Source organism: Triticum dicoccoides, chromosome 2B (assembly GCF_002162155.2).
Source record: "Triticum dicoccoides isolate Atlit2015 ecotype Zavitan chromosome 2B, WEW_v2.0, whole genome shotgun sequence".
Classification (NCBI taxonomy): domain Eukaryota; kingdom Viridiplantae; phylum Streptophyta; class Magnoliopsida; order Poales; family Poaceae; genus Triticum; species Triticum dicoccoides.
The window spans coordinates 199724956-199797044 of record NC_041383.1 but is presented as its reverse complement, the minus strand read 5'-3'; the positions used below and the strand labels follow the sequence as shown (position 1 = coordinate 199797044).

Genomic DNA, 72089 nt, shown 5'->3' with positions numbered 1-72089 from the left:
TGTTCGTCGGGAGCCAACCGGCTTGGACGGAACAGACGATGGAAACGAGGCCTGGCGTATCATAGAACGGAGGAAAAGGCCTTGTGTTCGACCGGCCACGGTGGATCCTGTTCATCGGGAGGGGTCTGGCGTACCGCAAAACGGAGAAAACGGACCTCCTATGGTCGAAACGGGGTCCTGTTGATCGGGAGGGGTGTGGCGTACCGCAAAACGGATGAAACGGACTTGTGTTCGAGCGCTATGGTCAAAACGGGGGTCCTGTTCATCAAGAGGGGTGTAGCGTACCGCAAAACGGGACTCCACGGGCTACTGTTCATCCACCATCGACCTCCTACAGCCTCCACGGGCTATTGTTCATCCACCGTTGACCTCCTCCAGCCTCCACCTGCGACTGTTCATCCATGGGCTCCTGTTCATCCAGCCTCCACGGCGCGCTCCTCCACCGGCTACTGTTCAAACAACCCTCTCCACGGGGGTCCTGTTGAACCACCCCTCCATGGGCTACTGTTCATCCAGCCCTCCACCGGCTACTGTTCAACCAGCCCTCCACCGGCTACTTTTCAACCAGCCCTCCACGGGGTCCTGTTCATCCAGCCCTCCACGGGGTCCTGTTCATCCACCGGCTCGATCGATTGGGGTACTGTTCATCCAGCGGCAACGCCCTCTACTACCATGGGTTCATGTTCATCCAACCCCCATCGGGAACTGTTCATCCAAACCCCCAACAACACTCACTGTTCATCAAGGGAAGGAGGCAGTAGTGTTCGATCGGCTTCAGTTAGCAGCAGTAGTGAAGGAATCACTCGGGTCCAGTTAACAGCAAGGGATCGATGGATCGCTCGGGTTCAGTAATGCGTAGCCTGCAGTGCAATCGCTCGGGTTCAGTTAGAGCCCAACGCCTTGCTCGGGTTCAGTTAGAGCGCAATGCCTCGCACACACGCGCGTATGTACGAGAGAAACGCACATCGCTCAGCCCCCGACCACCCACCGTAACCGGGAACTCCCCGATATTTTCCTCGTCCTCACTTCTACCATGGTTTTTTTCCGCCATGGATGGCCCAAAGAATGTCATGTAGCTGCGTCTGCGGCCCGCCCAAGACAAAAAGCCCATTTTCTGTCATGATTTTTTTGTCATAGAAGTAGGAGCCCACCACATCTATGATGATACCGGGTTTTGTCACAATTATCGTCATAGAAGTGTCATAAGTATGACAGAAAAAAAATCGTTCGACCCAAAATGACACGGATGTGTCTTTTTTTTTGTAGTGTATGCCTATTCTTTCTTATTTTACAAGGTTTACATGAAGAGGGAGAATGCCGGCAGCTGGAATTCTGGGCTGGAAAAGGAGCAAATATTAGAGACCTATTCTGCACAACTCCAAAAGTCCTGAAATCCCACGGAGGCATGTTTTGGAACTAATAAAAAATACTGGGGAAAGAATCAACCAGAGGGGGCCCACACCCTGGCCACAAGGGTGGGGGTGCACCCTACCCCCTGGGCACGCCCCTGCCTCGTGGGCCCCGTGGCAGGCCTTCGGTGCCCATCTTCTGCTATATGAAGTCTTTCATCAAGGAAAAAATAAGTAGGAAGCTTTCGGGACGAAACACCGCCGCCACGAGGCGGAACCTTGGTGGAACCAATCTAGGGCTCCGGCGGAGCTGTTCTATCGGAGAAACATCCCTCCGGGAGGGGGGAATCATCACCATCGTCATCACTAACGATCCTCTCATCGGGAGGGGGTCAATCTCCATCAACATCTTCACCAGCACCATCTCCTCTAAAACCCTAGTTCATCCTTTGTGTCTAATCTTTGTCCCAAAACCTCAGATTGGTACCTGTGGGTTGCTAGTAGTGTTGATTACTCCTTGTAGTTGATGCTAGTTGGTTTATTTGGTGGAAGATCATATGTTCAGATACTTTATGCATATTAATATCCCTCTTATTATGAACATGAATATGATTTGTGAGTAGTTACGTTTGTTCCTGAGGACATGGGAGAAGTCTTGCTATAAGTAGTCATCTGAATTTGGTATTCGTTCCATATTTTGATGAGATGTATGTTATCTCTCCTCTAGTGGTGTTATGTGAACGTCGACTACATGACACTTCACCATTGTTTGGGCCTAGAGGAAGGCATTGGGAAGTAATAAGTACATGATGGGTTGCTAGAGTGATAGAAGCTTAAACCCTAGTTTATGCGTTGCTTCGTAAGGGGCTGATTTGGATCCATATGTTTCACGTTATGGTTAGGTTTACCTTAATACTTCTTTTGTAGTTGCGGATGCTTGCAATAGGGGTTAATCATAAGTGGGATGCTTGTCCAAGGAAGGGTAGCACCCAAGCACCGGTCCACCCACATATCAAATTATCAAAGTACCGAACGCGAATCATATGAGCGTGATGAAAACTAGCTTGACGATAATTCCAATGTGTCCTCGGGAGCGTTTTCCTCCATATAAGAGTTTGTCTAGGCTTGTCCTTTGCTACAAAAAGGATTGGACCATCTTGCTGCACCTTATTTACTTTCGTTACTTGTTACCCGTTACAAATTATCTTATCACAAAACTATCTGTTACCGATAATTTCAGTGCTGGCAGAGAATACCTTGCTGAAAATTGCTTGTCATTTCCTTCTGCTCCTCATTGGGTTCGACACTCTTACTTATCAAAAGGACTACGATAGATCCTCTACACTCGTGGGTCATCAAGAATATTTTCTGGTGCCGTTGCCGGGGAATGAAGCGCCTTTGGTAAGTGGAATTTGGTAAGGAAAAATTTATATAGTGTGCTAAAATTTACTGTCACTTGTTACTATGGAACATAATCCTTTGAGGGGTTTGTTCGGGGTGTATTCACCCTGACCAGTAGAGCAAAGAGTTGTCCTCAACCTACTGAACCTACTGAAAATGTTTAATTTGAAATTCCTTCGGGTATGATAGAGAAACTGCTAGCTAATCCTTTTACAAGAGATGGAACACTACATCCTAATTTGCACCTAATCTATGTGGATGAAGTTTGTGGATTATTTAAGCCTGTAGGTATGCCCGAGGATGTTATCAAGAAGAAGGCATTCCCTTTATCTTTGAAGGGCAAGGCATTGACATGGTTTAGGCTATGTGATGATATGGGATCATGAACTACAACCGATTGAAATTGGAATTTCATCAGAAGTTTTATCCTATGCATCTTGTTCATCGTGATCGTAATTATATATATGTAAATTTTGCCCTCGCGAAGGAGAAAGCATCACTCAAGCTTTGGGGAGGCTTAAGTCATCGTTATATTCATGGCCCAATCATGAGCTGTCAAGAGAAATTATTATTCAAAAATTTTATGCTCAGCTTTCTCTCAATAATCGCTCCATGCTCGATACTTCTTGTACTGGTTCTTTTATGATGAAGACTATTGAATTCAAATGGGATTTATTGGAAAGAATTAAACACAACTCTGAAGATTAGGACCTCGACGAAGGTAAGGAGTCAGGTATAACGCCTAAGTTTGATTGTGTTAAATCTTTTATGGATACCGATGTTTTCCGTGAATTTAGCACTAAATATGGACTTGACTCTGAGATAGTAGCTTCTTTCTGTGAATCCTTTGCTACTCATGTTGATCTCCCTAAGGAGAAGAGGTTTAAATATAATCCTCCCATTGAAGTAAAAGTAGTTGCACCTATTAAAGTTGAAGAAAAGACTATCACTTATAATGTTGATCATGTTGTTCCTACTGCTTATATTGAGAAACCACCTTTCCCTGTTAGAATAAAGGATCATGCTAAAGCTTCAACTGTGGTTCGTAAGAGTAATACTAGAACACCTACACCCCCTGAGAAAATTAAAGTTGAACCTAGTATTGCTATGGTTAAAGATCTCTTGGCTGATGATATTGATGGGCATGTTAGTTACTTCTGTGATGAAGCTGCTAGAATTGCTAGACCTGATACTAAAAATAAACATAGACCTGTTGCAGGCATGCCTATTACTTCTGTTAAAATAGGAGATCATTGTTATCATGGCTTATGTGATATGGGTGCTAGTGCAAGTGCAATACCTCATTCCTTATACAAAGAAATTATGCATGATATTGCACTTGCTGAGATAGAGGAAATTGATGTTACAATTAAGCTTGCTAATAGAGATACTATTTCACCAGTTGGGATTGTTAGAGATGTTGAAGTCTTGTGTGGGAAGGTTAAATATCCTGCTGATTTTCTTGTTCTTGGTTCCCCACAAGATGACTTTTGTCCCATTATATTTGGTAGACCCTTCTTGAATACTGTGAATGCTAAGACAGACTGCAAAAAGGATGTTGTTACTATTGGTTTGGGGGATATGTCTCATGAGTTTAATTTTGCTAAATTCCGTAGACAACCTCATGATAAAGAATTGCCTAGTAAAGATGAAATTATTGGTCTTGCTTCTATTGTCGTGCCTCCTAATGATCCTTTAGAGCAATATTTGCTAGACCATGAAAATGATATGTTTATGAATGAAAGGAGGGAATTAGATGAAGTATTCTTTAAACAAGGACCTATCTTGAAACACAACCTGCCTGTTGAAATCCTAGGGGATCCTCCTCCACTCAAGGGTGATCCCGTGTTTGAGCTTAAACCATTGCCTGATACCCTTAAATATGCTTATGTTGATGAAAAGAAGATATATCCTGTTATTATTAGTGCTAACCTTTCAGAGAAAGAAGAGGAGAAATTACTGAAAACTTTGAAGAAGCATCGTGTTGCTATTGGATATACCCTTGATGATCTTAAGGGCATTAGTCCCACTTTATGTCAGCATAAAATAAAATTGGAGAAAGACGCTAAACCGGTTGTTGATCACCAACGACGGTTAAATCCTAAGATGAAGAAGTGGTAAGAAAAGAAATACTACAGCTTCTGGAGGCAGGTATAAGTTATCCCGTTGTTGATAGTCAGTGGGTAAGTCCTGTCCATTGTGTCCCTAAGAAGGGAGGTATTACTATTGTTCCTAATGATAAAGATGAATTGATCCCACAAAGAACTGTTACATGTTATAGAATGGTAATTGATTTTCACAAATTGAATAAAGCTACTAAAAAGGATCATTACCCTTTACCTTTTATTAATCAAATGCTAGAAAGATTATCAAAACATACACATTTTTGCTTTCTAGATGGTTATTCTGGTTTCTCTCAAATACCTGTGTCAAAAGAGGACCAAGAAAAGACCACTTTTACTTGTCCTTTCGGTACCTTTGCTTATAGACGTATGCCTTTTGGTTTATGCAATGCACCTACTACCTTTCAAAGATGCATGATGGCTATATTCTCTGACTTTTGTGAAAAGATTGTTGAGGTTTTCATGGATGATTTTTCCGTTTATGGAACTTCTTTTGATGATTGCTTGAGCAACCTTGATTGAGTTTTATAGAGATGTGAAGATACTAATCTCATTTTGAATTGGGAGAAGTGCCACTTTACGGTTAATGAAGGTATTGTCTTGGGACACAAAATTTCTGAAAGAGGTATCGAAGTTGATAAAGCTAAAGTCGATGCTATTGAAAAGATGTTGTGTCCTAAGGACATTAAAGGTATAAGAAGTTTCCTTGGTCATGCCGGTTTTTATAGGAGGTTCATTAAAGACTTCTCAAAAATTTCTAGGCCTCTGACTAATCTCTTAAAAAAAGATGTTCCTTTTATCTTTGATGATGATTGTGTAGAAGCATTTGAAATACTTAAGAAAGCCTTGATTTCTGCACCTATTATTCAGAATGCTAGTAAAACTCTGGATTGTAGTGATTATGTTGTAGGTGCTAGTGATTATGTGTGATGCTAGTGATTATGTTGTAGGTGATGTTCTAGGACAAAGAGTTGATAAGAAATTAAATGTTATCCAATATGCTAGTAAAACTCTGGACAGTGCCCAGAGAAATTATGCTACTACTGAAAAAGAATTTTTAGCAGTTGTATTTGCTTGTGATAAGTTCAGACATTATATTGTTGATTCTAAAGTAACCGTTCACACTGATCATGCTGCTATTAAATATATTAATTATGGAAAAGAAAGATGCTAAAACTAGACTTATTAGATGGGTTCTCTTACTGCAAGAATTTGATTTGCATATTATAGATAGAAAGGGGGCTGAGAACCCCGTTGCACACAACTTGTCTAGGTTAGAGAATGTTCTTGATGACCCACTACCTATTGATGATAGTTTTCCTGATGAACAATTAGCTATCATAAATGCTTCTCGTACGGATCCATGGTATGCTGATTATGCTAATTACATTGTTGCTAAATTTATACCACCTAGTTTCACATACCAGCAAAAGAAAAAGTTCTTCTATGATTTAAAACATTACTTCTGGGATGACCCACATCTTTATGAAGAAGGAGTAGATGGTGTCATTAGACGTTGTGTACCTGAGCATGAACAGGAACAGATCCTACGCAAGTGTCACTGCGAGGCTTATGGAGGACACCATGCTGGAGATAGAACTGCACATAAGGTATTGCAATATGGTTTTTATTGGCCTGCTCTCTTCAAGGGTGCCCGTAAGTTTGTCTTGTCTTGTGATGAATGTCAAAGAATTGGTAATATTAGTAGGCGTCAAGAAATGCCTATGAACTATTCACTTGTTATTGAACCATCTGATGTTTGGGGCTTTGATTATATGGGACCATTTCCTTCCTCTAATGGGTATACACATATTTTAGTTGATGTTGATTACGTTACTAAGTGGGTAGAAGCTATTCCAACTAGTAGTGCTGATCATAGCACCTCTATTAAGATGCTTAAAGAAGTTATTTTTCCGAGGTTTGGAGTCCCTAGATATTTAATGACTGATGGTGGTTCACATTTTATTCATGGTGCTTTTCGTGAAATGCTTGCTAAGTATGACGTTAATCATAGAATTGCATATCCTTACCACCCACAATCTAGTGGCCACGTAGAATTGAGTAATAGAGAGCTTAAATTAATTTTGCAAAAGACTGTTAGTAGATCTAGAAAGAATTGGTCCAAGAAACTTTATGATGCATTATGGGCCTATAGAACTGCATATAAGAATCCTATGGGTATGTCTCTGTATAAAATGGTTTATGGAAAAGCATGTCACTTACCTCTCGAACTAGAACATAAGGCATATTGGGCCATTAAAGAGCTCAATTATGATTTAAAACTTCCCGGTGAGAAGAGGTTATTTGACATTAGCTCACTTGATGAGTGGAGAACCCAAGCCTATGAGAATGCCAAACTGTTTAAAGAAAAAGTTAAAAGATGGCATGACAAAAGGATACAAAAGCGTGAGTTTAATGTAGGTGACTATGTGTTGCTATTCAACTCTCATTTAAGATTTTTTGCAGGAAAAATTCTCTCTAAATGGGAAGGTCCTTACGTTATCGAGGAGGTCTATCGTTCCAGTGCTATAAAAATCAACAACTTCAAAGGCACAAATCCGAAGGTGGTGAACGGTCAAAGAATCAAACATTATATCTTAGGTAATCCAATAAATGTTGAAACTAATGTTATTGAAACCGTGACCCTGGAGGAATACATAAGGGACACTTTCTAGAATGTTTCAGACTCCAAAAAGGAATAGGTATGTGGTACGGTAAGTAAACCGACTCCAAAACAGTCCTAATGGCAATTTTTCTCCGTTTTGGAATATTTAAGAAAATAGGAAAATAGGAAGTAGTCCGGGAAGGGCACGAGGCGTCCACGAGGGTGGAGGGCGCGTCCTACCCCCTGGGCGCGCCCCCTACCTCGTGGGCACCTCGTATGCTCCCGGGACTTTGTTTTATTGCATGATACTTCTTTTAGTCGGTAAAAATTCATTATATAATCTCCCGAAGGTTTTGGCCACGGTACCACGCAAATATCCTCTATTTTTGTTTTGAGCTGTTTCTGGCGCAGATTTGAGCAAGATGTCTTCTCAAGAGTTAGTCGGGGAGAGCCGGGTGTCTCATCCGACACCGGGACCAGGAGAAAACAGTGATGCTGACCACTTTGGGCCAGCAACGGAGGAGGAGATGGAGGCCGACTTGAAAAGGATAGATTCTATGGAGGAGGATCAAGAAGTTACTTCTCGTTTCCGAGCCGGGTTCACGATGGGGGAGCTACAGAGCTCAGCTATTCCAAACTCGGTTATCCCCTCCAATGTTAGATTTCTCTCGTATGAAAATATGAAAAAGAGTGTTACCCGCAGCTATGCAACATCCATGGGTGAAAGGAGCTTTAGCCGTCACTGGTAAGCTCCATAAGGAAATAATGGACCTCAAGCGGCAAGTCAATAAGCTCGAGGAAGGGAATCGTACTCTGAGGGGCATCATCGCCAAGAATATCACGTGACCTCCTCCGAAGAAAGAGACATAAATACATGGGTATGGGCACTCCCCTTGGCAACTACCAAGCTTGGGGGAGGTGCCCCGGTATCGTATCACCATCACACTCCTATCTTTTACCGCTTTTCTTAGTTCGATCGTTTTGGTAATATCTTGATCTAGTAGAATAAAATTTTAGTATGAATTGGTTTGTGAGTTTTGCTTTATGATCCTTCTGTGTAATCGAGTCCATGAGCTATATATAATAAAGATTAGTTTTGAGTCAAGGGCTTGATTATCTTACTATGATCTCAAGGGAATAAAAGAGAAGAGAAATAATAAAAAGAAATAAAGAGATCATATTGATCTTATGGAGAGTAATGATTTCACAAATAAAGAGTATGGTGAATAAAAGTTGTTGAGGGTTGACAAACATAGTTTTGGTCATCGTTGCAATTAATAGGAAGTAATAAAGAAAGAGAGGTTTTCACATATAAATATACTATCTTGGACGTCTTTTATGATTGTGAGCACTCATTAAAATATGACATGCTAAAGAGTTGGTGTTGGACAAGGAAAACAACGTGATGGGTTATGTTTTCTTATATCCGAAATAAAGTATATTGCCATGGATCATCCAACATGTTGAGCTTTCCTTTCCCCCTCATGCTAGCCAAATTCTTTGCACCAAGTAGAGATACTACTTGTGCTTCCAAATATCCTTAAACCCGGTTTTTGCCATGAGAGTCCATCATACCTACATATGGATTGAGTAAGATCCTTCAAGTAAGTTGTCATTGTTGTATGCAATAAAAATTGCTCTCTAAATATGTATGACTTATTAGTGTGGAGAAAACAATCTTTATATGATCTTGTGATATGGAAGCAATAAAAGCGACGGACTGCATAATAAAGGTCCATATCACAAGTGGCAATATAAAGTGACGTTCTTTTGCATTAAGATTCCGTGCACCCAACCATAAAAGCACATGACAACCTCTACTTCCCTCTACGAAGGGCCTATCTTTTATTTTTGTCTTATACCTTATGCAAGAGTCATGGTGATCTTCACCTTTCCTTTCTAGATTTTATCCTTTGGCAAGAACATTGTGTTGGAAAGATCCTGATATATATATCCAATTGGATGTAAGTTAGCATGAACTATTATTGTTGACATTACCCTTGAGGTAAAAGGTTGGGAGGCAACAAAATAAGCCCCTATCTTTCTCTGTGTCCAATCAAAACTCCATAACCATAAGTATTGCGTGAGTCTTAGCAATTGTGGAAGACTAAATGATAGTTGAGTATGTGGACTTGCTGAAAAGCTCTTATATTGACTCTTTCTGATGTTATGATAAATTGCAATTGCTTCAATGACCGAGATGATAGTTTGTTAATTCTCAATGAAGTTTTTGATTCATACTTGACATTGTGAATATATTATTACTTGAGCATAAGAAATCATATGACAATATTTATATATGTTGTTGTTATAAGAATGATCATGATGCCCTCATGTCCGTATTTTATTTTATCGACACCTCTATCTCTAAACATGTGGACGTATTTTTTGTTATTGGCTTCCGCTTGAGGATGAGCGAGGTCTAAGCTTGGGGGAGTTGATACGTCCATTTTGCATCATGCTTTTATATCGATATTTATTGTATTATGGGTTGTTATTACACATTATATTACAATACTTATGCCTATCTCTCTTATTTTACAAGGTTTACATGAAGAGGGAGAATGTCGGCAGCTGGAATTCTAGGCTAGAAAAGGAGCAAATATTAGAGACCTATTCTGCACAACTCCAAAAGTCCTGAAATCCCATGGAGACATCTTTTGGAATTAATACAAAATACTGGCGAAAGAATCAACTAGAGGGGGCCCACACCCTGGCCACGAGGGTGGGGGCGCGCCCCTGCCTCATGGGCCCCCTGGCAGGCCTCTGGTTCCCATCTTCTGCTATATGAAGTCTTTCGTCAAGGAAAAAATAAGTAGGAAGCTTTCGGGACGAAACACCACCGCCACGAGGCGGAACCAATCTAGGGCTCCGGCAGAGCTGTTCTGCCGGGGAAACATCCCTCCGGGAGGGGGAAATCATCACCATCATCATCACCAACGATCCTCTCATTGGGAGGGGGTCAATCTCCATCAACATCTTCAGCAGCACCATCTCCTATAAAACCCTAGTTCATCGCTTGTATCCAATCTTTGTCCCAAAACCTCAGATTGGTACCTGTGGGTTGCTAGTAGTGTTGATTACTCCTTGTAGTTGATGCTAGTTGGTTTATTTGGTGGAAGATCATATGTGCAGATCCTTTATGCATATTAATATCCCTCTGATTATGAACATGAATATGATTTGTGAGTAGTTACGTTCGTTCCTGAGGACATGGGAGAAGTCTTGCTATAAGTAGTCATCTGAATTTGGTATTCGTTCAATATTTTGATGAGATGTATGTTGTCTCTCCTCTAGTGGTGTTATGTGAACGTCGACTACATGACACTTCATCATTGTTTCGGCTGAGAGGAAGGCATTGGGAAGTAATAAGTAGATGATGGGTTGCTAGAGTGACAGAAGCTTAAACCCTAGTTTATGCGTTGCTTCGTAAGAGGCTGATTTGGATCCATATGTTTCATGTTATGGTTAGGTTTACCTTAATACTTATTTTGTAGTTGCGGATGCTTGCAATAGGTGTTAATCATAAGTGGGATGCTTGTCCAAGGAAGGGCAGCACCCAAGCACCGGTCCACCCACATATCAAATTATCAAAGTACCGAACGCGAATCATATGAGCGTGATGAAAACTAGTTTGACGATAATTCCCATGTGTCCTCGGGAGCGTTTTCCTCCATATAAGAATTTGTCCAGGCTTGTCCTTTGCTACAAAAAGGATTGGGCCATCTTGCTGCACCTTATTTACTTTCATTACTTGTTTCCCGTTACAAATTACCTTATCACAAAACTATCTGTTACCGATAATTTCAGTGCTTGCAGAGAATACCTTGCTGAAAACTGCTTGTCATTTCCTTCTGCTCCTTGTTGGGTTCGACACTCTTACTTATCGAAAGGACTATGATAGATCCCCTACACTTGTGGGTCATCATCGAACGTCTTCACGATCCAACTGATCAAGTGCCGAGCACGCGGCACCTCCGCGATCTGCACATGTTCAGCTCGGTGACGTCCCTCATACTCTTGATCCAGCTGACGCTGAGGGAGATTTTCATCAGCACGACGGAATGGTGACGGTGATGATGAAGCTACCGACGTAGGGCTTCGCCTAAGCACTACAACGATATGACCGAGGTGGAAATCTGTGGAGGGGGCACCGCACACGGCTAAGACAACTGTCAACTTGTGTATCTATGGGGTGCCCCCCTATCCCCGTATATAAAGGAGCAAGGGGAAGGTCGCCGGCCCTCATAGGGCGCACCCAAGGGGGGCAATCCTACTCCAAGTAGGAGTTGGATCCCCCCTTTTCTAGTCCAACTAGGAGAAGAAGGAAGGAAAGGGGAAAGAGAAGGAAGGAGGGGGCACCGCGCCTCCCCCTAGTCCAATTCGGACTAGGCCCATGGGGAAGGCATGCGGCCAGCCCTTGGATGCCGCTCTCTCTCTCTCCCCTAGGCCCAATAAGGCCCATTACTTCTCCGATAGTTCCGATAACCCTTCCGGCACTCCGATATTTATCCGCTGACCCCCGGAACTCATCCGGTGTCCCAATAATATTGTCCAATATAGCATTCTTTGTCTATCGACCATTTCGAGACTCCTCGTCATGTCCGTGATCACATCCGGGACTCCGAACAACCTTCGGTACATCAATCACAAAACTCATAATACCGATCGTCATCGAACGTTAAGCGTGCGGACCCCACGGGTTCGAGAACTACGTAGACATGACCGAGACTCACTTCCGGTCAATAACCAATAGCGGAACCGGTATGCTCATATTGGTTCTTACATATTCTATGAAGATCTTTATCGGTTAAACCGCATAACAACATACGTTGTTCCCTTTGTCATCGGTATGTTACTTGCCCGAGATTCGATCGTCGGTATCATCATACCTAGTTCAATCTTGTTACCGACAAGTCTCTTTACTCGTTCCATAATGCAACGTCCTGCAACTAACTCATTAGTCACATTGCTTGCAAGGCTTATAGTGATGTGCATTATCGAGATGGCCCAGAGATACCTCTTCGACAATCGGAGTGACAAATCCTATTCTCGATATATGCCAACTTAACGAACACCATCGGAGACACCTGTAGAGCATCTTTATAATCACCCAGTTACGTTGTGACGTTTGATAGCACACTAGGTGTTCCTTCGGTATTCGGGAGTTGCATAATCTCATAGTCATAGGAACATGTATAAGTCATGAAGAAAGCAATAGCAATAAACTAAACGATCATTATGCTATGCTAACGGATGGGTCTTGTCCATCACATCATTCTCTAATGATGTGATCCCGTTCATCAAATGACAACACATGTCTATGGTTAGGAAACTTAACCATCTTTGATTAATGAGCTAGTCAAGTAGAGGCATACTAGGGACACTCTATTTTGTCTATGCATTCACACATGTACTAAGTTTCCGGTTAATACAATTCTAGCATGAATAATAAACATTTATAATTCTTTAAGGAAATATAAATAACAACTTTATTATTGCCTCTAGGGCATATTTCCTTCAAATTCACATCTGAGGGAAAAACTGAGCACATGGACACCACTGAGGGCAAAAGGATAATTAACCCTATTTTGTTTGTTGTGTTCCAAATCATACGAGGACAATCACTGGAAAACTGAATTTATCTATTGATCAGATTTACTAAAAGGAGTAATAGACTTATTGGAAACAGTGGAAAAAGGTCTCTAATCATGATGTTGAAGGTCTCTACAGCTACAATGCAGAATTATTCACAAGCATCTAGTTGGCTGAAAGTATAGTGGAGTGCATGGATTACTCTGGAAAAAATTCTATTTCGGCGGTGCAATAGAAACCTGAAAAAAAGAGCAATGCCGATTTAGGAAGTTAGAAACTAGGCTCATTTTACTCTTTTAGCATTACGGTAGATTATGAAGTTCCGTCGAACACTTTAGATAGTCGTATGTTCCGTTTATCGTGTTCCAAAACTATATGAGAGCAATCACTGGAAAATATTGGTCTGCGAGTGATACACGGAGGCGTAGTCTGTCTAGTTTGATTTTGTGCTCTTCGCAGTAATTCTGGACCTTTTTTCTTTTGTGCGTGATAATGATATGGGGCATGTCGTGCCGATGAATCACACCGGATATGAATTTAATGACCGGCTCCACAGCTTGGCTGCTGACTGGGTTCGCTTCGATCCACTTGGTGAACTTGTCGACCATGACAAGGGGATATTTATTATCACCTTCACTGGTACGAAGAGGCCCGGCCATGTCCAGCCCCTAGATTGTGAACGGCCAGGTTATGGGAATCGTTTTAAGAGATATGGCTAGTAAGTGGTTGGTTTAAGCAAATAGCTGGCACCCCATCCCCAAGCAGTTTTGGACAAGGTTCGTGGTGTCTGCTCTTGCCGTAGGCCAATAGAAGCCAGTGTGATAGGCCTTGCTCACCAGGGTCCGAGGGGCCGCGTGGTGACCGCTACTGCTGGAGTGAATCTCGTGAATGAGTTGTCGCCCTCTTCGGGAGAAATGCAATGTTGGAAAACTCCAATAACGACGTGCTTGTACAGCTCTCCTTCGTGCTTGGCATAAGCGGTAGCTCAACGAACTATACGTCATACTCTTGTCACGTCCACAAGTAACTCCTCTCGGAGTAGGTAAGCCAGGATAGGCTCATTCCATGCTGGGATAACCGCCACCATTTCATGGATCAAGGAAGTTCATTCTTTGTCCCAACCCCCGATCCCATCGATGCCGAGATCTAGGTCCATGGGCATCTTGAGGCAGGGGTTGGAGGTCCCCGTCCTCAGAGGCCGGTGTCTGCCCGACCTGCAGCTTGGTGGAGGGCTTGAAGAGCTGCTCATTGAATGTATTTGTGGTCACGCGGTCACATCAGCCCGCTTGGTTGCTATCACGCTGGACGTGGTGAAACTCTAGGCCATCGGAACGAGCAGACATTTTCTTGACCGCATCCTGGTATGATGTCATCTTTGGGTCCTTGGCATTGAAATTGCCATTGATATGTGAGATCGTGAGGTTAGAACTGTTAAGCTTCATGCACTAGCCAACGCAACCAAAAGTCATAATTGATAGAAAGAGCTAGGCAATCCATATATACACTTCAACACCGCCTCTTACATGTGGCGCGGGAAGTCAACACGTGAATAGACTTAGAGGTATGGCTTAAGAGACCTATACGTGGACCTAGAGGGGGCAGTAACAATTTTTCAATAAATTGCAAAAGACGGGACTTGAACTCAAGACCTTGGACTCTGATACCATGTTAAGCTCTCGTCCAGTCCAATTCCCTCCGCCCACAAGCTCTCGTCCGATGATCTACGCCCTTCTCCAACATGACGGGACGTGACCGGCTCTAACCACGACGAATCCATCACCTCGCCCTCACTTCCACCGGCGACAATACCACGACATGCAGGGGATGAGCTCCGACAAGGAAGAATGGGGCAAGGGAGATGGCGAAGCCTCGAGTCCCATGAGCCAGTGTGTGTCCAATGTCCTATTCTACCTCGCTGGTGACCACACCAACACTTCGTGAGGCGCAGCCGGCCGACCACCGGACATGGACATGGGCGGAACAACACGGACAGTCCCAGGCAAAAATGTAAAGTAGTTTTACGTTTCATGTAATCTTATGGATGTGATGATTTGCAAATGGTGCGCCCGGTTATGGAAGCGTTTTTTGTGTGCTGACCGGTCATTCCTTGGACATGCTCAAAAGCATATTAGTTCAGAAAGTAATAAGTATGAAGCCTGTAACTAATTCTGAATTTTTACATCAATTTTTTTCTGAATTTCTCCTCCTGGTGTAACTAATTCTGTAACTAATTTTTTTTACATCAAGCCTGTAACTAATCCTTCATTCATCGATAGGATGCAGAGGTGTCCAGGTTTTTAACTGAAGATATCCAATTTATGGACTGAGAAACTAAAGACGTTCTACTTCTTTCTTCAGTGACAAGAACGACGCATCTGGAATTAAAACAGCTGGATTAACAGCGCGTGAGATTGCCGCGGTCGAGCTTGAGTTCAATCCCAATTCCGATTCAGCCAGCGACAGTTCCAATCCGAGTTCGACAAAAATTAGGAGCTCTCCCCTGAATAAATGGGGGGCGCCAGTGGGAGCAGCAGCTCCAATTCAATCTGCTCACCCACCTTCCCGATCTCCAGACCTAGGCACGCCATCGATGGCGGCCAAGGTGCTCCAGCTCCGCAGCACCGATGACAAGGTGCTCGTCGCTCCGGCGTGGGACTTGCAAACCTCAACACAAGTGTCTCTACAATCCACAACCACCCACTAGAATGACTCTAATATCACCACCTTTATATCGCAAAACTATTGCAAGGAATCAAACATATCATATTCAGCGATCTACTAGTTTATGTAGGATTTTATGACTAACCATGTGAATGACCAATTCCTGTCATCTCTCTAAATAGATATAAGTGAAGCAAGAGAGTTCAATTATTTCTACAAAAGATATGCCCACGCTCTAACAAATATAAGTGAAGCAAAAGAGCATTCTACAAATGGCGGTTTTCTTATATGAAGAGAAACAGGCAATCCAAACTTCAAATGATATAAGTGAAGCACGTGAAGCATTCTATAAATCCATACTCAAAAGATTTAAGTGAAGTGCAATGAGCATTCTATAAATCAACCAAGGACTATATCATACCAGCATGGTGCATAAAATAAAAGTGAAAAACTAAATGCAAAAGACGCTCCAAGGCTTGCACATATCGCATGAACGAAACGAATTCGAAAACATACCGATACTTGTTGAAGAAAGAGGGGATGCCTTCTGGGGCATCCCAAAGCTTAGACGCTTGAGTCTCCTTGAATATTTACTTGGGGTGCCTCGGGCATCCCCAATCTTGAGCTCTTTCCTCTCTTCCTTTTCCTCATATCGAGACCTCCTCGATTAGACACTTCATCCACACAAAACTTCAATAGAAAACTCGGTAAGATCCGTTAGTATAATAAAGCAAATCACCACTCTAAGCACTTTGCAAACCAATTCATATTCTGTTTTTGCATTGTGTATACTGTAATATAGCTTTTCCATGGCTTAATCCACTAATATAAATTGATGGTTTCATCAAAACAAGTAAACTATGCATCAAAAACAGAATCTGTCAAAAACAGAACAGTCTGTAGAAATCTGAACATTCACCATACTTCTAGTACCCCACAAATTCTACCAAAATTAGGAAAAATAAACAAGTTGTATAGCAAAACAGTGCAAAAGGAATCAGAACCAATTTACGTTCCAGTTAAAAATGTAAAATCGCGCACTACAGCCAAAGTTTCTGTCCTGCACCGTACAAACCAACAAGCATTGTAAACATCCTGAAGGCAAACCTTGGCACATTATTTTTATAATACAATCGAATTTTACAAGGGGGTAATTATATTTGATTAAAAGTTCTGTAATCAAGATTCACAAAGTTTCCGTGAGCATGAACAAAGTTCAAGGAGCTCTCCCACTTCAACAATGCTTGTCTCTCTCACTTTCACTTTCCTTTTTGAAAAGTTTTTAGGTTCCCCTCTTTATTTTTTTGTTTTTAAACTATATGAAAGCACTCAACAGAAATAAATGACTCTCTAAAACTTCCGGGTTGTCTCCCTGGCAGCACTTTCTTTAAAGCCATTAAGCCAGGCATATAGTGCTCAAGTAATGGACCCACCCGGATCCCAAGGTATATCAAAGCCAATTTTAATTAACAATGATTTACAATTTAGTAGTGAGCACAAAGTAACATATATCATGCAACAATGAAGTCTAACTCTCTTCCTATGCATCGGCATGTCATAAAAGAACAATTCATGCACACCGAGTAAAGGCCAATGCATAGTATAAGCAGATTCTTGTAATTCTATCGTGTTGGAAACATAAAGAGGCGGAGATATAGTTCCTCTCTCATAATAATTACAAGTAGGAGCAGCAAGCACATGCATATTATATCTATCAAAATCATCATGTGCAATGGTAAAAGGCAACCCATCAATATAATCCTTACTAAGCGCAAACTTCTCCGATATAGTGTAGTCGGGAGAATTCAAAAAGGTAATAGGACTATCAGGCGTGGGTGTAATAGCAACAATTTCATGTTTAACATAAGGAACTATAGCAAGTTCATCTCCATAAGCATAATTCATATTGGCATCTTGGCCACAAGCATAGCAAACATCATCAAAAAGGGATATTTCAAGAGAATCAACGGGATCATAGCAATCATCATAGCAGTCATCCTTCGGTAAGCACGAAGGGGAATTAAACAATGTATGAGTTTAAGAGTTACTCTCATTACAAGGTGAGCACGGGTGATCAATCCGCTCTTCCTCCTTTTGTTCTTCGCTCTCCTCATCATCTTTTTCATCCAATGGGCTCACAGTTTCATCAATTTCTTCTTCCATAGCTTCCTGCAAAATATTAGTCTCTTCTTGGACAGTGGAGACTTTCTCAATAAATGCATTAATATTGTAATTGTATTCATAATTTTTAGAGCAATATCTAAGTATAGCAAAATTTTCAGGTCTATAAACTGCATCATCAAAATCATCACTCTTTAAACATAGATTCAATCTCATAAGCACCCATAAAAGCAACAAATTCTTCTATTTGTTCCACATCATAGTAATCATATCTACCATTAACATAAGAAGCTAAGGTTTTATTATCATTGAATTTGCATGAAAAGGGAAGGTGTGGAGCCTTCATCCTAGAGCAACAAGTATAATCATGTATCACGCATAGTTGACGAGCATACCAACGCAACATAGAAATTTGATCCCATAATAATTTCCCTTTTTGTGTCAAGCGATAATCCCTAAAGTATTCACGTTGATCCAACGTGTCTCCCATAACAAAGTTGAATGGGGTTTTCTCAGGATTATTAAAGTAGTACATAATTTTTTTCACATAACGAGCATCGAGGTTTTAGGAGGTTCCCCATCTCCATGAGTAGCATCTACACCTAATTTTTTTGGTATTTCGTGTTATATATCCATAACTAAAGATAGAGAACAACTTAGAACAGCAAATAAAAATTACTTAGTGATAAAGCAAACAAGCACACACGAGAATATTCACCCCACACTATGACTGCCCGGCAACGGTGCCAGAAAAAGGTCTTGATAACCCGCAAGTATACGGGATAGTTGTAGCCTCTTTCGATAAGTAAGAGTGTCGAACCCAGCGAGGAGCTAAAGGTAGAACAAATAATCTCTCAAGTCCTATCGGCCACTGATACGACTCTACGCACGCTTGACGTTCGCTTTACCTAGAACAAGTATGAAACTAGAAGTACTTTGTATGTGTTGTTGGATAGGTTTGCAAGATAATAAAGAGCACGTAAATAAAAAGAAGGGGGTGTTTAGATAAAGATGCAATAAACTAAATATAGCGAGTGTGGAAAAGTGGTGGTAGGAGTTGTGAAATTGTCCCTAAGCAGTTGACTACTTTACTAGACCGGTAATCACTATTGCAATTCTATTTGAGGGAGAGGCATAAGCTAACATACTTTCTCTACTTGGATCATATGCACTTATGATTGGAACTCTAGCAAGCATCCGCAACTACTAAAGATTCATTAAGGTAAAACCCAACCATAGCATTAAAGTATCAAGTCCCCTTTATCCCATATGCAACAATCCCCTTACTCGGGTTTGTGTTCCAGTCACTCACGCAACCCACTATAAGCGAATCATGAACGCATTGCAACACCCTACATCGGGAATCCCTCATGCTTACGCGGCACGGAAGGCACCATAGGACAGGATCAATAATAAAACATGCAACTCAAACCAATCATAGCAATTCATCAATCACCGATAGGACAACGAAAATCTACTCAGACATCATAGGATGGCAACACATCATTGGATAATAATATGAAGCATAAAGCACCATGTTCAAGTAGAGGGTACAGTGGGTTGCGGGAGAGTGGACCGATGTAGATAGAGGGGGAAGGTGATGGATATGTTGGTGAAGATGGCGGAGGTGTTGGTGAAGATCGCGGTGATGATGATGGCCCCCGGCAGCGCTCCGGCGCCACCGGAAGCAAGGGGGAGAGGGCCCCCCTTCTTATTTTTCTTCCTTGACCTCCTCCCTAGATGGGAGAAGGGTTTCCCCTCTGGTCCTTGGCTCCCATGGTGTGAGAGGGGCGAGAGCCCCTCCGAGATTGGATCTATCTCTCTGTTTCGGCGTTCCCTGATTCTTCCCCTTCACCGTTTCTTTTATATCCGGAGATCCGTAACTCCGATTGGGGTGAATCTTTCGCCTAGATTTTTCTCGTAAAATTAGATTTCTTGCGGCAAAAGAAGAGCGTCAACCGCCTTACGGGTGGCCCAGCAGAGTGCCAGGCACGCCTAGGGGGGGTGGGCGCGCCCCCTATCTCCTGGCCACCTTAGGCACCGTTTCGCGTTGATTCTTCCTCCAGAAAATCACAAATATTCCAAACTAATTCTCCGTCCGTTTTTATCCCGTTTGGATTCCGTTTGATATTGGGTTTCTGCGAAACATAAAACATGCAACAAACAGGAACTGGCACTGGGCACTGGATCAATATGTTAGTCCCAAAAATAGTATAAAAAGTTGCCAAAAGTATATGAAAGTTGAAGAATATTGGCATGGAACAATCAAAAATTATAGATACGATGGAGACGTATCAATCCATCATCTTGACCTCACATCCACCGGCGACATGCAGGGCACGAGCTCCGATGAGGAAGAATGGGGCATGGGAGACGGCGATGCTTCGAGTCCCGTGAGCCAGTGCGTGTCTCGTGTCCTATTCTACCTCGCCGGTGACAACACCAACATTTCGTGGGGTGCAGTCGGCCATCGGACATGGACATGGCCGGAACAACACGGACAGTCGCAGGCAAAAATGCAAAGTAGTTTTACGTTGCTAAACTGCTAAACTGATTACAGGCCTATAACGCTGCTAAACTGCTGCCTCAAGTTACTTACCAAGTTGTTGGCGGACAGACTCCAACGTGTCATCCTTTCGCTCGTCCACCGTAACCAATATGGATTTATAAAGGGCCGCACTATACAAGATTGTCTTGCATGGGCATATCAATACCTGTACCACTGTCAAAACTCGGGCCGACCAATCGTTCTACTCAAACTGGACTTTGCCAAGGCTTTCGACACGATTGCTCATGAGCCGATGATTCGCATTATGCAGCGGATGGGATTTAATGATAAGTGGATCTCTTGGATCAAGTGTATCTTCTCCTCAGGTCGCTCGTCCGTTCTTCTTAATGGGGTCCCTGGCCGACAATTCCTTTGTCGTTGTGGGGTGAGACAAGGTGACCCACTGTCCCCCTTAATATTTGTTCTTGCTGCTGAACTTTTGCAAGCCGCAGTTAATGATGCTTTCCAACGTGGCGATCTCTCTTTGCCATTTCCTTGCAACGGTCAAAGTGATTTCCCGGTGATTCAGTATGCGGATGACACCCTGCTGGTCCTGCCGGCCTGCCCTCAACAAGCACTGCGTGTCAAACAAATTCTGTCTGATTACGCGTCCTCTATCGGCCTCAAGATTAATTTTCACAAGTCCACTCTCATCCCTATCAACATTGATGCAACAACCACGTCTAATATTGCCAACATTTTTGAGTGCAATGTAGGCGCCATGCCTTTCACATACCTTGGGCTTCCACTTGGCACCACCAGGCCCACCATTCAAGAACTCATGCCCTTAGTTTGCAAAATGGAGCGTCGCCTCACGGCCACAATCGCCATGATGTCATATGGAGGGCGCCTGTCCTGGCTCAATGCATCGGTCACCTCACTTCTGGTTTTTGCCATGTGCACCCTAAAATTTCCTCCCAAGCTGATTGATATCCTTGACAAGATTAGGAGGAGATGCTTATGGACAAAGAAAACAGATCAAGGTGACAAGTGTAACTCTTTGGCTGCCTGGGGGATGGTCTGCAAACCAAAGTGCAAAGGTGGATTGGGGGTGATCGATATTAAAGTCCATAATGATGCCCTCTTATTGAAATTTTTACACAAGTTCTATAACAAGCTTGACATTCCCTGGGTCACCATGACCTGGGCAAATCAATATGTTGGCCAAGTGCCTCACGCTGTGGATTCGGTGGGGTCCTTCTGGTGGAAAGATGTCCTAAAACTGACGCCAGTTTATCGAGGAATCTCCCGTGTGCAAGTGGTGGATGGCTCGACTACGTTGCTCTGGAAAGATTTGCGGTCCACCGATGTGCTCCAGGTGTCACATCCTCGAGCCTTCTCTTATACTCTGCATGAAGACATGACGGTGGCTGACTTTTGGGCCACCACGGATCTGCATGAAACCTTCCAGCTTCCGCTATCTCCTCAGGCTCATGCTGAGGCGCTAGATATCCAACGTGCTTCTTTCGAGCTAAACCCTTCAACAGCAATGACTGACATCTGGCATTACATTTGGAGCAAAGCAGATTACAGGCCAAATGATTACTACAACAACTATTTTGCCACTGCAGCAGCCCACCCTGCATTCCAAAAGCTTTGGAAATCCAACTGCACAATGAAAATCAAAGTGTTCGGGTGGCTGCTTCTGCAAGATAGGCTCAACACACGTGATATGCTCCGAAGACGACACTATAACATTGGAGATGACTATGCCTATCTTCTCTGCGGGCAAGAAGATGAGACTCTCGATCATATGATCTTCACGTGCCCCTTTAGCAAGATGTGCTGGGACAAAATACACATTGATTGGGGTGATTTCCATGATAGGTTCACTGCGCTCCTCAACGAACAAACAGGTTGGCCAAACGCGTTCTTTGTTGAAGTCTTTTACACCGCTGCATGGAGCCTATGGAAGGAAAGAAATAACAAGCACTTCAGAGGTGTTGTCCCCAGCGTTGACTCCTGGTCGGCACGCTTCAAAAAGGTCTACGACTTCTGCAGCATAGAGTTAAAGTGGCACGTCGAACGTCCCTGCCCTCGTATTGTGACACGCTTGGTTGAGTCACCTCTATTTCTCCCTCTTTATCTTTGTAATATACGATTAGCATACCACTTACCAACTTGTATGGAGTAGCTGCCCACCTCTCTGGTGTACCAACCAGGAGTAGTGGTGACGATTTGTTTGTCTATGTCTATGTAAACACCCCGTTTATATAGATATATGAAAAAACAGTGGGAGTTCTCTCCCACTGTCAATACCTCAAAAAAAAGTAGTTTTACGTTTCATGTAATCTTATGGATGTGATGATTCGTAAATGGGCCATCCGGTTATGGAAATGTTTTTTGTGTGCTGACAGGTCATTCCTCGGACATGCTCAAAAGCATATTACTCCCTTCGTCCCATAATGTAAGACGTTTTTTGATACTACACCAGTATCAAAAAATGTCTTACATTAAAATGTCTTACATTATGGGACGGAGGGAGTAGTTTAGAAAGTAACAAGTATGAAGCCTGTAGCTAATTCTGAATTTTTTCAGCAATTTTTTTCTTTTGAATTTCTCCTCCTGGGCTTCCCTCTCCTTCCTGTTGCTTCATTGGGCTCCTCTTTCAGAAGCACATTCAGTAGAAGAAAAAATTTGAGTATGAAGAAGAACCATATTTAAGAAATAAACAACAAAATTCAGTACATGCCAAATTTAGTAGCTTCACAAATTTATAAGATTGATACACATCATTTTGGGCTGTGCTGAAAAACAATGCTACAAATTACTCCCTCCGTTTCCAAATTACTTGACCCATATTTATCCAGACACTAAACAAGTATAGATACATCCGTATTTAGACAAATTCAAGTGAAGTAATTTAAAACGGAGGGAGTGGAATTTAAGATTGGTTTTTGTACCACCGATTCTCCCTAAATCCATATTAGCCATGAATTTTCTATCTGTCTTAGTATCCTTCATTCATCGATAGGATGCAGAGGTGTCCAGGTTTTTAACTGAAGAAGTCCAATTTATGGACTGAGAAACTGAAGACGTTCTACTTCTTTCTTCAGTGACAGGAACGACGCGTCCGGAATTAAAACAGCTGGATTAACAGCGCGTGAGATTGCCGCGGTCGAGCTTGAGTTCAATCCCAGTTCCAATTCAGCCAGCGACAGTTCCAATCCGAGTTCGGCAAGAATTAGGAGCTCTCCCCTGAATAAATGGGGGGCGCCGGTGGGAGCAGCAGCTCCAGTTCGATCTGCTCGCCCACCTTCCCGATCTCCAGACCTAGGCACGCCATCGATGGCGGCCAAGGTGCTCCAGCTCCGCAGCGCCGACGGCAAGGTGCTCGTCGCTCCGGCATGGGACTATCGCCCGGCCGCCGCCCAAGCCCTCCCGCTGGAGATGCGGGTGCCCTCGCGCGCCCTCGAGAGGGTTCTCCAGTACTGGACCAAGCACAGCCTGGCCAAGGCCACCGGTGAGTCCCGGGAGTCCCTCGCCCGCTGGGACGCCGACTTCCAGCGCCGTCTCGAGGAAGATGGCCTCGCCAAGGAGGCCGCCGCAGCCGTCCAAGAACTCCGCCGCCACGGCGTCCACCATGGAGGGCGTCCCCGTCGCCACGCCGGCACGGGCGCATCTGGTGTCGCTGCTCCAGCCACTGCCACCCGTGCTGATCCCGTCCGTGCCTGGTGCCAACTCGTTCACCACCTCAAGGGTGTCGACCACGGAGAACCTAGCCCAGCACCGACGGCACCCATCGCTTTCCATGCCTCTGCCGTCGCCGCGCGCCCTGGGCTTGCCACCACCTTGCCGGCCGCTGCTGGTGCTCAACCCGTTGGTGTCCGGTGCGCCATCCGTGCCCGTGGACGCCAGATGGCTGAAGACGAGGAGTCCGCTTGCCACCACCGCAAGCTCCCGGCTTCCAAGGCTTCCAAGCCTCGCTCTTCGGTCTGCCTACCTGCCACTGCTGCTGCGCCCGTGAAGAAGGTCTCTCGTCAGGTCGCTTCCAAGGCTTGCTCTTTCGTCGGCTCTACACCACTGCCTGCCCCTGCCACTACTGTGAAGAAGATGACTCCAGCAGCTTCAACTCTGCGCGCAAGAAGGGGGATGGGGGAGCTCAGCTGCAAGGTTCCGAAGCAAAACCAATCGCCATTGCCTGTCATTGCTGTTGCAGCACCAAGGAAGCAACCAATTCCTTGGCTGCGTCCAGTGGTACTACGCCCTTACTAGTATTTTACCTTCCTAAACCATTCACACATGAGTTTCATTTAATCTTTGCATCTTTAGGTTCTGCACTTAATCACCAATATTTCTAGTGTTCTTTGAATTCCTTTCAGTCATTAGTAATTTTACAAGGGTGTCAGCAGAGTCTCCATGTAGCTAGGCAGCAAAAACCTTGTTAAGATGTGTACGGCACAGTTACACTACATCCACACCTGGTCCTAAGTTAAGGGTTTAAGTAAATAAAGGGCATTTTCAATAAATCAAAGTAAAGCAGATGAGCCCAAAAAAATTGGAAACTCATGTACTGCAATTCCGGCATGAGACAGAGCGTAAAACGCACTCGCCGCAAAATGCAAAACGCCTGTTTGCTACCCGGCTTGTAGCAGGAAAAAGGAGTAGAATTGAACTTGTCGATACACACGTAATCTTGTGAGCTGCCTAGCGTTTGGAGACTATGCTGACTCTCCTGTAAAATTAATCTTGGCTGAATTGGATTCTTAGGCACTCGCGTCGTGGTGAGTTAAAGTTGCAGTTTCCGACGAGTAGCATTGGTTGGTGAACTCTTGTGTGTATATGTGAGTGAAGCTTTGAGCTAAGCAAGTCCTTGATGTACCGACTATCAAGTCCTCAATGTACCGACTATCGAGTCATATTGTAATGAATATCAGATATGAATGAAAAATTGTTGGCCTGAATTTGAGCAGAGCATTTGAGTAACTATATTTATTTTTATGTTTCTATGCGTCTTAAAACACTCCGCTGCTCTTGTGAGAAAAGTATGTACACGAGGTACGATCCGATGGATGCACCTATGATTTCACAATCCTTTGTTGAGTTGTGAAGCGCATGGACATGTTTGGGGGAGTTTGAAGACAGACTTTATGGTTACAGATACTGCAATCTGATTGTCAAATAGGTTGGGCTTTTCTCAGATCATGTTAACTTTTCACTTGGATTACAAATGTCAAGAATGTGAAAAAGGTTTCCGTGCAACAGCGGTCTTACCTTCTCTGGCTCCTTGAGAAATTTTCCTGTTCATTTGAACATTACAAATTCCACTGTCTATCCTAACATCTTCCCCAAGCAACCAAATATTGTGCTTGTACCATTGGGCATTGCCTGGAATCACTGGATCTAATTTGTTACTTTTAAAGGAGCGACAACATGCTCAGAAGAACCTGATGATATTTAAAACTTTGCTATCACCTATCAGGTGATTCATATTCTTGCAGTGCATGAAAACTGAATTTTAGGCATATTAAGACAATATGGTTACTACGCCCATGGGAGACAGCAAATTATAATTTTGTTGGAACTTTTGCGTGCTCGAATGCCAAATCATTCTAGAAGACATAATTTCCTTTTTAAGTATATTTTTCTCTTCAAGCAAGAATGCTGCCAAGATCTGTGCATCGTGAACAATTTCTCTGAATCCATATGCAAATGTGGTACAGAGCATGCTGCTTTCAGTTTGCTCTGTTAGCACATTTACCCATGTTAAGTTGGTCTTTACAAAACAATTATAATGATGTTATGTTTTTTCCCACGAGAAACTGAACGAGTACTGCATATTCATCATTAAACTGAAACTAAATGATAAGTATGTCAGTACAGAGGTAATGTTGCATTGTTGGTCAATTCTTTGCTACTGTTCTTCATCATGCATGCACGGGGAACATATATGTGGAAGCTTCTCCTGTGGATCATGTTTTTTTTCTCGGGTGGAAAGTACTAGTTTCTTGCTGCGTTTTTTCCGTTGTGTGTTCAGTGACGAAAAAATGCCTTTTTCTGCAGTTCTGCTGCATTTTTCTGATGAAAGTTGAATGATGAAACAATTTCCAAGATCTTACTGAACTTCTTTAAGTATACAAACATATTTTGAACTTATTTACGTATACAAACATATTCTGAACTTATTTACGTCTACGTTTTCCAAGATCTTTCTGAACTTCTTTCTGGACCATTCTGAAGTCAGTTGTTTTTCTTATGTGTTTTTCCTTCAGAACGTTTTTCTTTTGGTGTTCATTCCTAACCTCATCGAACTAGCTAAGTTGCTTGATTAGACTGATGAATAATGAATATACAAAATCAATCAACCATTCTGAGTTGGAACATGCCAACAACCATGTCCATTAAATGAACAAAAAAATGAATAAAATCACTTTCCCAGAAAGATTTTGAGTGAAAGCACATGGAGCTGGACAGCTGGACCATGTTTTTTTGTGAGGGTTGGAGCATGTTTAATTCTTTTTGCTGCGCACACCTTAGTTTCTGCGATGTGCTATGAGCACCCTGCGACCATTGCTACTGGTGGTGATAATCTCAGTGATTATTTCGATCGAGAACTAAAGATAACTAGTAGGTTTTGGCACGGGGGTAATATAGATTTGACCATCAAAATTTTCACTGTATTTGGTAAAAATTAAACAAGTTTCACTTACGAAAAAACTGAAACTTCAATTAATTTGAAACGGAAGGAGTTGAATGGGAGATCCTTGCCACCGTAATATAATCGTATATCCAAGATGTCATTTTAACAAAAAAAATGGTGGATTTCCTAATCCTAAAATATATTATTTAACACCATGTTTTCGTATCATTATCATGAATACAAAATACTATCACCTAGCAAACACATCTCCTCCCGAGCACGACGTGTCAAAAAAACGTTGCACCTTTTGTCACTGTTCATTGCTGAATTTTTTATTGTTCATACCTCGCAAATGATTTTGAGCTTGAATTTGTACATGTTTCCACTGTAACATGGTTTCCATCTAATATTTTCTACTGTTGCGAGTGTTTTTTTGGAGAAGATGTGAGCTTTTGTTTTCGGAAAAATATTGCGAGCTTTTTTTAGGAGAGTTCTTTCTCAGAGGGGATGAGAGCCCAACAGCAAATAGAAATGCAGAGCCTACAGGCTACAGCCCAGGAGACCTCCTCTTCGGCCCCCTCTGCGCCCGCAGTGCACAAGCACGCCCCTCGTCGGCCGGCCCATATACACGAGCGTTCTTTCGATTCCCTGGATCGCTCGTCCCCACGATCGTTAGGTTTTTTTTCACAGTACACGATCGCTGGTTAACTTGTACTCCCTCCGTTCTGAAAATACTTGTCATCAGAATGTATAAAAAAAGAATGTATCTAGAACTAAAATACGTCTAGATACATATCCTTGTATTCATTTTGATGACAAGTATTTCCGGACGAAGGGAGTATAAAAACTATGCTGGTTGACCTTTGACCACCAGCATCGATCACTGCTCAGGTTGTTGACTCATAAATTCATGAGAAAAGTTCATAAAAAAATTCATCAATTTCCAAAATGTTCATCATATTTTGAAGAAAAGTTAACGAATTTTGGAAACATTTATTGATTTTGATAAGGAGCGTTAGAAAATTTCATTTATTTGAAAAATTGTTCATTGATTTTGAAATAAGTTCATCAATGTTGAAAAAAGTTTATCAGATTTGAAAAAAAGTTCATCAGATTTGAAAAAAGTTCATTGAATTTTAGAAAAAGTTCATCAAATTTGATAAAAGTTCATCCATTTTTAAGGAAAAAGTTTACGAATTTGAAAAAAGTCCATCGAACCCGGGAAGAAGAAAAAGAAAAAAGAAAAACCAAGACAAAAGAAAAAAAAAGAAAAAAGGCGTGCAAAGATAAAAGTTAGCATGTCTAGTTGGGGATGGCGGGGTGATTACTGCAGCTAACAATTAAGCAAGACGTCCCCGGTTCGAGTCGCAGCACAAGCACTCATTTTTTGCATTTGGAAAAAACAGAGAGAAAAAGCTAGATGGGCCGGCCCAGTGGGGAGGGGGAGTATGCGCCCCTTTGCAAATTGTATTGTAGCTGGTGCAGAGGATGCCGAATAGGATTTAGCACAGCCCAGGTACAACCGCGGAACCTCCTGGCGAGCGGCCCATGACGAGAAAATGGAGGGAAAAACTCCAGAAGCGAGGGAAAACCCTCTTCCCGTTCCCCAAATGCGCACACAGAAAAAGATGATAACCCACGACGACCTCGGCTCCGACCGCGGCAACCCTGCTCCGCCGCCGTCCCCTCCCTCGTCGGCACCGACGCGCTCCTCGCCCCTACCCGGTACATTCTCATCACCACCCTCCGGGTACCACTCAATAGGTTCTCCGCAACAACCCGTTTTTGTTGAAAATTTGCGTGTGCTGATCTCACAGGGTACAACCGCCACCGCGAGGAAGCGAAAGGCCCCGACGACGGAGAAGGCGAAGGCTGCCAGGAAGCCTCGCCAGCCGTAGGTCTGTAGTTCACTCTACCCATCATGCCACTTGATAATTTAGTTAGTCAAAGTCGCCGGCGACACAAAGACACGCCGATAGATACGTGTCAATGGCGGCAACAAGGCCAGGAGAGGGAGAGGCCGCAGAGCACAGGGACGGGGAGCAGCGAGCATGGCGAGCCCATGGGACAGCCCTTCGAGCAGCTTGCGGGGCACGCTGGGGCAGGCCTCCAACGTGGCGCAGCTGGTCGGCGTGGACGCGCTGGGGCTGGTCTCCATGGTCGTGCAGGCCGCCCTGGCGGCGCGCCGCCACCGGGACGCCTGCGTGCGGCTCGCGTAGCACGTGGAGCTCGTCGGCAGCCTGCTAAGGGAGCTGGAGCTCGTCGAGCTGATGCGGCGGGAGGCCACCAGGCGACCGCTGGAGCAGCTTGGGGCCGCGCTGTGGCGGTTCTACGCGCTCGTCACGGTGTGCCAGGACTGCGGGTACCTCCGCCGCCTGCTGCTGGGCGCACGGATGGCCGACGAGCTCCGCGCGGCGCAGCACGAGATCGACATGTTCATCCGCCTCATCCCTCTCATCTCCCTCGTCGACAATTCTACTGCAGATAGTCACCGTGTCAAGGTTAGTGTTGGATGAGTGGCAACTAGTATTTCCTGAGGGCCAAAGGCCAATACATGCACATGTGTGTCAAAGTGCAGAAAACCCCTTATAAAATGGGGATATACCAAAAAGGGGACTATACACATCTAACACCCCCCTCAAACTCATGGTGGATCAACAACACTGAGTTTGGACAGGAAAAAGCCGTGCTGCGCTCGAGTCTGTGCCTTGGTGAAGAAGTCCGCCAACTGTAACTCAAAGGGCACATAGTGAAGAGCAAGAGTCTGATCCTGCACACAACACGCACAAAGTGGGCATCCACACCGATGTGCTTGGTGAGCTCATGCTTCACCGGGTCACGCGCAATACTGATAGCGCTAGTACTGTCTGACAGTAAGGGAGTCGAGGTAGTAGAAGACACACCAAAATCCTCAAGTAACCATCGTAACCAGATCACCTCAGCCGTCAGCATCGCCATGGCTCGCAACTCAGCCTCTGTACTCGAGCGAGAAACTGCAGTTTGTTTCTTTGTCTTCCAGGAGAGCCACCAAGAAAGACACAATAAGCAGACAGTGAGCGTCGATCAGAGGGTTCACTAGCCTAGGTAGCATCAGAGTAGGCCTGAAGCTCAAGAGAGCTGGAGCGGGGAAAGAAAAGGCGCTGAGAGATCGTGCCACGAAGATATCGTAGAACACGGAGGAGATGACTATAGTGGATAGAGGTGGGGGCTGAAACAAACTGACTCAGGATGTGGACAGGATAGGAGATGTCAGGACGCTTAACAACAAGATAGACAAGACTGCCAACAAGATGACGATAGCGAGTGGGATTAGGAAGAGGGTCACCATCGGTGGCATGAAGCTGAACGTTGAGCTCCGTAAGAGTCACAACCGTGCGCTCATCACCGAGAGCAGCGCGAGCAAGAAGATCCTGAATATATATTTCTTAGGAGATGTAGAAGCCATCAGAGGTCGAGGAGATCTCAATCCCAAGAAAGTAGCGGAGTGGACCAAGATCAGTCATGAGAAACTGTTCGCGAAGGCGAGCCTTAACAAAGGCAATGTAATCAGCATCATCACCAGTGATGATCATGTCATCAACATAGAGAAGGAGAAGTGTCCGACCACGAGGAGACGTGTGAACAAACAACGCGGGATCATGGTCACTGGACAAGAAACCAGCGGCAATCACCACAGATGCAAAGCGCTCAAACCAGGCGCGAGGGGCCTGTTTAAGACCATATAGGGAGCGGCGAAGTCTATAGACCATACCATCGGGAGCATAGTACCCCTGTGGCGGCTGCATATAAACCTCCTCACGCAACTCGCCACTGAGAAAAGCGTTCTGAACATCAAGTTGAGAGATAGACCACTGACGAACAGAAGCCACAGCAAGAAGAGTGCGGACAGTGGTCATGTGGGCCACAGGAGCGAATGTCTCATCATAATCGCGCCCCTGCTCCTACTGAAAGCCACGGGTCACAAGACGAGCTTTGTAGCGCTCAAGAGAACCATCAGAGCGAGTCTTAAGCTTGTAGACCCACTTGCAGGTGATGGGACGGACACCGGAAGGGAGGGGAACTAGATCCCATGTGCCAGAGCGCTCAAGGGCAGCAAGCTCCTCGGCCATCGCAAGCTGCCATTCAGGCTGAGTCATGGCAGTGCGATAGGAAGTGGGCTCAGTCAAAACAGAGAGACCGTACCGACCAGGGGAATAGCGATTAGGCAGAGGGCGAGGCCGAGCATGGAGGTTATGAATCGGGGGAGGTGTGAGAGGAGGTGCACCAGAGGTGGAAGGCTCGTCAGAGGAGACATCCTCAGTACGAGATCGTCGAGTATAGTGGAGAGGAAACGGTGAGAGAGGGCGACGGATTGGAGAGGATGGGGGAAAGGTGGAGGAGGAGGATGGAGAAGACGAGGTCGGTGGTGAATGAGAAGGAATGAGAGGTGCCGGAGGAAGAGGTGACACATGAGGAACATAGCAGGGTGTATCGGGAAGGAGAAGAAAAGAAAGGTCGTCCACAGAGAAACTCGAGGAAGAAGAACGTGGGTAGTAAGAACGAGACTCGTCAAAGGTCACATCACGCGAGATGCGCAAGCGACGACCCACAGGATCCCAACATCGATAGCCCTTGTGCTCATCACTGTAGCCAAGGAAAACACACTCAACCGACTGAGCAGTCAGTTTGGTGCGTTCTCGGGGGCAAGAAGAACATAGCAGACGCATCCAAACATACGAAGAGCTGAGTAGTCAGGAGAGCGACCAGTGAGAGACTCCATAGGGATGCCACCCTACAGAGAAGTCGATGGCTGAATGTTAATGAGATAGGTGGATGCGGAAACAACCTCAACCCAAACGTGGGGTGGAAGGGAAGCCGCAATCATCAGTACACGAGCCGTCTCAAGCAAATGACGATGCTTTCGCTCGGCAACGCCATTCTGAGCATGAGCACCAGGACAGGAGAACTGGTCAAGAGTACCCTGTTCCGCGAGAAAACCATGCAACAGCTGAGAGATATACTCTCCAGCGAAGTCAGCACGAAAAGTACGAATGGGCGTGGAAAACTGGGTGTGAACCATGGCAGCAAAACTTTTGTATATAGGGAGAACCTCGCTACGAGATTTCATGAAGTAGAGCCAAGTGTAGTGAAAATCATCAATAAACAAAACATAGTAGTGATGACTACCTTTCGAATCAAAGGGAGCAGGACCCCAGACATCAGAATGAACTAAGTCAAAAGGACGCTGAGATACAGACTAACTAGTAGGATAAGTAACTGAGTCTGTTTGCCAAGTCTGCAACCATTACAATGTAAGGAGACATCTCCAGATACAGACCCTAAGAGGCCTTGACGAACTAAGGAAGACAAGCGAGAGCCACATATGTGACCAACTCGATGATGCCACTGCTGGAAGGACGCAGATGTAGAGGCAGCAAGAGCATGAGAGCTGGCAGAAGTGGTGGCAGCGGAAGGAACACAAAGCCAGTCAACCTCCCAAAGGCCCTCTGACTCATGGTGCTGGGGGCCAGCACCAACCAAAGCCTTGGTGCGACGATCCTGAATGGAGTAAGAGTCGGTATCAAGAATGATACGACAACCAGAATCAGTAAGTTGGGCAGCGGAAAAAAGGTTCATGGTAAGGCGAGGAACATGTGACACACTCAGAACAGAAAAAGAAGGAGTGGAAAGAATACCACGACTAGCAACAGGATGAGATGTGCCATCGGCAGTAAGAACATTAACAGGCAAATCAAGAGGTCGGAGAGAAGACAACATGGAAGAATCAGAAGACATATGAAAGAAGGCTCCAGAATCCAGAACCCACGAAGATGTACCTGACCGTGTAGATGCCTATGATGGTGAGGAGGAGGATGTAGTCACAGCAGCAGCAGAGCTAGTCGACGAGGAGCCTGAGGAAGCAAGAAGACGCTTGAGGCGAACAATGTCCTGGTCAGTGAGTGACGGAGTCGAGGAAGACACAGGAGGCCCGTTGGAGCGCCTCTGGTCTTGCTTCTTCTGGCGACAATCAGACTCTGGGTGACCTGGTCGGGAGCAGTAACCACAGACGGTGTCATGGCACGACGTGCCCTTCTCAGCATAAGGAGGACGGCTCACCCCCTGGAGGAGTAGGCAGGAGCGGCGGAGCAGTGAGGCGAGCAGACGACACCGGAGCCCGGGCAGCCAATACTGACGGAACCAGAAGCAACCCAGCAGAGCGAAGGCGGGTCTCCTCGGCACGAAGCTCGGCAAGTATCTCTGAGATAGGAACACGACCACGAGCAAGCAAGTGAGCACGGCGAGGCTCAAACTCAGAGCGGAGACGAGATAAGAACTCATGGACCCTCTGAAACTCCAAGTCAGACCTCGTAGTCTGGCAACAACGGCAAGTGCCACAAACAACTGTCCGCAGTGAGTCAAGCTGACGCCAGATGGCAGAGCACTGTGAATAGAACTTATCAACAGACGAGTCACCCTGCTGAAGAGCATGCTCCTGACGCACCACAGGGAGGTATAGAGCATCGCCAGATGGCTGATAGCGCTGACAAAGATAGGACCACATCGCTGCAACAGTGCCGAGGCCCATGAACTCCGAAGCAAACTGAGGTAGGACACTCGCAGTAAGAACAGCAGCAGCTCGAGCATCATCATTGCACCATTGAGTGTAAGCAGACAGATCATCCCGGTAGACAGAAAGAGCATCAGAATATACGGATACCTTCTGATCATAAGCATCAACTGCAGCATCATCAAGAGCCTTGGCTGCATCCCGATCAGCCTGAGAAGCATCAGCAGCAAGCACCGGCGGTACCGGTGGAACAGGGGCCACCGGAGCAACAGGGCTGGGCGGATAGGGAACCTCGCCAGAGATAACGCCCCACAGAAGAAGACCCCGCATATGGATGCGCATGAAACCCACAAACTCAGCATAGTTGGTGCCATCAAAGATCACTGAGCACCGAGGAACAGCAATATATCCCGAAGAAGACATGGGGAATTGCTGTCTCTCTCTCTCTCTCTCTCTTTTGGTCAACCTTCAGAGAAGACCCGATCTGGATCGAGAAAAGACAGCCCAAACGAGCAAGCGCTCAGCTGCGGGAGAACGATGCTGAGGAGCCGGGACCGAGCCAGCAACCTGAGCAGAGGAGGCGGCCAGCGAAGAGATGGCCGGGGCCGGGCCGGAGCAGAGGATCCGGGATGGCCTGGGGCCGGCCGGGCGGAGGGAGTATCGGGGGCGGGCGGGCTGAGGAGCAGCCGAGCGGAGGAGTTGTCGGGGGTGGCCTGGAGCCGGCCGGGCGGAGGAAGTGGCGGGGGAGGGCCTGAGCAGAGGAGCCGAGACGGCCTGGGGCCGGCCAGGCAGAGGCAGGCAGCAGCGGGAGGCGGGCGCACGGCTCGCCAGCAGCGAGCACGGGCAGCTGGGACGAGGCGACCAGCCTGCAGGAACCAGCTGCGCGAGGAGCTCGTCAACGAGCGTCAGATCCGGGCGGAAACGACCGGCGACGAGGAAAATTGAGAGTACGCACGGAGTTGCATCGTGCGGGGATGAGAGGCTAACCTAGCATCTGATACCATGTTGGATGAATGGCAACTATTATTTCCTGAGGGCCAAAGGCCAATACATGTACATGTGTGTCAAAGTGCAGAAAACCCCTTATATAATGGGGATATACCGAAAAGGGGACTATACACATCTAACAGTTAGTACTAGTATCAAAATTGGGGCAATCACTGATTTCAGAGCTGATATAAAAAATGAAACCTGTTAGACTGAAACCTCTCTAGTTGTATGTGATTGAGGGAAAACACTGATTTCAGAGCGATTTTGTCTGAATTAGGGCCCAATTGCAGATTGTTAATTGCCAGTTAAACAATTCGATATGAATTTACAATCCTGATTCTGTAGGGTGTTTGAGCTCGGTCATACAATCTGTGCAGCAATAACGATAATATTTTATATTGTCTAGCAGGCCGATGAGGGGGTGCTCACTGTAGTCACAGATGGTTCAAATCGTCACATCAGGTCAGATCAATGAATTTGTTTGACTTAATATACACAATGATTTGACATACTCCTAGTATATTTGTCAAGAAGCATGATTTTTCCTCGTTAATTGAGTCAGTTTCATGCTCAAGTTATGTAACTGTGCCATAAGCACAGTTATACAGACTCAAATGCATGAAGTTTCCCACTTCTTATGAGTCTGTTGAAACCAAAGATGGGTGGCACAATAATGATGAGATTTTCCTACATTTAGGTTTCCAACAAAACCTTTGGAGTTCACCAAAATACGCATTCAAGGAGCTACTGAACTCTGCAATGCTGGAGAACAACCATTTGTAGGTCAGCACTTACTTCAGTGAATTTCCTAATGCGCTCAATCATGGACTCAGATATGGAAACTAATAGGCTGAAGTTTCATGTCAATGTTATATGCTTCAAGGATTTCAGAATTGCTTCATTATGTCCATATGAAATGATTTTATATTACTACTTTTTCTATACATGCATACTTTTCCATGAATAAATATTGAATTTAACTGTAGTAAAATAGAAGTTAATAAGCACATGTCATGGAAAAGCACTAGTAATGGAAGCAACCATACAAATTTGAACTAAAACCACGACAAGAATTATGGAATGGATTGAGTACAAAATAAGAACTTCAAACTACCGATGGTACAGTTTTGTACTTGAGAAATTCCTTTAGCACATACTTACTCCATTAGTAACCACATGAAACAAAAACAAACTGGAGCATTTTTCTCAATATTTTTTTTACTTTTAGTAGTGTCAATGTTCGTTAAATTCAAATTGGTGACAAGGATAGATTATCTATGAGTCAGGAAAAGTGGACCTGCGAGAACAGAATATCTTCGACACTGAAGAACTTGTGGAGATTTGTACCCGTATGGAAGAGGCTTGCGCGGGATTCACAAGGTTCGATTTCTGTCAGATCATGGATGCTACAGACAATTTCTCAGAGAATATAATAGTTGGGTTGGGTGGATTTGGGATGGTGTACAAGGTAAGCCAACATAGAAACAAGTTAAAAGTGAATGCCTATCCCCCCTGCCTTCCTAATAAAGTGTCGACGTCTATTGAAAGAAGTTAATTTAACCCCCTTAATAAAAATTGCAGGGTCAGTTGCCTGGTGGACTTAATGTCGCCATCAAAAGAGTTAATGAGCGCGCAACAATACTTGATTTCAACAGTGAATTGCAGCTTGCAAAGCTTCAGCATACCAATGTGATTAGGTTATTGGGGTGGTGCATCCATGGGAAAGAAAGGATTCTAGTGTATGAGTTCATGCAAAATGGTTCCTTGGATCGTTACCTTTTTTGAACGAAAGGGGGTCACACCCCCTGCCCCATTTTATTGAAGCAGAGCACGGAACCAGTTCAGAGATTACACGACCAGGAACGACGATCATCCAGAGCATCAAGCTCAAAGTAAAGCGCAAAAACAGCTAGAAAAGACTAAGACCCAAGTTCAGGAGCAAACTACGGAAGTTTTTAGGCTGAGATAAACAAAGGGGAACCAACACCAAACAGGACAACAAAAAGAAGAACAGCTGTCGCTCCCCCCCTCCGATGACCCTGATTTCAGTTGGTCTCCCCAAGCCTCATCTCCAGGCGATCCGGAGGAGTTCCCCACGTCGCTTGTCCAGCACCAAGATGCATCGTTGTACTAGGTCTGCCTGCCCATCGTCGCAGAGAACTTTCCACTGGTGCAAAAGGCAGCTTAGTTTTGCAAGAATGCAATTCACATTCCTCCACTTGCGCCCCTGAAAACAAAATTCATTTCTTAGTCTCCACAAGCTCCATAAGGTAGCAGATGTTACCATGTTCAAAACAGCTCTAATTTTATGCATATGCCAGAAGGACACAACTTCATCAAAACAAGATATGTTTTCAATTTTGAAGAAATCTGCAACAAAACCCCAAACATGTTGGGCCACCACACAATCAAACATCAGATGTTGAACCGTTTCAGGTTCAGAACAGAACAAACAGGAAGGATCATCCACTTCCCTTCTTTTTGCCAGATTATCTCTAGTCAGAACCTTGTTGTGAATACAAAGCCATAAGAAAATATGAATGTTCTGTGGACAAAGAATTTTCCACATTTTAGTACTAACATTAGGAATCACACCCCCAAAATTGATCTGATTGTAAAAAGATTTAACTGAAAAGGTCCCACTAGTTTCTAGTCCCCAAATGGGGGTGTCCAGATCATCTAGTAGAGGGTATTGTTCAACCAAACAGACAAGCTGGTTCCACAGAATTATCCCAGATCTGTCAACACATCTCCTAAATGTTAACTTCAACTCATCACCATCCCACACTTGAGCTACAGTACAATCCACTTGATTACAGATTTTGAACAAGTCCCAAAATTGCACTTTAAGGGAACACTCCCCCACCCACACATCATGCCAAAAACTAATGAGTTTACCATCACCCAACTTCCATTTATAGAAAGTTTTTGCAGCAGCCAGAGCCCAAGTAATGCTCTTCCAAAAGGTAGATCCCCCTTCACTTTTAGCCCAGAGGAGATTTGGAGAATTAACTCTATATTTGTAGATAAGAAGCTTAGCCCAATCAGATTCAGGGTTGGTAAAAAATCTTTTACCCCAAGAAGCCAATAGAGCCATATTATACTCTTTGATATTGGGAATCCCTAAACCTCCAAATTCCTTCTTCCTGGTAATCAAACCCCATTTAGCCAAGTGGTACTTATGTTGCTCACCCACATCCCCCCAAAAGAAATGAGCCATTTGAGAGTTAATGGCATTAATAGCCCATTTAGGGAATTTGATCACAGACATTAGGTAGGCAGGAATGCTAATAATGCAAGCACAAAGCAGTATAATTTTTCCTTCGTAAGTAATATATCTCCCCAGCCAGCCAGAAATCCCTTTAATGATCATGTCAATAACAGGTTGGAGGTCTTCTCTTTTCAACTTGTCATAGTGCAAAGGCACTCCCAAATACTTAATAGGAAAAGAACCTTTTTTACAGCAGAAGATTTGAGAAAATTCACTAGCAACTGTGTCATCTATATTTATAGTCATAAGATCACTCTTGTGGAAGTTAATTTTCATACCAGATAGGTTTTCAAAGCATGATAGAAGCCACTTAAAATTTCTAGCTTTCTGAGTGGATCTTTCCAGGAAGAGTATGGTGTCATCTGCATATTGCAGACTAACCACACCTCCTGGGATTACATGGGGCAAAAGCCCAGAAATCAAATTTTGAGAAGCAGCTTTCTTGAGCATCTTTGTAAAAACATCAGCAACAAGATTAAATAGCAGAGGGGAGTGTGGATCCCCCTGTTTGAGTCCTCCCCCCCCCCTACAAAGTAAGGGCCAGTAGTGTCATTAATCCTCACACTGAATGTGCTATTGATAAGCGTGCTCTTAATCCAAGAAATCCACTTGGGGCCGAAACCTCTCGATTGGAGCATATCAAACAGGAAATCCCAGCTAACCCTATCATATGCCTTCTCGTAATCCAATTTTAGAACCAGACCTTGCGAGCCTGATTTTTTGATCTCATGGATTACTTCATGGGCCATAACCACGCTCTCTAATATATACCTCCCTTGAATAAAGGCAGTTTGGTTAGAGGATATCAACCTACGTCCCATAGGGGAAACCCGATTCGTCATACCTTAGAGAAGATTTTTATACCGCAGTTACTCAAACTAATAGGGCAAAACTTCTTCATCTCCCTGGCATCTGGTTCTTTAGGAATTAGAACAATCAGAGCAAAATTCAAACGCTGTAAATCTATTTTCCCTTCCTCAAAATCTCTGACCAGGGCCATAAAATCTTTTTTGATAACATCCCAAAACGACTGGTAGAATAAAAAGGATAGCCCATCAGGGCCAGAATCCCCATGGGCGTAGGAGCCAAAAATTGCCTCTTTAATTTCCTCCTCAGAAAAACTTTTTTGTAATTGATCATTTTCTTCCTGTGTAACTAGTTCATCCTCCTCCCAAAAGGAAGGACCAAGACAGATATTATGTTTGTTCTCAAAGCAGAACAGGGTTTTGTAATAGGAATTAGCAACCTCTAACATTTCCTGGGTGGTATACACAGGACCATTATCGCCAATCAGTTCAGACAAATGTTTTTTCCTGTGTCTATGGTTAGCCATAGACTGAAAATATGCATTATTCTTGTCCTCATCCAAAATCCTACGATCTCTGGACCGCTGTCATAAGGCAGTTTCCTCCTTGCTCCAGATCAGGGCAAGTTCCTTCTTAATCTCTTCCATTCTAGTTTTATCACCGTCATCAATCTGGTTCTTCTCGGCGAAAACGTCCAAGATGTCGAATTCGAGCAAAAGCTCCCTTTTCCTCTTCTTAATATCTTCTTCAACGTTAATACTCCAGCCCCTGGCTTTCTTCCTAAAAAGCTTACTCTTATTCATCCAGACGTCTATGGCTGTTTTACCAGGGACAGGGGTATTCCACGTATCAACCACCATTTTCTTAAAATCAGGGTGGTCAAGCCACCATTTTTCAAATCGAAAAATCTTCGGGGAGGTCGCCCTCCGAGCCCCGGTGTCCAGGATCAACGGGTTGTGATCACTACCCACACGGGGAAATGCAGTAACAACTGACAAAGGAAAATGGGCATCCCAGTTTAGAGAAACAAAAACTCTATCTATGGTTGCAAAAATGGGATTGTCTTGATTATTACTCCATGTAAATTTTCTATTGGCTACGTTGATTTCCAAAAGACCCCATTTGTTAATCCAGTCATTGAAGAGGCAAGTAAATTGGTTGTTAACAACACCATTATTCTTGTCAGCAGAGGATCTGACAAGGTTAAAGTCCCCTCCCAGTAAAACTGGGTATTCGAGCCCATCCATGACATCATGCAATTCAGCAAAGAATTCAAGTTTAAGCTCATTGTAAGAAGTACCGTAAACAGCAACAAGTTGCCAAATAAAACCGTCCGATTTATTTTTCAGAGTGGTAATAATGCAGAACTTCTTATTAATAAAACCAATCACTTCGAATAGATCACTTTTAAGACCCACAAGGATCCCACCAGCTGTGTTTACAGCAGGTAAATAATGCCAATCAAAAGCATTCCTACCAGAAATATTGTTAAGGACGTGATCATTAATGACCTCTTTTTTAGTCTCTGAAAAACAGAGAAAATCTACTTGGTTATTGCAGATAAAGTCTGCAAGGCACTGAATTTTACCAGGTTGTCCAAGACCACGAATATTCCAAAAGGCACCAATCATTTAAATTTAAAAGGATGGGATAAGCCACAAGGCTTTTTCTTGGTGTTCAAAGTAGGACATACCACAGCTGAAACATCAGTGCCAACTGAATCAGCATTTGGTGAGTCTTTTTGTTCAGATTCAGAAAAATATTCATTCGTTTCTATCAGGTCTAAATTGTCAGGGAGAACAATCTCCGGATTATCATCAGCAAATTGCAAACATCTAAGTTTCTCATTGTTAATAATGTCAAGAATGATATCTTTTCTTTCCTCCTCATTGCTACCAATGCATAAGTCCACCCTAGATGAATATGAAGCAAGTTCATTAGGGTCTAAGTTAGCAAATGATTTACCTTTGAAAGTAGCTGGAATCTCCAAATTCTTCTTCTTCATATAAGCAGCTGCTTTATCCATAATCTTTATATCTCCATTGGTTCTGGTCATTGGTTTGACAGCAAGCACTGGGCCCCATGTAGGTGAGTTCTTGTTGTTGATTTTTTCTTGACCACAGTGTCTGCCTTTTCCAGGGAATCAAGTAGGGATCTCTTAACAGAGGTCAATGCCAGGGTTAGGTCTTCTGGTAAACATTCCATATCCATATTGATATTATCTTCTTCCCGTCAGATTCTTCCACCTCAAATTTACTCAGTTGTTCAGAACAATAGTCTAGATGGACTGACGGCACATTAGTTTTTCCAGATCCCAAACTTGGATCACTCTCATCTTCACATATCCTCACTGGTGTTAAGTTCTCATAGCCCTCTGACATCAGAACTTGCATGTCATTGACTGTGCTAACTGGAAGTTTTTCAACTGCAGAAGCAGCCCCCTGAGATATTTTTTTGTTCAAACTGGTTTGGTTGTTGGTCTTGGAAGGGAAATTGGCCTTATCTAATTCATCAATAGCCTCCTCCTCATCCTCTTCCATACCCTCTTTTTCTTCAGGATCTTTATTTTTATTTTCCTCATTTCCTTCTAGGTTATCCAGCTCTGGGTCATCATCCTCTCCATCATTGGATCGTTACCTATGTGGTAAGTTTTCCCTACTGCAAGTTATTTCCAAGCACGCCCAGTTTAATTCCAAGTATATGTATGTGCACGAATGCAAACCGTCTACAATTAAATCAATGCTATAGTTCCACATCATAATTAATTTGAAACTATTATAGTTTGGTTTAGAGGAGAATAAAAAATTCCAAAGAGATAATCATTCTTCGAACATTTTGCAGACAGAACAAAAGGGCCGTTGCTAAACTGGTCTAGGCGATTCAAGATAATTACAGGGTTAACAGGGGGAACTGTTTACCTGCATAAGCACTCCATGTTCTGGCTTGTCCACAGAGACTTGAAACCACATAATGTCCTCTTGGATCGTAACATGATCCCAAAGATTGCTGATTTTGGATCAGCTAGAGCACTGAGTTCAGATGTAGCAGAAGAGCTAACTAATATATCAATCATCACAGGTTCCCACCATTTTGCTTTCAGATGTTCTAATCTTACAGTTTTGATATCTTCTGTTTCACTTTTCAGTGGTTACAAAGCTCTGGAGTATGCATCTCGAGGAGTTTACTCGATGAAGACAGATGTGTTCAGCTTCGGTGTTTTGGTTCTGGTGATTATTAGTGGCCGAAAGAATACCATACTCGACAAGCGAGGGGATACTGTTGGTGATCTTGTACGAGATGTGAGTGAACTGAACATATATTTCAAGAAAGATTTCTTATAGTTCACGTTCACGAAATGTTTACTTTTGTTGCCAGATTATTTTCCTTCTTTTGCGCTGCAGTTTTCTCATGTCAAGCCCTTTGAAAAACTGTTTCAGGCCTGGCGCATGTGGAAGGACCAAAGGTTGCATGAGCTTGTGTATCCGTTGTTAGGGGACGGATATGAAGTCGTTGAAGGAGATGCGCTCAAGTGGACTGCTTTGTACCCAGGAAGATCCAGCAGATCGGCCCACCATGACAGATGTGGCTGCAATGCTGAACTCTGAAAGCATAAGCTTACCAATGGAGCCTAAGCAGCCCACCGCGCTGATCCATGGGTGTGCCGACAGAGACGCGGCATCGACATACATGGGCCAATCAAGCAGGACAATAGAAGTAACCATAACGAGTTCCGCTCCAACGTCGACCAGAGTTCGAATCATTCTAGACCCGGAGGTCTGATATAATGGAGAACATTCAGTAGTAGCATATATACAATAAAATTGTGAGCGAGGATTATGGGCTTTTTACGGCTCAGGTAGTGTACATATTCGAGATATTAAGACCAGTTTTGTATAGTGAAAATAAACATGTTTGTGTGGTAGAAGCTACATTGTAATTCAAACGTGCGATGTTTCGTGTTTTGCTGTTCCTATTTTCTACTGCATCCAGGGATAGGGGCCTTGCAATCTTTGCAAGCTTGATCTTCAGGTTTCTGAGATCATACATGGCAAACCAAAACTGACACTTTGCCCGCATGTTCAACTTGAGAATAATCAGACTTCAACTTGACAAGCAGCAATGACATAACTCCGAGTTAAGATCTGCAGCTGTACACACTTAGAAACCTTGATCAGGATCTCCAAATAAGCGTTGTTCTCCATGCTCAGGTAGTCATCTTTGTGTGTCTGTGTGCCCCTGAAGCGTTTAGATTTCTTGTACTCGGATTCATTAGTGCTAGTTGGAAAGATGGAAAGATTCATCTTTGTATTTGGATTCATTAGTGCGCGTTTTAGCCATGCCTGGGCCGACTCGGATTCAAAAACAAAAGCGCGCGTTTTAGCTATGCGGCTGACTCGGATTCAAATTGCTTTGCCGCCACTTCTCTCTCTCCCGCGTCCCTATTTTCTTGCTCGCCGCGTTTCCCCAAATCACGATCCATCTCACCTCGCCCTCAGATCAGCCTCCCTCGATTCATCTTCCTCTCTCTCCCAACGCCGGATCCTTGATCGTTGCTCTCGCGATTCCACAGCCGCGACCATGGCCGACACCACGGTGCTCCCGCCGTCTCTGCTCCCGCGCCGTAGCGCCGCCGCCACCGCCGACCTGCACTCCTGCTCCTCCCGCGTGCGTGTAAACCCAGCCCTGATGGCGAACCCTCTGGCGGCTGCCAACAGGCCAAAGCGTCTAGGATCCGTGCGCGACGTGCAACCGCCGCCGGCGAAGCGCGTTCGCGGTGCCTGCTCCGGGGGCGAGCTCCGTGTCGCCGTCGCCACCAACATCAAGAACAGCAGCAAGCTTCCGTGTCCCAGCAGCAGCAAGGATACAAAGAGTCCGACGTGCCTCCAGTCCTCCGTGATCAAGAACCAGGTCGCTGAATCTCCGGCGAGCACTACGCAATCGAAGCCGCCGATCAGCATGCGCCAACTGATCGAGAAGGCTCGCCTCACCATGGCTCTCCTCGACAAGGCTCGCTCTGCCTCCAAAGAAGAGGCCAGCCGTCGGCAGGACATCGAGCGCAGCCGAGCGGAGGCCCGGCGAAAGGTGGAGCAGATGGCGGACACCGTGCAGTTCAACGACCCCTGGATCCATCACTCCGACGTGACCAAGTCCCCTGAGGAGCTGCTCCAAGCCAGACAGCAAGCATGGCGTTATCAAGCTCACCTCATCGAGATGGCTCGTCGACGGGACTTTGCTCAAGCGATGGGGGAGCTCAGCTGCAAGATTCCCAAGCAAAACCGTGTCACCGCTGCAGCAGCAAGGAAGCAACCAATTCCTTGCTTGAGTCCAGTGGTATTACGCCCTTGCTAGTCTTTTATAGCTTCCTAAACCATGCACACATGAGTTTCATTTAATCTTTGCATCTCTAGGTTCTGCACTTGCTTACCAAGATTTCTAGTGTTCTTTGAATCCCTTTCATCCATTAGTAATTTTACAAGAGTGTCAGCAGAGTCTCCATGCATCTAGGCAGCAAAACCTTGTTAAGATGTGTACGGCACAGTTACACTACATCCACACCTGGTCCTAAGTTAAGGGTTTAAGTAAATAAAGGGCATTTTCAATAAATCAAAGTGAAGCAGATGAGCCAAAAAAATTGGAAACTCATGTACTGCAATTCCGGCACGAGACAGAGCGTAAGACGCACTCGCCGCAAAATAAAGAACGCCCGTTTGCTACCCGGCTTGTAGCAGGAAAAAGGAGTAGAATTGAACTTGTCGATACACACGTAATCATGTGAGCTGCCTAGCGTTTGGAGACTATGCTGACTCTCTTGTAAAATTAATCTTGGCTGAATTGGATTCTTAGGCATTGGCGTCTTGGTGAGTTAAAGTTGCAGTTTCCGACGAGTAACATTGGTTAGTGAACTCTTGTGTGTATGTGTGGGTGAAGCTTTGAGCTAAGCAAGTCCTCAATGTACCGACTATCAAGTCATATTGTAATCAATATCAGATATGAATGAAAAATTGTTGGCCTGAATTTGTGCAGAGCATTTGAGTAACTTTCTGTATATGTTTGTTGTATGCATCTATGACTTATTAAAACATTCTGCTGCTCTAGTCGGAAAAGGGCGTGTACTGAGGCACCGATCCAATAGAACTCAGCTCTGATTTCTCAATACTTCATTTGAGTGGTGAAGCACAGAACCATGTTTTTGACAGTTAATGGTTAGAAGATTTTTTTGGTTTGAGATACTGTGATCTGAATTTGTTGGCCTGAATCTGTGCAGAGCATGAGTAATCTTTTTGTATCGATTTATTCTTGTATGCTTCTATGGCTTCTTAAAACATTCCTGTGTTCTGGTTGGAGAAGTGTGTACCCGAGATACGATCCAATGGATTGACCTCTGGTGTCACAATACTTCCTTTGAGTCGTGATGCACATAACCATGTTTGGGACAGTTATCGGTTAGAAGATTTTTTGGTTTGAGATACATCAGTCTACTTGTCAAGAATGTGAACTCTAGTGTGTGTGTTGGTGAAGCTTTGAGCTAAGCAAGTCCTCAATGTACCAAATACCAAGTTGTAGTGTGATCAATTTCAGATACGAAGTAACTTTCTTTATATATGTTTGTTGTAGAAGATTTGTTGGTTTGAGAATGTGGAAAAGTTTGCATCATAGTGCAGCTATTTGACAAATAGGTTTGGCTTTTCTCAGATCATGTTAGCTTTTCACAGTCTTACATTTCCAGACTCCCTGCTCTTGCACCACTGGGCATGTGAACTGGCATGTTCATCGCTCCAAGTATCTATCTCGTGATACTATCATCGGTCCTGTTATTGGTCTCCTCATTTCTTTCTTGAGTATTCCTTCCCACATCAACTCATCCAGCGTTGGATCTGGAATGTTCTCTGATGTAAGTCCCCTGAGGAGCTGCTCCAAGCAAGACAGCAAGCATGGCGTTATCAAGCTCACCTCATCAAGATGGCTCGTCGACGGGACTATGCTCAAGCGATGCAAATCCACGGATGAGTGCTTGGGTGATCGAAGCAGAGGAAGAAATCATCAGCAGTGCAAGCTTCTTGGTGGTAGTCTTACATCAGAGAAGATGAAGCAGAGGAAGCAGGGTCGCTAGTGCTAGTTGCAAGTGTGTAGTAGGAGTATTTCACTGGCATGTTTTTCAGTAGTGCGAGTGAATTTGGCCATCAATTAACTGGTGTGCATTATGATCACAATTGATCTATTAATGCAAGGGATTGTTCTATGTAAAAGCATTGGATCTAATGTATGCAAGTAGCACTAGATCTCTTTCTATGTTTTCAATCTGTTGTAGTAGTAGGTTTCTTATGTAAAAGCATTGGATGTGATGATCCCACAAAGAATATCACTTCTGTGCTTGAACTACTATTCCAGATGATTTCTATTTTCCTGGAGAAGAACAGATATGTGTGCTTGCTGAACTCCTGAATCCTGATGCAGAATTTACTTGTCGCATTCTATGTTTTCGGTCTGTTGTATGCAAGCATTGGATCTGATGGATGCAAGCCCACCAGGAAGATCACTTCTGTGCTTAAACTACTATTCCAGATGACTGCTCTTTTCCTGGAGAAGAACAGATATGTTGTCTGAATTTTACACCTCCACAATGCAGAATTTATTTGTCACATCAGGAAGGCGCCAAAAAAGCATGTTTCATTCAGTACAATTGGTGTATATGTTATTTTCCTGGAGAAGAACAGATATGTTATCTGAATTTTGCAACTTCTGCAAATTTCTTTTTTTTTTTTGAGAAAAAAAAACTTCTGCAAATTTCATTCAGTACAATTGGTATATATGCCAGACTAGTTTCTCCGCTTCATCATAAGTGGTTTGATCTGAAAACAACTATTGGTCCTATTATCTACTACATCCAGAATAGTGATCTCAGAATCTCACCTGAATTAATCAAGTTTCTGAGATCATAGATGGCAAACCAACACTTGTGAACCATCATACTCAGCTCGACAAGCAGCAATCACAGAGTTCAAGAGTTAAGACCTGTAGTTGCACATACTTACACAAGATTACATCAGTATTCATTGTGCTCCTGATGGAAGATTATATGTGTGTACCATCCCCAATAGCAATCAGAAGCCATTATCCCCAAAATTGCAACCTGTCATGTTGGATTACCAGGGTCATAGGCGTTTCACATTTTTCTGATTTTAGCACCCCGCAAAATGAACTCAATGCTACAAGCAGGCAGTCTAGATTTCTTATACTGGCAGCAAGGCTTTATGCAAGGAAAACTCGATTGTTTCTGAGGACGTAGTCACATATGCAATGTATCACACTGCAATTCTGAACATAAATATCTACTCCCTCCGTTCCAAAATAGATGACTCAACTTTGTACTAACTTTAGTACAAAGTTGGATCATCTATTTTGGAACGGAGGGAGTATGAATTTGGTGGCTTGCACAGTTGCACTAATACTTAACCCATATCTATGAATTTGGATTCACACTGCAATTCCATTAGCATCAAATGCACTGAAAAATATTTCAGGCCTGGCGTATGTGGAAGGACAGAAGGCTGCACGAGGTCGTAGATCGATCGCTGGGGAACGGATACGAAATCGCCGAGAGCGAACCAGCGAACGTTTTCGTTTTCGTTCGCTGGGGAGCTCGCGATCGAGCGACCCAGCCACAGAAGCCCCTTTAGCTCCCCCCTTCGGCTTCCGGGCCTCCAGGCCCAATTACAATTTTCTTTTGTACGCAAAAGAACATGTAAAAGAGACTTGAAAAAAATATACACTTTCCTCTAGACGAAAACAGAGAAAACAAAATTATAAGAATGCCATGATCTGAAAATAATTGAAAATTTCCATACTGTAAAAAATAGAGAACATTTTTTCCATAGACCAAAAAAATGCCATCTCTTATAAATAAAATGACATCTCTTAATAAAAAATGCTATCTCTTGATAATATAAAAATGTCATTTCTTAATTATAAAATGCCATCTATTTATAAGAAAAATGTCATCTCTTAAAAAATACCATCTCTTAATAAAAAAATGTCATATCTTAAATAAAAAATGCCAACTCTTAAATAAACAAAAATGCCATTGCTTAATAAAAAATGATATCTCTTATAATAAATGCCATGTGACATAGTTTGAAAATTTATAAACTGCCATGTTGATTTTTCCTAGAGAAAATGCCATCTAGTAAAAAAAGGGAAAAAAATTGGGGTACCGGGATTCAAACCCAGGTGACCAGGTGGAGGTTTGCGCTGCTAGCCAGTGCGCTGGCTCTAGTGCTTTGAAATATAGTTCGCTGGCATTTTTCTTATAGCGAACTGTTTTGGAAATCCCGTCTGGCTAGGATCCTATGCCAGGATTCATGCAAATGAATCCGATGGCAGATATGGGGGTCGCTGCAAAATTTGTCATAGCTGACGGTTGCCAGCTAACGTTTTCAAAATTATTTGCTTTACCTTCATTATTTGTAACTCGTAAGCCCTATCTGAACCTGACAACTTTAGGACCTGTTTGCATGTTCGATGACGATGGGGCAAATACAATTGGATGAAGGAATGTTCCTGAGTGCTATATATTTGTGTACACTCTAGATCAGTACACAAGTGCCATGAATCTTCTAACTGGTTTGTTCAATCAAGCACTTATAGTTTCTACAAGTACTTTACAGGCTTTTAGATTACTGTTGTCTGGTTTGGAGCCATAAACACTAGTATATCAAACAGTGTGCATACACCAATAATTATGGAGATACCTAGTGAATTACTGTAGATGAGTTGAGCCAAGCATCTCAAAAGCTGGAGACTGCTTATTGCAATATCTTTAACAAGATCCACTGGTTCCCGGCATCCCTGTGAAGTCTGGATGGCGATTACATTGTCCCAAGAATGGTGTCCATAGGCGCTTACCACCATGGCCTCCCGGAGTTGCAGGGCATGGAGGAGATCAAGAAGGCCGTGGATATTCTTATAAGTTTTAAATAGTGGTTGTTCAAGTGGTTATAAGAATATGTTTTGGATTTACCTCTATTATTGGTGGTTTATTCATAAATCTTGAATTGAATGTTTATAACATTAATGCTAAATGTCTTAAGACTGATAAAAACTACTTAAATGTGGCACTGATTGGTTATATCAAGAAATAATCTTCATGTAGATGAAGTATTGAAGTCTTTTGATTTGAATCAATGGAGAAATACATAGCAGTGTATGGTATCCGATGAGCAAACCAGGGTGCGGTGAATACTAATACTTCATTGATGTTTTGAGTAAATATGATTTACTGGATGAAACATAAGATCTGAAATATTTGAAAAGGTTCAAAGAAATTCAAAGTAAAGTTAAGAATATTTGTGACAAATGATAAAAGGTTCTTCAATCATGAAGAAATATATCTGAGTCATGAGTTTAGCGAACACTCGAACAATTGTGAAAATATTTATCGATTTGCTTTTATTAATTTTGGGGATATGCACATAATAAACAGAGCATCGTCTTATAGTCTGGCAAGACCACACCATATGAGTTATGGAGTACACGATCCAGACAAATGCTAATTTGTAGGTTATCCCAAAGGCGTAATTGGGTATTCCTTCTACCAAAAGTCCAAGGACAAAGTGTTTTTTTACAAAGAATGAACACTTTCTCATGAAGGAGTTTTCTCGTTAAAGAAGTAAGTGGGAGGATAATACAAATTAATAATATTATTGAATCTCTGGCAGAAGGAAGCAGGATTGACAAACCGGAAGTCGTAGCGAAAGTGTCCGCACAACTGAGCTGGAAGTTACTACACTAGATGTAGAAATTCCAATTAAAGCTTGTAACAGAAATGCGTAGATCAGGAAGAGTTAATGAACCTCCTGAATAATTTCACAATAAGATATTCATCTTAGAAGAAGATGAACCTGCGCACTTCAAGTAAGCGATGGTTGTGCCTAGGTCAAAGGAATGTCTTATAGCCATACACACTGAAATGGAGTTCATATACAACAATTATGTTTAGAACCTAGTTGATTCTCCAGAAGGTATGTAACAAATGGATATCAAAACTAGTTTCCTAAGTGGAAAGGATGTATGAATGATACAACCAAAAGGTTTTGTAGATCCTAAGGATACCGATAGGTGTGCAAGATTCAAATGTCTTTCTATGGTTTGAAGCAACACTACAAAAAAAGACCATCCATGACATTGGCCCGAACGAAAACTTTTTCTGTCATGCTTATGACGATAATTGTGACAAAAACACGTATCATCATAGATGTGGTGGGTCCTACTTCTATGAGAAAAAATCATGATAGAAAAAATCATGATAGAAAATAGATGAGGATGAAATAGATCTTATGAATTACATTACTTATTCCTATATAGTTCCTTCCATTTTGTAACACCGACTTCCTGTTGTACATCACATTGATATGCTTACAATTTTCTCAAAATGTATGCTTTAGAATGAACATTATTGCTTTACATCATTGCCTACAAGTACAAATCTCAAGATTTGAAAAACAAATGGGTACATATTTAAAAAAACGTGTGAGAAGTGGGGAGGACAACGATTTGGTGGCGCAAGTGTTCGAGGTGGCTAGGAAACACAACAATCATTGCTAAGGATGGGGGAATATATGGGGCTCACATCAGCAATGGTAGGAGGCAATGAGGATAGGCATTAGACGCATGATCAATGTTTATATATATAAGTGTTCAAAAATATGATTCTATATATAAATTAATCTGAACATAGAATAAAATCTGAAAGAGTGAACTTCTGATTTTATTTGATCCTCTTAATTTGTAGTTGGGATAGTTGTTTTCCACTTTTTTGTTTTGGAACTTATATACTAGGAGGAGAATATTAGGACAATTTAGGTGGCACCAGATCAAGCCCGTGGTAGAAAATGATGCCTTTATTAATTGATTCATTTGCCTCCACTAGGCCCGTAGCAACACACGGGCATTCTACTAGTTAAGTCTAGTACTACAGTACATGCAAATGTTGTGTTTAGGCGGAGCTATGATTGTCGGGGGTCAACCCCTCGACCTTAGATAAAATTGTGGAGCTCTGTTTAGGGTTGTTTAGATTATATTTGTACCCACCCTCCCAACCACCGATTGGTTGTGCACTCCCATCCCTCCTCCTCAGGAGAATATCATGTGCCCCCATACCTTAGATGCTATATGCCGATACGAGTTGCTTGGAGCTTGTAGATCTAAGATATAGCAGCTCATATGATGTGTCTTAATATTTTTACAGGAAACCTTGATGAGTTTGAGAATTGCACACAATTTGTACAAAAACTACTCAGATGCCCTTGGATCCCATATCCAATGACCTCGGAGCTCGTATTACCGTAGCATCTAAGATGAAGGAGGACATCATATTCTCCTGTATGTAAGAATATCATGCGCTACCACACCTTAGATGCTTTGGTGATACAAACTCTTCGAAGCCGTTGGATTTGTGACCCAACACCTCCTCGGTGGTTCGAATGATTTTTTGCAGAAAATCCCCAAAAGAGTTTGGCCACTGCTTACAAGCACAAAGACTGCTCAGATGCCATTGGATCTCAGATCAAACGACCTCGAAGCTCGTATCACCATAGCATCCAAGCTGCGATAGCACCTTATCTTTTCTCGCACGGGAGAATATGAGGTGCTCCCGCACCGTAGATTCTATGGTGATACGAGTTCACTGAGATCTAATGGCCCACAGTAGGAGGTTTGAATGTTTTTGTAATATACGGCTGGGAGATTTTGGGAAATGCGCAGAAAGTACAAGTACTACGCATGTGCCATCTGATCACTGATCATACGACCTAGATGCTCATATCACCGTAGCGGGTAATTAAGCTACGGGGAGCACCTAATATGAGCAACGGGGAGCCGTTGGATCGAAGATGCAGCGGCACACACGAGGCCTGAATGTTTTATTTTCATAAAAACCTTTGGAGAGTTTGGAAATTGCGCATAATTACAAAGACTACTCCCAAGCCATTGGATCTCACTTCTAATGGTGTAAAAACTCGTATCACCATAGCATCTAAGCTGCGGGGCGGATGTGATATTCTATGTTGTTGTCATTTTTGTTCGTAAACTTGCAAAATACGTGTAACTCGTGCCGTTACTTGTCTAACCGCGCAAAGTGTTTGTTCAAAAAAACCATCCTACACTGAAATATCGGAACAACACACGGGGGTCCCACTTGTCATTAATCAAATTTGGAACTAAAACTAACAAATCTGAAAGACGAGATTTGAACTGGCAACCTGCACTACAATATCGTAAGTCAATAGCCTAAAACAACAACGGTTGTTGGCTTTGTCCCAATAACTTGATTTTATAAAGTATTACGTTGAGTAGAGTAGAGGGAGTGCCTCGTCAACACGTGCATGATGGTTGACTCACTTACTGGTGGGTCCCAGGTCTGCGATCTCAATCTCTCTTCTCTCCATCGTCTAACCTTTGCACGGGCACACATGAAGAGCGGCGCTAGCTTGCCGTGGTGTTATTACAACTAAAAAAGCTTGGAAAATAGAAGAATCGCCTAGAACAAGAGACTTTGTGGCTGGTCGAGACGGAGCTAACCACATCTATCCTCCATGCCACGTTTGCATGATGAAGCTGTGTGGCTAGTGGGGTGTTTTCGACTGACTGGCTGGGTCCCGAGGTCGAACCATAGGTACTACATCTGATACAGTATATTTTTACACGCACATTTTTCCTCCGTGCCGAGACGTGGCACACCCTACCGCGCGGTCTCGGGGTCCTCCCGGGTGGTGCACGCATATATTCTTCCTGACGTGGGACGCCCTATCGCGCGTTTTGTGGGTCCTCCTCGGTCGTAGCGCCGAAGCAAGTAAATGAGTTGTCAAATCACGAAAGACCACCTTTCCCGCCGAGTACATTAGTGAAGCATGGTGGCTAGCTAGTTGGGCTAGTTCGACCGATTAGCTAGGACGTCGCCACATTTGTTTTTTCACCCCTTTTTTTATCTACTTGCCGGCAGGTAAATTTAAATATCCACCGTGGCGTTGCTCTAGTGTTTGGGTGCGGCAGGATTTTTAGTTTTTTGATTGACAGGAGCAGGCGCGACAACAATTAGTCACGATGACTCCGCCTGTAAAACCCACTGCTCCCTGATGTGAGAAGTCATCGACTGGTGTTTTACCGTGGTGAAAACCAAAAGATTCCCCGCTCCTCGGCTGGCTCCCTCCGCCTTCCCGTAGATTGCATTGCCTTTCAGCCATTTTGCCCCCTTTGCTTCCTCTCCCCATTGCTTCTACCTGGTGCCATGGCGGCGCAGCAGATCATGGAGTCCGAGGTGAGGCTCCTGACACAAGAGCTCCATGCCAAGGATGCGAAGCTCAGGGCCAAGGACGTGGAGCTCCGTGAGCTCAAGGAGGAGAGGAGTGCCATGCTCTTCCGGTATGTGCGAGAGTTCACGGAGCTTCGAAAGCGGCAGGCATCCACCAGAAAGATGGTCGAGGCATCGGCGGTGTTTCTGCAGAAAGCAGGAGATATGATAGGCCGTTAGGGGAGCCAGCTGGAGCGCGAGAGGGCCGGTCTTGACGAGGTCCAGGATCGCCTCAGCCACTTCGTGAACCAAGTTGCCACACATGTGTTGCAGCTGCGCGATGCCTACCATCGTGCTAGTGCGACGATGCCGGCCGTCGGGCTAAACCCGTTCGACCACCCATTCGACTTCAATGAGCTTTGGCTTCCTGGCCTGGTCTCCTTCTTCACCTATATCTCTGAGGAGCTGAGCCGTCTCCGCGCAATGGTGGGGGCTGAGCTGGACAAGGAGGGGTTGCGGGCTGCCGTCGCCGTTGCCGGGCGATTCCTTTCAGGGCTCCGTCACCGGAATCCATCCGCGTCATTGGATGCCATCTTTGATGAGATGGCTCCCGTCAACCGGGAGCGGGCGGTTGCACCCTGCATCACCAACGTCGTGCGCCTCAAGAAGCAGAGGGACTTCGGTGGTGTTTAGGCGCCCTCTGCATGGGCATGTCCATGTCTCGGTGCAACATGACCGTTGGATCAAACTCAGACGGTGCAGATCCGTCATTGTAGCACAAAGCGTGTGGGTGTGTTTGGTTGCATTCTCATCTCAATATAGTTGTTTCCTCTTCGTGTATTTTTATTAACCTACTAGTGTGGACTCATGCACCCTTCATGCACTCTGTCAAACACCCAAAAGTGGGTCGAGAAGGGAACTTTTGCTCCCATCCCGTGCACCCTTCATACACCCTGCCTAACCTATTCGTGCTTCATATGGTTCATGTTTCGTGGAGTATTGTAGCATCGTACTCTCCGTGCGTTGTAGACCTAGTTCTATTAACATTGATCTCACCGTTCATTCTCGACCGGACAGTTGAAAAAGCGGTACTATGTTACATATAGTTGACATGCGCATAACATCATTTGTTATCGTCATATCTTACTACACTAGCAACAAGATTATGTAGTACTGACGTATGAACCACTGCACATGCCTAGTAGTAGAAGCACTGTGTATGTTCAAGTGGCTATCGTGTTTCGCACTCCTCGGTCGTAAGAGTGGAAACGCTTGCTGTAATAATTTTTTTTCTTCAGAAAAACAGCGGACACGCTCTACCGTGCGGATCCTCCTTCAGCCATGCACTAAATTACTCACTTTCACCGATGTGTGGGACAGCCAGCACCTGGGTCCACCAGCCATGCACTAAATTACTCTGTAGTAGAGTGACGGTAGACTACCCCGATCGAAGCGCCGCAGTAATGCCCAATGAGCCGTCAAATCACAAAACCCCCTCCTTTCCAGCAGTAAGTTGGACGGACGAAGCAACCATCATTTCACTCTTCTCTCTCAGCTTCCTCTCCTGAAGAAAACCCCTACTCGCTTCGCTTCTCCCTCATCTCATTCCTCCTTTCACTCTTCTCTCTCAACTTCCTCTCTTGGATGGACGCTGGAGCACCGGCCGACGTGATGTCTATGGCTCTGGCCAAAACCGTCGAGGCTCATGGTATGAAGAAGCGCAAGCACCCCACCGAGACTACCGCAGACAAGATCAAAGCTATCACCCTATCCAAGCCCCCCTCTCTGGGATCCCTCATTAAGCAAGTCCAGGTAATGTCTCTTGCTGACGATCTTTTTCTTGATCTTGATCGTGTTTTTTCATCTAACACGCAGTACTAGTACTGGTAGTACAACTTTCTGGGTGATCTTGCATGTGATTTTAGTGTGCCAAATGACGGTTCTAAATTCCTCTTTTGACCAAAACATGCGAGAGGTCTACACTGATTTCTTATAGTTTACTTCCAATTACTCCCTCTGTCCCAAATTTCTTGTCTTAGATTTGTCTAGATACGGATGTATCTAATACTAAAATTTGACTTGATACATCCATATATAGACGAATCTAAGACAAGAATTTTGGGACAGAGGGAGTACTTTATGAACATCAATGCTACCTTTGAAGAGGGTATATTTGCCTCAGTAACTTGTGTTATGGATATTGCAAGTAATCCCTCTGCTCTCATGCCTTTGAAGACATGTTCTAGTGTCTTTGTTCACTCATTTCTGTGCGTATATGTAGTCATATATGGAGTATAATATCGAAAATCATATTATATTTCTGAACGGAGGTAGTAATAAAATATGGTTTCTGTTTGAATTAGAACCAGGTTTGCGGTGGAGATGAAGTTCTCAAAGTCATGTCGTGTGAACTGGAAGACCTGATGATGAGTTCTACTGCTAAATTATCCAGCTGTTGTGTCCTTGTCGCCACATGTCCTGAACTAGTGTTTTCCTGTAGCATTGTTGTCAGGCGTGTTCTCGAGGCTGTACTTGACCACAACAATTTCCTGGTTGTGCCTTCGATTACGAAGGGTGTGGTTCTTGTAAAGCTTCCCAACAAAGCTGATGCGGCATGTCTTCATCATCATGTTTATGAGTGGAAAGACCACTCTGTTAGGTTCTCCAAGGTTGAGGAGCTGGTGATGGTGCATGTAGACATCTCTCACGAAGTCCATGGCCTAGTCAGTTATGCGAGGTTCATCCCATAGGTCGGTGGCAAGAAATAGTCTGCAGAATTTAATTAGTGCAACTTTGCTTGTCTGTAGTAAGTACTATTGTTCAGTACTTGATTTGTGTTTGTGAACCCTGTATTGTTTATTAGTACTGCTGCTTTTGGTGTGTGGTCAGTCCTGAGAATGGTCTATGTTAATGTGTGTCCACTCAATTCAGTCTGTATATTTTGAAGTATCCGGATCATCTTTTGTGAGGACGGTTTATCAATTATGGTTACACTCCAATGTCTGTATGTATTGCAGGGTTTATCGCAGCCACCAAGATTTCCAGTCCCATGGATGTTCGGTCCATACGATTTGTCATGACCTTTGGACTGTCCTGCGTGTGGGAGTAGGCCGGGCCCCTGCATGCCACCCGTAGTTGGACGATCAATCTTCTGTTTAGTACTTCAACATAGTGATTTCCTGGTAAGGATTCACTCATGTCACATCAAGTAAATCTTATTGATTTACTGTCTAAATCTTATTGATTTAATGTCATGTTTTCTTTCTTTTCCTGCAATTTTACGATGCAGGTTTTGCCATGTGACATTCATCATAGAATAAACCATTTGGTTTGCTCTACGATGGCTATTTTTGCAGGTTTCACTTCTTATGTCATGTCAGTAACGAAGGCACTGTCCATCACTTATATTACTAGAAAAAATTGGATCAGTCTATTGTCTAAGTACAAGTTGAATCCCTATGATGAACTGCAGTTTGGTTTAACAAAAACGCCACAATTAGTCCTTCTCGCGTTTAAAATAAATGAAGAAAAAAACTAGATCACGGTCACGGATCCTAGTCAAGTTAGAAAGCTGGTCATAGCAGACCAGACACGATTGCCGCTGTCTCGCACATCGGTACCACCTTCAGCAACGGATCGAGCACCAGCAGTTGCTCGAGCATTGACAGCGGTAGCAGCTCAGTCTGATCCAGCTGAGGATTGGGCACCGACCGCGTCAGCAGATCAGTCTTGTAAGTGCATCTAGTGCCACCCTAGTTTGGTTTTGGAGTATTGACAACAAATGTGGTTGAGGGACTAATGTGTTTGTGAGAATTGCAGGATAACACAGGTAGTAGTCCTCTTTGATTCGGTTTGCTTACCGGAGATGACCCCTAAAAATGTATGAAGACATTGAAGATAATGGTGGTATGTGAAGATATTCACATTGAAGACTATGACAGAAGAAGACATTGAGTGAAGACTATGGAGCGCGAAGACTTAGTAGTTTCATTGTTTCTTTTCTTCTTTGTTGAGTCATAGGAACCACCGCAATGTTAAGTGGGGTCCAAGTGAACAAAGTCAGAGTGACTGAAGTGATGCTCAACCAAATTCCTATGTCTTCGAGCGAAGACAATGAGAGCAAATCTTATCCAGAGTCGGATAACTCAGCTTTACTTGTAGCCCAAGTCAAGTTGTCGCGTGTGTTTGAAATCTGACCGTTGTGACACGTGTCAGTTCCTTAGTGACCCAGGGTCATTTCGGACAAATTAGGTCGGGTTGCTCGTGGCTATAAATAGCCCACCCCCTACACCATAAATTGGTGGCTGCTCAGAGTTAGTGCACGGCTTTTGTCGTTGAGAGCAACCTACCTCCGAAGAGTTTGAGAGAGAAATTCTTGTGAGGACAAAGCCCAAAACACCCAGAGCCCAAAGAGTGTTTGGCATCACTGAAGTCTTTCTGTCCGCATGATCTGAAGACTTGTTACACTCGAGGACTATGAATCCTCCAGCCGGTTAGGCGTTGCGTTCTGAGCATCCAAGAGTAATTGTGGATTGCCGGTGAACGAAGTCTGTGAAGGTTTGGAAGTCTACCTTGAAGACTTACCAGAGTGATTGGGCGGGGACTGTGTGTCCTTAGCTCAAGGGGAATAAGGTGAAGACACGGTCTTTTGAGTTAAATCTCAGCCTCCCTAACCAGACGTACAGTTGTCACAGCAACTGGAACTGGTCGAACAAATCCTTGTCTTCACAATACACTGGTTCTATCTCTTACTCTCCTTACTTACAGTTCGTCTTTGTGAAGTCATTGCCTGATTGCTATGCCTGTTTGACTTCACTCAGTGACTACTTGTTCTAATTGGCTTCATACTATCTTCCATCCTGATCCTACTACCTAGCTGCTATCAGTCATCATGCTTTAGTTTCATACTTGTCTAACTATGGCTTGTCTAGTGTAGTTCATCTTCCGCTGCATGTTATAGGTCCTATTTTCGTGTTTGTCCTCGAAACCTTCATGTTTTGAAGACTTTCATAAAAATCGCCTATTGACCCCCCCTCTAGTCGATAACTAGCACTTTCAATTGGTATCAGAGAAAGGTGCTCCCTTGTTCTGTCTGATTCGGTTTAACCACCTGGAGTTTCAGCTATGTCGACTGCAGGGATAATCAAAGTCTCCGCTGCGTGCCCTATCTTCGATGGCATTGAATATCCCTACTGGAAGAATAAGATGCGTATGCATCTTGAAGCCATTGATGTTGATCTATGGTATGTCGTCAAGAACGGCGTTCCCAAGACTGGTGAAGGTGTCTCCCCTACTGATGTCAAGAAGTTCATTCAACTCGATTCTACTGCGAAGAACATCATTTGTGGTCAGCTGACCAAAGGGCAGTATGGCCGTGTGAGTGCTTTGGAAACGTCGAAGCTAGTCTGGGACTAGCTCTCCAAGGTCAATGAAGGCGTTTAAACTCAGAGAGATCAAAGAATCAGTGTCCTACGCAACCTCTTCAACTGCTTCAAGAGAAATGACAATGAAAATGTCCAGCTCACGTTTGATCGTCTCACTGACATCACAAACGAGCTTCAGGCTCTCGGCACCACTAAGATCACCAAGCATGAAATCGTCAAGACACTTCTGAGATCTCTTGACAACTCATTTGACACTCTAGCTCTTATGATTCAAGAACGCCCTGATTTCAAGACACTCAATCCATCTGACATACTTGAGAGGCTCAACACACATGAGTTCCAGCTATCTGAGAAAAGAGATATCTATGGTCCCAACTATGGCCGAACTCGTGCTTTGAAGGCAAAGGCTGTTTCCTCATCTGAAGAAGAATCTGACTGCAGTTCTGCTGAAGCTGAAGACCTTGGAAAGGAGCTTGCTATGCTTGTGAAGAAGTTCCAGAAGTTCACTAAGAAGAAAGGCTTCATAAAGTCTTCACGATCCAGCTCAAGAAATGATGAAGCTTCTTCCCATGACCACAAGAAGAGAACTTGTCACAAGTGCAAGAAACCTGGCCACTACATCTCTGAGTGTCCACAGTGGGACAATGAGAAGAAAAAGAAGAAGAGCAAGGAATATGATTCTAATGACAAGAAGAAGAAGAAATACTCAAAATCTTCTTCCAAGTTCTCTTCCAAGTCTTCATCACACAAGAAAAGTTCATCTGGCAAGGCTCGTGCTTTTGTTGGCAAGGAAATGGATTCAGAGGAGGAGTCTGCTTCTGAGGAGGCAGAAGTGATGGAGTCTGAGGAGGAATCTGACTCTGGCGTTGCAAGTCTAGCTCTGGCTTCAGCCTACGTTGCCAAGTCCATCTTCAACACTGAAGACAATGTATCCACCACCAACGCTGATGCCAGTGACAAGGACGAATCCGCTCCCACTTACTGCTTCATGGCACGTGGTGCCAAGGTAAACTCATGCGATGCTTATTTTCAAACATCAAGTGAAGATGACTCTGATTGTGAATCTAAACCTAGCTACAAAAAACTTGCTAAAATTGCAACTGAACAACAGAGAGCTATGGAACATATTCAAAAACTGTTAGACAAAAGCGATGACCTGTTGGACGCGGAAATGACTAAGACTCAGTCCTTAATTGAAGACATAAAAAATCTTCACGTTAAGTACCAGGAACTTGAAGGTTGTCATGAAACCCTCTCAACATCTCATGAAAAGCTTTCCTACGATTACCTTCAAAGGAAGTAGGAACTTGAGAAATTGAGATCGGATCATGAAGATCTTCAAAAGGAGAACGAGTCGCTACGCGCTCAACAGATCAGTCTCGCTCAGGAAGGATTTGAACCACCATGTTTAAAATGCATTGAGCGTGATAACGCTGTCTCTATTGCTGGATGTTCTACTACTCCTGTTGCAATATCTTCAACTGCTGATGTGGTAACTAACCCCTCTGTTGAGGATACCACTTCTATTGCTGATGGGAATGTCAGGTTGAAGACACTGATTGAGACAGGGATGTACAAAAGCCTCAAAGGGCATCAGACATTATATGATATCCTCAAAAAGCAGATTCTGAACCGAAACCCTAGAAAAGAGGGTATTGGGTTCGAGAGGAAAATGAATGTTGATGGGTCGTACTGGAATCCTGAGCAGTACCCCAAAACCACATGGGTTGCTGCAAAGGAATCTTCAGTAGATCCATCCACCTTATCTGGTTTCACTTGTGCTAACCCTATTATCATTGATGAATCCTTTGATGCAAACTATAAACTGTTTAAGAATCAGAATGGTGAAGTGTTTGCCAGGTATATTGGTACTAACTGTAGGAATGGACCACCTATGAAGAAGATCTGGGTACCTAAACAGCGTATTGAGAATCTTCCTGTGAATGTCATCATGACACCACCAAGGAAGAAGACAAACCCCAGACCTATGGCTTCATATGACCCAAAGGCTTCATACGGATACAGGACTCACCTGAGTCACCCTAACGCCAATGTTTTGCAGGGAAACCATACTCAGACTTATGAATATGAGCGTGTGTCTTCAAACCGCTATGTTCATAGAACTAAGAACTTTTCTGCTTATTCATATGAGTATCGCTCTTCTCCTGCAAGGCTATTTGCCAGGGCTCCAAAGCCAAAATTCTCAGATGCTGCACTTAGACTCATTGCTTCTAAGCCACCCCTGAAGATGTGGGTGGTTAAGAAGAATTAACTTTAGTTTGCAGAGAAAGGTCTCCAGCCTGAAATCGAAGGCGTCCGATGCTATTGCTGGGGACCTAAAACACATTAAGGGACGCATGATAAAATGGCCTTACTATGAATCGCTTTCCAGTCATACTATCAGTTCTAACCTTCATCTATGCTTTGATAATCCTCTTGTGCGTCAAATGTTTATGCTTCACAACACTCTTTGTGAAGCCTATCCTCCTAACTGCACTGTAGGGTACGACACCTCGTGCTTCAGAATGGATTATGGATAGTGGATGCACTAACCACATGACTGGTGATCGAAGTCTTCTCGTGGACTCAACCTTACATCCATGTGATAAAAGTCACATCACATTCGCTGACACTGGTAAAAGCAAGGTATTGGGCCTAGGTAGAGTTGCAATCTCAAGGGATCAGCACATGGACAAAGTGATGCTTGTTGAATCCCTTGGTTTCAACTTAATGTCTGTCTCAATGCTTTGTGACTTAAACATGATTGTGCTATTTGGAAAATATCATTGCCTTGTACTAATGGAATCTGACAAGTCTCTAGTCTTCGAAGGGTATAGGAAAGATGATCTGTACATGGTATATTTCTCAGCAGGACAACAAATGGTTGTATGTCTTCTAGCCAAGTCTTCAGAGTGCTGGCTCTGGTATCGGAGGCTAGGGCATGCTGGCATGAGGAACCTACACACTCTCGCCAAGAAGAAGCACATCATAGGCATCGAAGCCGTCAAGTTCAAGAAAGATCATCTATGTGGTGCTTGTGAAGCTGGGAAGATGACAAGGGCCAAGCATCCCTCGAAGACAATCATGACTACATCTCGACCTTTTGAGTTGCTCCACATGGACTTGTTTGGTCCCACTCACTACTCTACTCTCACTGCTACTGCTTGTCTCTATGGTTTCGTTATTGTTGACGATTATTCAAGATACACTTGGGTGCACATAATTCTCTTCAAGACTGAAGTGCAGGATGTCTTCAGACATTTCACCAACCGCGCCATGAACAACTATGGCGTCAAGATCAAGCACATTAGGAGTGACAATGGCACAGAATTCAAGAACACAGGCCTCGACCTCTATCTTGACACCTTAGGCATCACTCATGAGTTTTCTGCTCCTTACACACCTCAGCAGAATGGCATCATGGAGCGCAAGAACAGAACCCTTATTGAGATGGCTCGGACGATGCTTGACGAATACAAGACTCCAAGAAAATTCTGGCCTGAAGCCATTGATATTGCATGCCATGTCATCAACCGTGTTTATCTTCACAAGCTTCTGAAGAAAACATCCTATGAGCTCCTAACTGGTAAGAAGCCAAACGTAAGCTACTTCAGAGTATTTGGTGCTAGGTGCTGGATCAAGGATCCACATCACGCTTCAAAATTTGCACCGAAAGCACATGAGGGTTTTATGCTTGGTTATGGAAAGGACTCACACTCCTACAGAGTCTTCAACCTCTTTCACTATAAAGTGGTTGAAACTGTGGATGTGCGGTTCGATGAAACTAACGGCTCGCAAAGAGAGCACCTGCCAAATGTGCTAGATGAAGTACCTGCCAGTGAATCAATCAAGCTAATGGGAACAGGAGAGATCATACCATCAGATGACCAGCCTGAAGAGGAACTCATTATTTCTGCACCTGATCAACTTGAAGACATTGCTCAGCCTAAAGACAATCCTCCAAACTGTGACAATGATCAGCAGGAGCAAAATCTTCGACCAGTTCATCCTCGTGTTGCAAATGAAGTACAAATCGAGAAAATAATTGATAGCATCAATGCACCTAGTCCACTCACTCATTCAAGAGCAACACATCTAGCAAATTTCTGTGGGCACTTTGCATTTGTCTCAATCTCTGAACCCAAGAAAGTTGTTGAAGCTTTCATGGAACCTGAATGGATTCAAGCTATGCAAGAAGAGCTTCAACAGTTTGAGCTGAACAATGTGTGGGAATTAGTCAAGCGTCCTGATCCTCGCAAGCACAACATAATAGGCACAAAATGAATATATCGCAACAAACAAGACGAGCATGGTCAAGTAGTCAGAAACAAAGCACGACTCGTTGCTCAAGGATACACACGAGTTGAAGGAATTGACTTCGATGAAACATTTGCTCTAGTGGCTAGGCTCGAAGCCATTCGCATACTGCTAGCTTTCGCAAATCATCACAACATCCTTCTGTATCAAATGGATGTGAAGAGTGCCTTTCTAAATGGGAAGATTGAAGAAGAAGTATATGTTGCACAACCACCTGGCTTTGAAGACCCAAAACATCCTGATATGGTATAGAAGCTCAACAAGGCACTGTATGGCCTCAAACAAGCCCCTCGTGCTTGGTATGACACACTCAAAGACTTCCTGAAGAGCAAAGGCTTCAAACCTGGTTCTCTAGATCCCACTCTCTTCACAAAGACATATGATGGTGAACTGTTTGTGTGCCAAATCTATGTGGATGACATTATCTTCGGTTGCACCAACAAGAAATACAGTGATGAATTTGCTTACATGATGCAAGAACAGTATCAAATGTCCATGATGGGAGAGCTGAAGTTCTTTCTCGGTCTTCAAATCCGTCAGCAACGCAACGACATCTTCATATCTCAAGAAAAATATCTCAAAGATTGCCTGAAGAAGTTTGGAATGCAAGACTGCAAAGGATACACGACGCCAATGCCAACCAAAAGTCATCTAAGCCCCGATGCCAATGGTAAAGATTTCGATCAAAAGGTATACCGCTCCATGATTGTCTCTTTACTTTACTTATGTGCATCTAGGCCAGATATCATGCTTAGTGTTTGCCTGTGTGCCCGATTCCAAGCGGCACCAAAGGAGTCGCATCACTTAGCTGTGAAGCGAATTCTTCGATATTTGGCTTACACCCCAACGCTAGGATTATGGTATCCAAAGGGCTCAGAGTCTGATCTGGTTGGATTTTCGGATGCTGATTATGCTGGTGACAAGGTGGATCGCAAGTCTACATCAAGCACATGTCACTTTCTGGGTCGATCTCTTGTCTGTTGGTCTTCAAAGAAGCAGAACTGTGTATCACTCTCAACTACTGAATCTGAATACATTGCTGCTGGATCTTGCTGCGCGCAGCTTCTGTGGATGAAGCAAACTCTCAAGGACTATGGCATCCATCTGAAGCATGTGCCACTCTACTGCGACAATGAAAGCGCTATCAAGATTGCCAATAACCCAGTTCAGCACTCGAAGACAAAGCACATTGAAATTCGTCATCATTTCCTCAGAGATCATGTTATGAAAGAAGATATTGATATCATTCACGTCAAGATAGAAGACCAGTTGGCTGATATCTTCACTAAGCCCTTGGATGAGAAAAGGTTTTGCAAGTTGCGGCGTGAGCTAAATATCTTGGAATCCTCGAATGTCCTGTGATTAGGCACACATCTTAACACCTATGCAGTTTGATGACTTAGATGTGCAACACGCGAAGTAATGTATATCTTCAATCAATGAAGACATACACTCTAAGTGTGAATACATTAATGTGGAAATTGACTTCAGAGCGCCACGATAATTGTGCGCCGTGTCTGGGTCTAATACTTCCTATACGGTGGGTAACGCCACCACCAAACTCTTATGAAGTGTTTCCTCATGCGTCATATTTGCAAAGTCTTCGCAATTGATTTAACTTCAACATCAATTTGACTTCGTGATTACTGATTTGGATTTACTCTGTTATATATATTGTATTCTGTCCTCTACAGCATTCACTTATGGCTATGTCTTCTTGTTTGAATCTTTTTGAACTAAGTGAATGTGATCGGACCCTAACCTCTCTATGCTTCCTACCTCAAGCTCTATCTATCCAAATCATATGCATTCCGTTGAAACTGTTGAATGTCTTCTCTGCGTCCTTGTTAGTAGAAGATGCAGAGACAAACATTTATATCTAGCTTTAATGACATATCCTTTTGCCTGAAACCCAGAGAATTCGGAACGACCACCCCGACAATCCAGGCGTGCGTGGTACGTGGAACAAATTTCAATGAGTTGCATGTTCGCCACGTGTCCATCAGATGTGAACCGCCACGGGCACCTGTGTAATTGCGTTGTGCTGTCTCTATCCTTATAAATGCCTGTCTCGTCTCGGTCAAAATCCTTCTTCCTCCTTCTCCATCTCTCGCAAACCCTAGCGCCTACGCTAGCTCTCGACGATGCCGACGACGAAGCGCTTAGCTGCCGCGACATCCTCGACGCCGTCCTCACGCCGGCCGCGGACCTCGTCTTCTTCGCCGTCGCCGTAGGTGTCTACCGTCGCCAAGTTAGGGCACGGGAGATCGAACTGCTCGGCATCCATCTTCGCTCCGTCTAGCAGTTCTTCGTGTGGTAATAAAAGTTTACTTTTTACCGTCTTTTTGATCCGATAGATTCATCCCTTCCTACCAAAAGTGGTTTTCAGATATTCGAACATGAATCTATCTCTTTCTGCATCTCATATTCTGCCTAGTATATTCACTTATGCTTCTTCACAAGTTAGATTCCTCACTTGTACTTATTCTTGGATTTGTACAACTCTGGAACCAACTCTCATCATATAAGTGAATGTCTTCACGTTATGAGGTCAATGTCTTCAAACTGATTTATCTTCAAAATCTTCTCAGAATGCATATGACCTCTTCCCCTTCCCTCGCACCTTTAATGCTGTCACAGGTACATGTCTGTGGGAGAATCCCTTGGTTCTCATAGTCTGCATTCGTTTGTAGAATTCTTGCAGAGTCACATTAATTCACCTGAAGCGAGTTCCTGTGAGTCCAGCCGTTTGAAGCCATTGCAAGTACTGAAGCCTTTCAGTTTACACTTCATGGCAACTGGAAAGTCAGCAAGAAAGGGAGGCAGACAACGTCGTGGTGACACTTCCAAGGACTTACCTCCTGATCTGCACGAGATGCACAAAACTGATCCAGAAGAAACCTATACTGAACGCAAGAATCGAATCCAACGGATTCGAAGATATTGGGCAGAAGAGTGGTTCAGATATCGCTTCATCACAAAAGAGTATGCAGAGAAGAATGCCATCAAGGCACCCTGGAGTGATATTCTATACAGAAATCTTCCTCCCAGAAATCAAACTGAAGCTATTGAGCAAGGCTTCTATCCTTGCATGGTGCGCGGACCACGTCCTAAGAATGCTGACCCGTCTTCACTGCTCTGGTGTCGTGAAGACAGTCTGTTCAAGCGCAACTACCAGTTCGCCAAAGACTCGACTACGAAGAACAAGAAGGAACTGGGGCTTGACTTCAACCCTGGTCCCTCCTCACCGCGGGACAATGGCACCCGTGAAGCCAATGAAAATAGGATTGGCCCCTTCTACAATCTTGCAGGCCTCATCACTCACATTGCAGTTCAAGGTGCCAAAGTGGATCATTCTGATGATGATGCTGACACCGATGAAGCTCCAGATCCTCCTCCAAAGCCTAAGAAGCAAAAGAAGACTAAAGCTTCGAAATCATCTCCTACTCCAAAAGCTTCTAGAGTGAAGCCATTGACAACTGCCCCTTCTGCTCCAAGCAATAACTCTGAAGATCTCTCTCGCATCTCCAAAAGGTGTGAGAAGCAACAGAAGACACCAGTTCAGAAACTGAGTCGTGCACTGACGCCTGCTGCCATTCTGAAGAATGAGTTTGAACCCATTGATTTGTCTTCAGATGAAGAATTTGGTGAAGATGCTCTGGAACAGCTGATCAAGAGCAAGCAAGAGGCGGAGATCTTCAATGATCTTCCCCTCTTTGATGTTAACATTCTGAAGAACTTCATTGATGAGTGGTTTGATAATCAGGATCTCAGCTTTGATGACCTTCAGCTTCCCATTGGCGTCAGCGTTGCTTTCCAAGGCGCCATTGCTCCTGAGCTTGCTCTGGCTCAGCGCATTGTTGAACTAAAGCGAAAGATAGACTACGAGAAGGAACAGTTCAAGAAGCATGTCGCCAGGCTGAATGTGCAAAAGTTCAAGGTGATGTTAAATGACCTCAAGGAGTCGTTTCGAAAGAAACGCGAGGAAGCCAAAGGCTCAAGAGAGCGCATGAAAGCACTCGTTGACAAATGCGTTCTAGCCTACAATGAAGCTGAAAAGCGCAAAGCACTTGGCCGCCCTGGCATTGACCCCTCAATGGCTGCCAAGAAAAAGAAGTCATCTGAAGCCAACACTGAAGCACCACGGCAGGATGAACCTCACATTGTCTTCCCTGCCAGCATGCGCGGCTCGAAGCCCAAGGCTCCTTCAGTGGCTTCTGAACAAAAGAAAACCAAGGTAGCTGAAGCCGAAGCCAGGAAGAGGAAAACCAAGCGCACCACTGATGAAGAACCACCCCCTAAGAAGAGAAAAAACAAGAGAAGAGATCGGGCTGCTCCCACAGAGCCCCTTGTTGTTGAACCCCTTGCTTTTGTTCCCCCTCCGTCTGCAAACCAAGAGCGTCGCATGATTGTTCATGAGCCTGCTTCCACAGAGGCTCCTGAAGCTCAAGAAGTCCCAGTCGTCGACCCCATCGCAACTGAAGATGTTGTTCAAGATGATGCAGTACTTCCTCAGATCGAGCGCCCTATGGTATCATCGCCTGTTCAAATGAATAGTGAGCTTATCAGTATTGGTCGTTCTTTGACGCCAATCTCATAAGATGCATCGTGGGCTGATCAACCCCAGCAAGTTACCCCACATCAGGACTCACCAAGTACACCCCAACCGTCAAGTGTGCCCATCATCAGCCCATGTCCAAGGATGACAACTACATGGAAACTTCACCATCACCAAAGGCGTCACCAGTATTCCAACGGCTTCGCAAAGGCCTGAAGCCATCCATGACCACCATCACAGAAGAGGGCTCCAACTTGTCAAGCTCAGTGGCACGTCAAGTGTTCTCTAAAGACAATCCTTCTGTGACGGTCCCTGTGTCTGAAGCTAATGCTACTGAAGACCCTCCGGCTGCATCTGCTGGAGCAACACAAGAAGAAGAGCGTGTCGCTACTCCCCCTATCACTCAAGAAGAAGTTAATGAAGAGAACCAGTCCATGCCAGAACCTCCAGCTACTCAAGTGGAGGGTTAGAATACTGAGGCTGTCACACATGACATTCTTGAAGCCAATGACGTTGTCATGGCTGACGCCAATGCACCAGTGGCCAATGAAGCAAATGAAGCCCAACAAGCCGATGAAGTCAATGCCGCACCTGACACAAATCTGCAGACTGAAGTCGATGCTACTGCTCATGTTCCGCCTCCAAGGCCGCATACTATCGAGCAAGCATACAACTATGGTCAGCTTATCACTGTCCGATGGCCTATTCTGATTCCTCCACCTACTTCTGGTCCTCAATTTGATTACCATGTCGAGCATAGGCCTCATGTTCAGAAGCCAAAGCCAAGACTGCCCAGATTTCCAGGTACTACCAATTCACCAGGGTCTTTCAATGTCAACGGCTTCATTGCACACAACACCTTCTTCGACAGCGAAAAGAACCCCTACACCAAGCCCAAGATCTCATCTGATCGGTTCTGGAGCTATCAGCAGCGCAGCTATTACTCATGCATTCTGTACAACCAAGGCCGCATATTTCCGCATATGCGCCTTGATACCGAAGCCATAGCTGGCCTGCCCTGCTTAGAAGAAGCTCTCGATTGCTTCAGAGAGGCTGGCTTACTGCACTTTGTCACAGATAAGGAGCACTGGAATGAAGAATTGCTGCTCCAATTCTACGCCACTCTGCATATCAGAGGCTACAACAGGGATCCTAAGACTTGGGTCCTTGAGTGGATGACTGCAAATGTCCATCACGAAGCCAAAGCATTTGATGTCATTGAGCTTACTGGCCTTCCCACTCCAGGTGATCTCTATGAGCCTGGTTGTCAGCTTCACATTGCAGCTGTGGAAAGCATCTTTCACAAGCCAGAACCCAACATGAGCCAGATGCTAAGTATGATGAAGCCATCGCATCCAGATGCAGAATATCCTACGGAGTTCTTTGTTGAAGACCTTGAGTATCTGCCACGAACAATCTATCACATCATAAGGCGAACTCTCTGGCCTGTCAAAGGACATTCTCCAAAGGCTAAGATAGAAGGTGCAATGAAGACATTGGTCTTCCATATTCTTCATGGCAAAAGCTTCAATGCACAAGATTTCTTCATCCGCCAACTTGCTGCATCAGGATCTGACATTTTTGGCTTGAAGTTCTATGCTCCATGGATCATGTGTCTGATCGAGCTTCACACTGCTTTCAACTATCAGCCATCTGCACGCAACCACATAGTCTTCTTGCCAGATGTTGATATGTCTATTGAAGCCATCTATCCAGAGCCTGACAAAGAGCCACTTTATCTTCATAACATTGATCGTCAGAGCTTCACTCAACCTATTGAAGGTGTGTTGGCTGCCACTCGTGTCTATCCTTGGCTGGTACTACACGTGCACCTCACCGTGCCCCAACCGAAGCCACTAACAGCACAATTGCTCAACGGCCTCGCAAGCACTCTCGTGTTCTCAATGACCGAGAGCTTCTTGTTGGCCTGCATCAGAAACAGGATAGGCATCATGATTGGCTCAAGCGCCAGATGCAGATCATCATGACTGACGTCAATCGCATTCGCAACCTTGCAACCAAGAATGCGTTTGTCGCGCATGAAACCTGTCGACGCACATGGAAAGGGCTGACGCTTATGTATGCTGAGGAAGATCTTCAGGATGATGGCTTCTTAGAACGATTCAAGTTTGATTCCACTCCGCCCAGAAATGTTGTTCTGCGGCGCACTCCATCTCTTGAAGACTCAGAGTACTCCTCTTCTGCTGCAACTATGAATGCTCGTGTGATCGATGATCAAGATGATGCTACTTCGCCACCTCCAACACTCATCGACACTGCTCCAAGTTCGTCTGCACCGCCAAACCTCGACACCAACCCTGCATCTTCTCCTACTCCTTCTGGGAACGAGTAGAGGCTCAATGTCTTCAACCCTTTTTGGTCCTTACTGACAAAAGGGGGAGAAGCTATGAGTTGATAGTCTTCAAGCGGGTTCATATGGGAGGTTGCACTATATTTTGCCTAGTGTTTACAACTCTTGCTTTTGATACATTTGGTTCTCTGAGTTGTAACACTTAAACTCGATGGTCATCTGCTACTTATTTGCTATTTTGTGATGCGATGATAAATTCCGCATGTGCGACGATAACTTACGCACTTAAATCATTTCGCAGACGTCCATTTTTCATTATGCATGTCATTATCTTCGTTACATCAGATCATGCATGATGAATTGTCTTCATAAGTTGAAGAGGGTCTCCACAAGTAGAACCTGCCATGTGCATTTGCATTCCAAAAGCAAATTATTTATATGCATATCTTCGGGGGGAGCCTTTTGCTACTTACGAAGACAATACCTCATCCATTACAATTTCACATATTTATATCCCCGTTGAAAACTTCAACCAGTTTGTCATCAATCACCAAAAAGGGGGAGATTGTAAGTGCATCTAGTGCCACCCCTAGTTTGGTTTTGGAGTATTGACGACAAACGTGGTTGAGGGACTAATGTGTTTGTGAGAATTGCAGGATAACACAGGTAGTAGTCCCTCTTTGGTTCGGTTTACCTACCGGAGATGACCCCTAAAATGTATGAATACATTGAAGATAATGGTGGTATGTGAAGATATTCACATTGAAGACTATGACAGAAGAAGACATTGAGTGAAGACTATGGAGCACGAAGACTTAGTAGTTTCATTGTTTCTTTTCTTCTTTGTTGAGTCATAGGAACCACCGCACTGTTAAATGGGGTCCAAGTGAACAAAGTCAGAGTGGTTGAAGTGATGCTCAACCAAATTCCTATGTCTTCGAGCGAAGACAATGAGAGCAAATCTTATCCAGAGTCGGATAAGTCAGCTTTACTTGTAGCCCAAGTCAAGCTGTCGCGTGTGTTTGAAATCTGACCGTTGTGACATGTGTCAGTTCCTTAGTGACCCAGGGTCATTTCGGACAAATCAGGTTGGGTTGCCCATGGCTATAAATAGCCCACCCCCTACACCATAAATTGGTGGCTGCTCAGAGTTAGTGCACGGCTTTTGTCATTGAGAGCAACCCACCTCCAAAGAGTTTGAGAGATAAATCCTTGTGAGGACAAAGCCCAAAACACCTAGAGCCCAAAGAGTGTTTGGCATCACTGAAGTCTTTCTGTCCGCGTGATCTGAAGACTCGTTACACTTGAGGACTGTGAATCCTCTAGTCGGTTAGGCGTCGCGTTCTGAGCATCCAAGAGTAATTTTGGATTGCCGGTGAACGAAGTCTGTGAAGGTTTGGAAGTTTACCTTGAAGACTTACCAGAGTGATTGGGCGGGGACTGTGTGTCCTTAGCTCAAGGGGAATAAGGTGAAGACACGGTCTTCTGAGTTCAATCTCAGCCTCCCTAACCAGACATACAGTTGTCACAGCATCTGGAACTGGTCGAACAAATCCTTGTCTTCACAACGCACTGGTTCTATCTCTTACTCTCCTTACTTATAGTTCGTCTTTGTGAAGTCATTGCCTGATTGCTATGCCTGTTTGACTTCAGTGAGTGACTACTTGTTCTGATTGGCTTCATACTATCTTCCATCCTGATCCTACTACCTAGTTGCTATCAGTCATCATGCTTTAGTTTCATACTTGTCTAACTATGGCTTGTCTAGTGTAGTTCATCTTCCGCTGCATGTTATAGGTCATGTTTTTGTGTTTGTCTTTGAGACCTTCATGTTTTGAAGACTTTCATAAAAATCGCCTATTCACCCCCCTCTAGTCGATAACTAGCACTTTCAAGTCTGATCTACCGGAGGATCGGGCATCGACACCGGCACCTGCTCCGACACCGGCACTAGCTCTACAAGGAGCACCATCTCCGGCAGTAGCAGCGGCTTCGGCACCTGCACCAACACTTGCACTTGCATCTGCTCCGGCCTGCAGCGGCAACCGAACGAGCAGTTGCACCGGCAACAGACTGGGCTGCAGGTCGCACTTCATATACCAAACTCCTTACAAAAACCGACATGTCCACCTTCTTGGTAAGCATTGGCCGCCCAAGTGCTTCGTTCTTTTTTCTTTCCATGTTGTTTCACATGATTCACTGTGTTGATCTAACTGTTTGGCTATGTCTTCTTGTTTGCAAACAGAGAATTCCTAGAGCAATGAGGGAGTCGTTCAACAATCCGGGCGACCGCGGCCAAGTTTCTCTTACCATGCGCAGCCTTGTTGTGAATGAACCTGCTCAATATACCGTAAGTACAAAAGATGGTCGCATGATGATTGATGCTAAAGGATGGTCAAGGTTCAAATCTAAATCATATCTTGCGATAAGGGATGATGTCAAAATCGAACTTTCTCGGCAAGGAGAGCTGGTCCAAATCAACTTTGAAATTCTTCAGTAGCAGCACGCAACTGCCGAACTGATCTATCCTCCAAGAGATTTTGATGTAATAATCTGGCATGGTGAAACAAGTGTCCTATGTGTATAAGTAGTACGACAGTATTATTTATCACATGGTATATCGTTGATAGAATTGCAA

At 44.1% G+C, this 72089-nt stretch overlaps 1 protein-coding gene and 1 pseudogene across 1 annotated transcript; both read left to right on the top strand.

The window, feature by feature from the left end:
- The first annotated feature begins 23465 nt into the window (after positions 1–23465).
- On the top strand, positions 23466–25312 carry LOC119363048 (translation initiation factor IF-2-like). The gene has a single exon (XM_037628351.1). The coding sequence runs from the start codon at positions 23692–23694 to the stop codon at positions 24616–24618; it is 927 nt and encodes a 308-aa protein (XP_037484248.1). The 5' UTR covers positions 23466–23691; the 3' UTR covers positions 24619–25312.
- A 3722-nt stretch (positions 25313–29034) lies between these two features.
- On the top strand, positions 29035–42377 carry LOC119367532 (annotated as a pseudogene).
- Positions 42378–72089: the final 29712 nt, after the last annotated feature.

Coding starts and splice junctions, on each gene's coding strand:
- LOC119363048 (XM_037628351.1), top strand. CDS start 23,692: ATGGCGGCCAAGGTGCTCCAGCTCCGCAGCGCCGACGGCAAGGTGCTC.